The following is a 72,089-nucleotide window of genomic DNA, read 5'->3' on the forward strand; positions in this document are numbered from 1 at the left end:
GTCGGTAGATAATAAACTTAATTTCAATATAAAAAATGCGTTGTTATGACTTATAGTCGTTCACAAAATCCGCTATTCTGCCAGTATAGAATGAATGGTGAAGTACTAACACGCGTAAACATCATCGAGGACCTTGGGGTGATCTTTGATCCCAAGCTGACATTTTCAAACCACATAGTCCAGCTTACCTCGGCTTGCTCCAAAACTCTCGGTTTTGTAATTAGAACTTGCAAACAATTCAATAACATAGAAGCAATGACCGCCATGTTCAACGGAGCGGTCAGAAGCAAGCTAGAGTACGCCAGTACTGTCTGGATACCTTATCAACTTAAATACATAAATATGATTGAAAAAATTTTAAAAAAATTCCTAAGGTATGTTTACATGCGATCATACGTAATATATCAGAAATTCATGCATCACGTGGAAGGAGACAAATTACCAAAGCCTGGAGACCAGGCGTAATGCCGGACTCATGGTATTTGAATTAAAGTTACTAAAAAACCTTATCGATTGTCCATATCTCCTGTCATGCTGTGGCTTATTTGTTCCTGGTAAATACTGTCGAAATCGTAGCCACGACCTATTCTGTATACCGCAGGGTCGGACAGATGTCATTGCCCAACATAGCATGACAAGAGGTATGACCTTGCTAAATGCCCTACCAGCGGATATAGATGTGTTTAATATCACTATACCATGTTTTAAAAAATATATGTACATGTATTGTTAGTTTTAATAAAATTGTACCATAATTGGACTTACCTGTATGTCGTACAAAAAAAAAAAAAAAAATGACTATCTGCTATATTTCAGCAAAACAATTTTTTCTATTACCGGCCATGTGGAGTACTTACCGGCTACGTGTAGTACTGTGAAGGCGAACACGTGTGATCCTGCGCTCAGGGTGCCATTGAGAAGAAGAAAACAAAAGTGGACAGTGTTCTTTCTACAAAGAAACTGCTTCCCCTGTAAAATTTGGTAAAACTCACATAGCCGGTGTTGCAAGCGTAACGTCGATGTGTGAATTTAATTCAGCTATCAAACAAAGCTTGAGCTGGGATCCTACCTACTCTATTTCATAGAACAAACTGTTTGAAAATGGAAAGGAATTGTTGGCGATAACACTATTGCTCTGTTTTCTTTACAGGGTATCCGGGGGCAAGGTATTCCATGGGTCACTCATGTTAGGGACATCTATTCAGTTTCTGGTATCCTTCCAATTACAATCCTTCCTAAATATGAAATCACAAGCACTATCCTACAAATTACCCAAAAATCAACTCACACCAACATCAAGCCACTTTACAATCAAGACATCCACAACCACAATACTCGAAATAACAATAAAATCCGCATTCCTCAAACACACACTACAAAATATGGGTTAAAATCACTGAACTATATTGCCTATACACTATATAATTCGCTTCCAGATATGTACAAACACATCCACCATAATAAAAAATTGGAAAGCAATGCTTTAGCCTTTTGAATGCCAGTAGGTAGAAGTGTAGATGTGCACAGCAGGCCGTGAATTTTTAATCGAAATAAATCATTTTTAAATCTTATTTTTATAAATTAACAACATTACACCTTGAAAGGATATTTAAATGACTTACCAAATTTATTCAATATTCAAGAAAAAAAAAAAAAAAAAAAAAAAACGGGACATTATGTATGATACAGAGGCTCAAAGAAGAGCGAGTAAACTCGCTATTTTTCTATGGCTGGCCTGCTGGGCACGGCCAAGAATGCGAGTAAACTCGCTCTTGGCACAGAAGCGGTTAAAAGAATATTTTTTAACTACATTTAAAAATGAAAATAATGTAACTGTGTTGTCATTCAGCTGTGTTCAGTTCAGTTCGCCCAGCCGAACCGGGCAGTTGATATACCTACCTTCGTCCACCGGTTTGTTTACTTTTGAAACGAAACGGTGTTAATCTTAGTGATAATCACATTTAATCGCATTTCTGGCGGTTATTTACTGTATTTCTATTCTTCAGCAATAAAATAGTACATAATAAGTGTTAAAAATAGTTTTTTTTAGTTAATTTTCGGGACGGATTACCGAAAATTGTAGTGACGTTTAAATGTGTTTTGAGTTAATCTGAATTGTATAAACACGGCAAAAACTATTGTCAGTACTGTGTTAATCTTCAATTACATAATTAAATTCGGATTTTGTGAAATTCTGGTGAGTTTGCAGATTTTGTAAATAACATCTGTATTTGCATTCTACCCACAGCGGTAAGTTCCAGCATTTTGTCTGGATTTTTTATTTTTGTTAATTTTTAGGTTGATTTCTTTTTAATTTATTTTTATTATATGTAATATGTCCTCCGTGGACTCCTCCGACGAGGAGGAAGTTGCCCTCCATGAGCTTTCAAAGGAGGAAGTTATTAAAATAGCGCAGGCAAGAGGGAAGGAGATATCCTCACAAAGGAGACGACCTTCTCCCAGATCCTATGTGCTCATGGAGAGTATTCAAGCCCACAAGGAGCCTGGTAGTCCTAGAAGGCCCACTTCACCGTTTACCAGTATCCATGGCAGCTTACTCCGTGAAGAGGGAGCAGCATCAATTTTGGCCGCCCCGAAGGATGTAGCGAACGCTCCTTCTGGAAATATTTCCACTGGTACTGGTGACGTGGCCAAAAACCCGTCGCCTAACCCAGCAAAAAAGAAGCGTGGCAGAATTGAGGAACAGTTAATTTCAGGTGATAACTACGATATGTCAGTCGAGGAGGATTATCTCGCCCCATTTTGGAGCCCTCTTTCGACGATCTCTGCAAAGGTGAATGAGATGAAAAATAAAATGAAAAAGGAGGACCGCTCAGTTATAGAGGTAAGTATAGATCTAATTCGTAATGAGCTCGCGAACCTGGCAAATACCTGTGCCGCCGCCAACGCGAGAGCTGGCGCCTTTGCCGAGGTTATTAAATCACAGAAGGGATTATCGGAAAAAATAGATTTACTCATTAAACGTCCGTCCCATGTGCCACCAGTTATTGAAAAAGTGGTAGGTAAAAAAACATATGCGGGTGCAGCTTCCGGAGCGCTTCCCAGTGGTTCCATCTTATTCGAGGGACAGGAGCGTGAGCTGCCTTCTCTGAGGCCCACTATTCTATTCTACCCCACTGCCCCTGAAGGCAAAACATCTGAGGAGACCCAGAATGTACTTACATCGGTTCTGGATCCCAAAACCGACGGTTTTAAAGTGGTTAGGACACGTAAGATCAAGGGTGGAGGCGTTCTTCTGCAAACTGATAGCCCGGGGGGTGTCAAAAACATTCAGAAGGCGGCGGAAAAATTAACCCTCAAAGGTTTGAAAATGGTTAACCCACAGGGACGACTACCCAAGATAGTCATTTATGACGTCCCCAGAGGAGACGCAGCTGCTGACACTGCTCTTTTCAAGGAAATTTTTGATAATAACGTCGCAGAAAAATCAACTCTCTCCAGGGAAGACCATTTAAGGACAATGCGGAGGGTATCCCTCTTTGGGAAACGTGAAGGCGGGACTATGAATATGATTGTCACGTGTCATCCGGATTGCCGGAAGGTACTAATAGATAGCGGTCTTTGCTACCTTGGGTGGAATGCCTGTCGGGTTCGTGACTACCTGGGAGCTACCCGTTGCTTCAAATGCCACATGTACGGCCATGTAAGCAAATCTTGTACTCAGGAGTTCATTTCTTGCCGCCACTGCGCCGCAGCCGGTCATGATTTCGAGGAGTGCCCCAAGAAGGCACAGGCCGCTATCTGCGCAACTTGTACCAAGTTTCAGAAACCAGCCGATCATTGTACTGGTGACCGAGCCTGCCCCGCAAACAGAGCTGCGATCGAGGCTCAAGTTCGCATGACCGATTATGGCCGCCGCTAATCCCCTCTCCATAGGCCAGATCAACCTGCAGCGGTCTCGGATAGCCACCCTTGAGGCCCAGCGGGTCATGACCGACCTTGGGATCGACATTCTGCTCATTCAGGAACAATACGTTTGGCAAGGGAAAACACCTGGTATCATTAGTCCAGGGGCGGTACTTGAAGTAGGCAGCTCTCCCGGGGCGGGTGTTCTGGTCAATACTTCGTTGATTAGCCCCCTCCTTCTCGAGGGACTGTCGAACGAATACCAAACCTGTGTTTCCTTTAAATTTGGCGATACTGAGATCATCGTGATATCAGTATATTTTAAATATGGTAATTTAGTTGAACCGCATATTTTGAGCCTCACGCGTGCCTTGCATAAATTAAAAGGCCGAAACATAATTATTGGAGGTGACTTCAATGCGCGCTCGCCTCTCTGGTTTGACTTTAACGGAAATCGAACGGAAAGATCCTATGCCGTCGAAGATCTTATCTCAGCGCAAGGTCTGTTCATCCTCAATGAACCAGGTACGTTTTCAACATTTTCAGGAACCGGTGGCGAAAGCAACATTGATCTCACTCTTTGCTCTGGATCTGTTGCGTCAAAAATATCAAAGTGGACGGTTCATGAGTGTGCGATAGTTTCTGATCATAGATTGATAACTTTTTCAGTGGGAATTACAAAGACAGAAGCTCCACAATCATCTTGGAACTTCAGAACCACTAGGGCGAATTGGGATAGCTTTGGGGATGCGCTGCGTCAATCTTTAAGGGGTTTTCATGACGTAGCCGCTAGGGAACCGGACAACTTGGGGAATTTCTTCAACGCGGCGGTGGTATCAGCCGCTGAAACTTCTTTGGGCAGATCAAACCCAAAGAAGTTAATTAGGACGCCGTGGTGGACACAAGAGCTGACTTTGCTGAAAGGGGCCTACAAAAGAGCCTATAGGGGCCTGGTAGTGGTTAGGCGGAGTATATGCTCGCCTGAAGAAGCGGCTGCACTTCAGGCCCGTTTTAGGGCTTCCCGTGGCGCCTATCGTTCGGCCGTCCTCTCAGCAAAACGAGCTGCATGGCATAGTTGGGTAGATGAAGTGGGTAACGCCAACCCGTGGGAAATCCACAGCGCTCTTGAAAACTCGGGAAAAGGATCAGAACGATATTTATCGAGCGTTGTGCTCGGTAATAGCGAAGGGAACGCAGAGAGTGTTGACATAGTCTCCACTCTTGAGACACTTCTGGGCAAGTTAGTTCCTCTAGACTCAGTTAATGGGGAAAGTGTTCACCATCAACAGGTAAGAAACCTGTCACGGCTTCCACCTAGAGACCTCGCCCAGGGGGACGGCGTACCACCATTAAGTCGAGCAGAGGTTGAAATCATAATTAAGGGTTTGGGTCCGAAGAAGGCACCGGGATTTGACAGATTGAACGGCATAATAGCGAAGAATGTTTGGATCCACGCTAAAGAGGAGCTTTATCAAGTGTTGGAAACGTGCTTGCGTAGAGGAGTATTCCCTACAGAATGGAAGAAAGGCGTGCTCCGGATTATACCAAAGGGGAACAACAAGCCGAGAACAGATATCGGAGCCTACAGACCCATCACTTTACTTCCAATCTTAGGTAAAATACTGGAAAAAATCATCAAACATAGGCTCCGTCTCACCCTGTCTCCACCCTGCGGCCGCCAATTTGGGTTCATCCCCGGTAAGTCCACTGAGCACGCCATTAAGTATGCGCTTGAATGGGTGAGGGTTTGTACCAAGAAGTATGTAATTGGAATATTTTTGGACATCTCGGGTGCCTTCGATCATGCGTGGTGGCCGATGATTTTAACTAAGTTGAAAAGTCGTAATTGCCCGCCTTTACTGTTCAATATTATTAGTGATTATTTACGTAACAGAAAGGTTATTGTGATGTATGGTGATTTCTTCATCATACGTGACGTTAACATGGGCTGTCCACAAGGGTCAGTCCTCGGGCCTGACCTGTGGAACATCCTTTTTGACGACTCCTCTAGGTTACCCTTGCCTGAAGGATGCATATCGGTCGACTACGCAGATGATAAGTTTCTTTTGGTCTCAGGGGACAGCAGAAAGGAAGTGGAGTGTAAAGCAGAAGAGGGTCTGCGTGAAATTCTTGAATGGGGTAAGAGAAACAGGCTGAACTTCGCTCCCCATAAGACCGTGGGACTCTTGATGAAGGGTATGCTCAGTCGTGCCAGAAACCCTACCATCAGAATGGGAGGCTCCACTATTCGTTTCGTTGAAAGCACCAGGTATTTAGGCGTCACTTTAGATAGATCTTCTTCGTTCCTAGCGCACGTCAAGAGCGTTTCTAGCAGGGCCCAGGCCCTATTCTTGAAATTGAGAAGGCTCTCAACGGCTGAGTGGGGATTGCGGACTCCGGCACTTCGCCTCATATATAGGGGTGTTTACGTGACGCATGTCTCGTATGCAGCTTCTGTGTGGGAGCACCGGCTGGATAATGCATTGATCCACTTGGCCCTCAAGCGGGGCCAACGGACTCCCCTGTTGGCTCTTTCGGGCGCATATAGGACTGTGGCTAATGATGCATTACCGGTTCTGGCTGGTACACTGCCGATTGACTTGGAAATAAGGGAAGTTTTGACAAAAAAGGCATTGACAAGAGGTAAGGCCGCTGTCCACCTGGGAGTCGAACTGACACCCGGTGGAGCGGTGTCCCTTCCTGACTTATTGAAAGCCATGCGAGATAGAACGCTGAGTGTATGGCAAGAGCGATGGGATAGGTCGACGAAGGGTAGATGGACTTTCTCTTTCTTCCCTTCAGTTAAAAGCAGAATGGAAGGGGCGCACATAAAACTGGATCACTATATGACGCAATTGGTGTCCGGTCATGGGGAGCTCAGGGGGCGGCTACATAGTCTCGCCTTGTCTCCTCATCCGAACTGTTCATGTGGTGACACTAACCAGACAGCCGAGCACATTCTGTGGCACTGCGAGTTGATGAAGGATGCCCGAGAGGAAATGTTGGATGGCTTGAGAGGGACTACAAGACCGGCATGGAATGCCGATCTCTTGTTGAACAGAGAAAATTTTGAATGCTTCAAAAAGTTTGTAAAGTCCTGGGTAGAGAGATGGCCTGTGAGTTGCTGATTTAGATTAAAATCATCTTTGTTTCAGGTGCCAAGCGTATTGTTCCTGTCACTCCACGGTTACTCCTCTTATAACAAATTTAATATTGTTTATGCGCGATTGCTTTATGTTTTATTTTTATTTTTATATACTCATTGGTTTTACTTTCTTTGTCTTATGGCATGATCGCAATGCATTTATTATTTTATTTGTTTGTTTTATTATTTCTTATTCATTTATTGTGTATACTGGCTTTTTACACCGTTTTTGCCAATTCTTTACAATGTTTTTTTTTAATGCACATTCTTCCTTTTACTTTTGAATTTGGGCCTTATTTATTTATTAGGAACGTTGATAATGATAATACTGTTTCTTTTTGTGTTTTAGCTCTTTATTACTATGTTAATCTTTTTTTTCCCTTCTTTTTTTTTTCTATTATGAACGGTCAATTTGTTGTTGATCACAACTTATTTTCTACGTTTGTTATTTGCCTTTTTATTTGTTACTAACAAATTGGTTTATGAATAGGTTGTCGAACTGAACTCTATCGTACTGTATTGTTCATTTCCCCACCACGGGGGCGGATAGACCCTGTTCCTGCATCCAGTAAGGTGACATTAATCCGGGGCGGCTGTCCCACGAACCACGGGTGCCTCCCCCGGCATCATGAGCGGGCCTGGGGAATGTTTGCGCGAGCCCGGTCCCCTTCCGTCCTGCCTCCGGTGACCTGAGGCTCACTTCATTCCCTAGGGTCTTTGGGAGTATCTCCCCCCCCCTCCCCCCATTTACATTTCTTCGAGGGTACTCTCGGAAAACTGGCTAAGGGACGCGGGTGCTTGGGATCGTTGTGGCCAGGCCGCTTGCCACGCTCATTCTTGCCGGGACCGCCCCGTGATAGTGGGGTAAACTGCCCTCGATACGCGGCTTGTATATTTTTATGTTTCAATCATACTTCCACTTATAAAATTTGTGCTCCTTATTTATTATTTAATTTTAGATGCCAAACCACCAGGCGAACACATTTCATATGTGTTCTTATTTTGTGTTACTATTAATGTAAGTATGCATACATTATTTCGTACTAACAATCATGCATGCAGGGACATTGGAGGGTCTAGATTCATTTTAAAATAAATGTAGCTTCTTTTTACAAAATTAGAGTCCTGACGTGTGCGGCTAAGGAGGTTAAACAATCAGTTTCCTCACACAGCCGTCGGGAAAGGGTGGGTCCCCTCCAATGTGTTGTCATTTCTTGTTGAATCTTATCCATGTTTTTCTTTTCTTTCTGTACTTGTTTTCTATTGTTGTTTGTTCTACTTAAGGTGTCATTATTTTAATTTTTATGATGTGTTGAATGTGAAACTTATATTTGATATCAAAATACCGTTGTAAAATTGTACCTACTACCTCCTACATATGAATTGTAAGTTCCTCCTGCCCTAAAATGAGTTCTGTAACTCATCGGGATTGCTCTAGCAAGAAATAAACACAATAAAAAAAAGGTGCACAACAAATGGAATTTCGTAAAAAGTTATTTTTCTTTTTTACTTTTACCATCATGTAAAATCACCTCCCGAAGTTAGTGCCCCTTTCCCCCGGTCACCTTGTATAGAATAGAACAAGTTAAGTGAAGTTGATTCAGTATTGGGTTTTAGTTTCTTTTGGGTGTTCTATGGCCTGTTCTATTTTATAGATGTGGTGGGAACGCGCATTAGACAAATCCAATACATAATAATGGAACTTACTTAACCCATCTAACTGATTTGTTCGCTTTCGGGAACAACTCATATAGGTCTCACAGAAATCGTTGTCTCCCTTACTGTCATGGTGAGGAATATGATCTAAACGGTGTTAGAAAGAGAAAACACCAGGCTTTATAGGTATTCAAATCTGAAAGGTTAAAAAAAAATTTAATGTACACTCGGAATAAGAAAATTGTTAATTTTTTATTTATTATTTTTACATGAAATGACAAAAAAGTGAGGTGGCAGAAGTAACATTTATTTGTCTAATAAAATGTGTGGGTTTTAATTTTTTTCGTTTTCAGTCATTTTAGTTAGAAAGAACGTAAGGAGCCATTTTTTCAAAAAATCAATGTTTCCAAAAGTATTGCGAAGGTTGAAGATGTGTTCAGTGTTGAAATTAAACTATGTAATATTTTAAAATAGATTTATTCTGTTGCCGGGATAAAACAGCTTTGAATAAATTTGAACAATATTTATATACCACACAAGTAATCAATCACAACAGATACATAGAGGATTATTTAAATAATAATATTACTTAAGTAACCGCGGCGCGAAATGATTAAGTTGTTTTGATTAGCGCATTAAAAATATGTAAGTAGTAGACTGCGTAGTACCTTCCCGCTGTCGTTTATATAAGGTGTGAATGCATCGAGAATAATCCAGCGAGTAGGTAGATGGGCAGTATCTATGATGTTTCGCTAGTAAATTTTAATGCGATTCAAGTTGCACCTAAGAACGTTCCCGAACATTCTAGTTACTATCGCTACAATATGTTGCCGCCCGTTATGCCGAAGATTCTAGCGGTCGCCCAGTGCCTGTAGGAATAGAGTGGTAGTTTCTAGTAGTAGTGTATCAAAATATAACTAGCCGTTGGAAACAATAGTTATATTGTTTCAACGTCCTAGACTGTTCATAATAATTAGAGCCAATAGTTGAAATATAATACCTACGAAAATTTTTCAACGATTCAACTGTCTAATAAATAAAAAGGTTAAGAGTTTGCACTTCGTGAACAACATTACTCGATATTTCAAATGGTCTTTTGGTTATGTAACTCCTGCTATACGTTTTTCTTTTATTTTTCCATCCAATACGGCCGATACGCAACGCCAAGGGGCAATCAAATTTATCAACGACAAGCAAAAAATAACCTATTGATAATTATCAACATCGGCCGCCTAGCTACGTTTTGTACCTATTGTTTTCAACAGTGTTGGCTTGTCAAATCAAAAGGGTCAAGAGATCACACTTCGTGAACGATATTATGCCTAATTTAAAATGGTCTTTTGGTGATGTACCCACATACTACACGTTTTTTGGATTTTCCAATCTGACACACGGCTGATTCGTAGCGCCAAGCAACAAGCGAATTTATCAGTGACAAGCAAAATATATCTTCAATGTCTTCAATATTTCAGCAGGGTAATGTTTTCAACACCGAAACCAACGTCTTTCAACATTCAACTTTATTATAGGATTATTATTACGTGTGTGGGGCATAGAGATAATATTACATCAATGATCCGGGGAACCACCCGTTAATAGGGATTCCATTTTTGTTAGTATCGTGTCGATCTCCTATACGTTTAGTTTGATTGTACTGGCTTGTCGCGCGTCTATTAGCATCGAAATTCGAAATACTTGGATATTTTATAACGTTTAATGCTTTATGATAATTTGAATATGTGTAGATATTACTAAATTATCTAAAAAAATATAATAACATATGTGATGAATGAGGTTTCATCGAGTATGGAGAATTTAGCACTAAAAACAGACCTGAGTTAATAAATCACTAGAAATAATCAATTATAGTTGCGTCAACATCGGCATTTTCAACAGTTGAAAATCGCCAACGATAACGACGTTGGCGTTGGATGGAATTATCGTCAACGCCCAGTACTAGTTTCTAGTGCGGTCCGGCTTGACCTCTAGGCAACGGCCGAAGTGTCCAGTAGATAGCACCATAGCGCTTGGTACTGTGCACTAAGTACCACCCGACACCGTCCAACTCGAGAAGTGGCGCACCACTACATATATGTTAATTTATAATAATAAAATTTGAAAGCATATTTCATAACCTTTCAAAAACAGTTTTTAGTTTATTTGGATTTTATAGCAAAGTGGAAATAATCTGACTATATGACAGAATATGCAAGAGGCCTGAGGGATTTAGCAAGATATTAGGTAACCGTTGAATTTGAAGCATCTCTCCAAACTCAGAAGGTTCGTTAAACAGTTGAAATAACACTAAAGGGTTGCACAATTTTTTTTTTTTTTTTTTTTTCCTTTATTTTTTCCCAATTTATATATTTGACATTACAAGTTTTATAATAATAGGAAAGGGAACCCACTAAGGCGCATCCTGTGCGTGGGTAATATAAGTTATACATTAGATTTTTGTACCTAAAAATAAACAGTAAGCATAATAAAGAAAAACGGTAGAAATAAAACAACTTTTTTTTTTTTGTTATTTATTTAACGTAAAATAAACAAATAATATTATTTCAATAGCACAACTTAAATAATCGATTTAAAGTTTAATGTAAGCATGCAAACATAATATTAATTTTCTTTTTTTTTAACTTTTTTTTTTTTTTAAATATTATTGATTGTTTACGACTTGAATTTTTCAATAATATTTCTCTAGTTTTATTTTTAAAAAAAAACATGTGAGATTTCAATTAATAACAGGTTATTTAAAGTATTTCTTCTTAATAATTGTGCTCTTAACATAAAAGAGTAAATAAAAAAGCTACTGAAAATCTTAAACATTAGAACTGTAGAGGATGCACCACTACAATAAAAAACTATGAACATAATCAAAGATGGCCACACTTTATTTTTTAAAACACTCTTAATTTGACATTTCTAATCCAATCAAAAGGCTGCCATTGAATATTAAAGAAAAAGCCTTCCAAGTGATGAATTTAAAGTTTTGAAAACAATTTTGTGCAATTTTAGCTGGCAGCAATCACATAATTAAGTTAATTGAAAATGGCTGCCATGTTATCAGGTTTTGTGGCCATTTAAAACATCAACTACAGTTCTACCAAATAGCTTATTATAATAATAATAAAAAAAAATGACAACAAAATTTCGACCTTTACAGTCAATTAAATAGAATCACTTTGAATCTGATTATTCAAATGGCATCACATGATAAGGACATTAGTTCATTGACTTATCTTACTTTTTTGGACAAGATGCAAAACTGTCAAATCAAACAAAATTATTGGTTCTTTTTTTGTATCGCTGATTTTTGGAAAAATCGCCCGTTTTAATCATTTTCATACAACGATTTACTAATTCTATATATTCAGTACCAGCGTTGTTGATATGAATATTTTTTTACATGATATTTTTCACTGTAACAATATTGGAAGATATTAATAATAATTTCTTTATTCCGGAATGTGGGGAGATTATTGCAATCCCTCATATCCCATAGAGAGAGTAAATACAGGGTTTTCCAATAAGAGGTGTTATTTTGAATAGCCCACTATTTCGGTAGATGTTACTCAAGCTGTTATTTTTTGACATTTGACAAGTAGAAACTACGCCATTAATAAAAATGGAACGATACATGCTTCAACAATGCATTGAAATTATTAAAATTCACTTGAGTTAATCAAATTCAAATCATCTTGAGTGATGAGGCCCATTTACACCTCGGTGGCTTCGTCAACAAGCAAAATTGTCGCATCTGGGGCTCAGAAAACCCAAGAGTTATTGTTGAAAAGCCTCTCTATCCTCAACGTGTGACTGTTTGGTGCGGTTTATGGTCCGGCGGAGTCATTGGACCTTACTTTTTCGGAAATGAGGCTGGAGCAACAGTTACGGTGAATGGATCGCTATCGAGAAATGATTAATGATTTTTTATGGCCGCAATTGGATGGTATTGATCTGGACAACGTTTACTTTCAACAAGACGGCGCTACGTGCCACACAAGCAACGAAACCATTCATCTTTTACGATTGAATATCAAAATAACACCTCTTATTGGAAAACCCTGTACATAATATATATTATATAGAAGTAATAACATGAATTTAATAGAATTAAAAATAATAATATAAGTAAATGTAAATATTAATATGTAATGTCTTCTTCGCTAGAGTTACTTGACATATCATACATGTCCAGAACTATACCAGCATTTTCAATGAAATTTATATTTACGTAAAACCCTGAAATCTCTAGGTACCGTGTCGCCGACACATTTTAAATTCTTTAAATCAAAATAACTCTATCAAATGATACGCCATATGTATTAATAAAGAGAATTACATGCTGATTTAATAACGGATCCTGAAACACGTCTAAAAATAAACATTTACCCGGAGCCACCAGATGACGAAATGATCACCGCCAAGGAATTGCCTCAGTATTTACGTTGTCCCCCCTCCACTGTTCGCCGGATGGAATTAGAAAATGGCCGACACCTACAGCCAATCACAGCAAAGTATAGCATACATAGCAATAATTACGAGTTCTAAATAACCATTTGTGATAACGTCGGACTAAATTACTGGGAAATTGTTCGTAATTATGACCGGGAAATTAATATCAACATCAAAAAATGACTATACGCAAAAATAATAACCTGAAAACTTCACCTAACTGTATTTTTGCACTTTGAAAAAATGTTCAAACAAAAAAGGTCAAGCATCAAAGCCAATATGTAAAACTGTATATTTTATTGTAAAATAAATAAACGAGACTCGACGAGGGTGATGGTTTAGGTGAGTTGAACTGACCTAGTTAGAGATATTGCCCCATAACGTTGCATTCCTCTCGGCAGGCCAACAGCCGAGAGGAAAAATACCTAACTAATTCATTAACCCGACTCGAGTTTGTCATATAAATAGAGAGCCAGATTCGATGGCAAGTCAGTTCAACAACTACCTCTGAAAGAGAAACAACTCTGCTGAAAAACCAAGTCTCCAAGTAACCTATTCAAGTGTTTTATTAAGTAGTAAATTCAGTTCTTTTCCCAGTTTGAAAACAGTTTTGCCTAGTAATAGATTCATGTGTCATGACAGATTTAGAAACCAATTCTTCTCTGTACTTTGGCGTAGCCTCACTCCAATTTTCGCCACTCCCCAAGGCTGATTTTGTGACAAGTTGTGTCCAGCCCCTATTTTCTACAGTATCTGTGCAGACATATAATTGTCTCGTACACTTGACATCGTATTGATTCCACGGCTGCTACTTGCGATTGGGTCAGTCACGTTGCTTGTAAATATCTTTAAGATTACGATAGAAAATCAAAGTTATGAACATTATAGAATATAGAATATAGCTGTGAATGAATAACGGCCATATAAAAAAGGAAGTTAATTTGTAACCCGAGAAACTACTTTGTAATCTGCAATACTTAACAAATTGCACATCTTGTCCTTTTTATAAACATATTGTAAAATAAAACAAAAATTACGACTGATGCAACGATTTTTCATTTTCGGTTACTTACTATTGTTGAATCTACATATTTTATTAAATGAAAAAACATATATATAAATAATTCTCATCTTTTAAACATACAGATTCTCAAACTTATCTATGCAAATAATATTATATTGTAAATGTATGTTTTAAAGATGAAAATTTAGAAGTTGAGCAGGTAAAAGTACTTTAATTTGATAATTGTACGGCGATTGAAAAAAACTTTTATGAATCAAAAGCGTTACATCACAAATTTTAACCTAAAATTATAATTTAATTTATAATTACATTATAATTTTTTTTTCATCATAAAAATGTTTGCTTCGTTATAAATATATATCATTCAGTATGAATATAAATTTATTTTCTTTAATTATTTAAAATGCAATGGTTCCATAGACACCCAAATCAATAGACTTGCCCTGGCATGAAATCCGGATATCATTTCGACGAACTAGAGGCAAAGTACGTGAACATATTTTGGGAACCAGGAGGGTTCGAGAAAGCTTGGAACAATCTACGACATCAGCCATATGTTGACCGCCGAAGAGTGCACATTGAAATAATCAGACCCTGCGCAGAAAAGTAAAGCTCGCTAAAGTAAGGAAACGGTCGGTAAAGACAGCGCAGTCCATTATGGGGCTTTTCTGCGCAGGATCTGAATGTTCGTTTTTAACCGAACCGCGTACAAATCGGGTTGCATAGTGATGCAAAAATAAGTAAGCTGAGTAAATACATTTGTATAAGTGTCTTAACTAAATAGTACAAAATATTCAATTTTGGGAACAAGCCCAAACTTTCGTTTACCCGATTTGGATTTTGCAGTAAATTTTTTTACGCAGCCAGCAATTTGCAATTTGTAATTCGTAAGCAGATTTTGTTTTTGCGGACTAAGTGCTGATACTGCAATGCGAGTTGCTTGTGTTCTGTCAGATTCATTTATTGACAAATTACAGTTACGCCCCCTCTGCGCAATTTGGATTGTTGCCCTTTCCCTGATGGGCTAATCTATTAATTTGGATGTACATGAATAGTTAGAGATTCACAATGCAGACCTTTTAGGTTGGAGTTTAAATCCCACAGGGGACTCCGACTTACTCTTTTCAGAATAAATTCATTATGATATTTATTCATATATCGCTAGGGCTTATAAATAACTATATACCTTTATCTTAATGTATGAATACACAATATAAATTAGACCCAATTATAATGCATAACATCTTTAATCCTGAGTTATTAATTTATCATAATAAATTCTTGTTCTTTTATAAATGTAACGAGCTGCCTTCTAATAGATCAAGAAAAAATAAAGGTGCACTAAGTGCATATCTTCAAAGAAATAAGCATATAGAGTGCGAATTCTCTGGTTGCAGCTCACTGTGTTGCACCAAAACAGTGACAATCTTCCGAGACTCAATTCTCTGGTTGCAGCTCACTGCAGTTGCACCAAAACAGTGAAAATCTTCTGAGACTCAATTCTCTGGTTGCAGCTCACTGCAGTTGCACCAAAACAGTGAAAATCTTCTGAGACTCAATTCTCTGGTTGCAGCTCACTGCAGTTGCACCAAAACAGTGAAAATCTTCTGAGACTCAATTCTCTGGTTGCAGCTCACTGCAGTTGCACCAAAACAGTGAAAATCTTCTGAGACTCAATTCTCTGGTTGCAGCTCACTGCAGTTGCACCAAAACAGTGAAAATCTTCTGAGACTCAATTCTCTGGTTGCAGCTCACTGCAGTTGCACCAAAACAGTGAAAATCTTCTGAGACTCAATTCTCTGGTTGCAGCTCACTGCAGTTGCACCAAAACAGTGAAAATCTTCTGAGACTCAATTCTCTGGTTGCAGCTCACTGCAGTTGCACCAAAACAGTGACAATCTTCCGAGACTCAATTCTCTGGTTGCAGCTCACTGCAGTTGCACCAAAACAGTGACAATCTTCCGAGACTCAATTCTCTGATTGCAGCTCACTGCAGTTGCACCAAAACAGTTAGAATCTTCCGACTCAATTCTCTGGTTGCAGCTCACTGCAGTTGCACCAAAACAGTGACAATCTTCCGAGACTCAATTCTCTGGTTGCAGCTCACTGCAGTTGCACCAAAACAGTTAGAATCTTCCGACTCAATTCTCTGGTTGCAGCTCACTGCAGTTGCACCAAAACAGTGACAATCTTCCGAGACTCAGTTCTTACCGTTAAATAATTTATTTACTAAATAATATTTATTATGTATGTTCAGTATTAGGTTGGGATGTTACGCAGAAATTCAAATGTAACATTGTCATCAAATGAACAATTCCATTAAACTCCGATTCTAGTTCCGTTTCAGATATTAAACAAATTGTGATGGGCAGAACAGAACAACTGTCATGTTATTATGCTTGTCAGCTATTAAACAAATTGTGATGGGCAGAACAGAACAACTGTCATATTATTATGCTTGTCAGCTATTAAACAAATTGTGATGGGCAGAACAGAACAACTGTCATATTATTATGCTTGTCAGCTATTAAACAAATTGTGATGGGCAGAACAGAACAACTGTCATATTATTATGCTTGTCAGCTATTAAACAAATTGTGATGGGCAGAACAGAACAACTGTCATATTATTATGCTTGTCAGCTATTAAACAAATTGTGATGGGCAGAACAGAACAACTGTCATGTTATTATGCTTGTCAGCTATTAAACAAACTGTGATGGGCAGAACAGAACAACTGTCATGTTATAATGCTTGTCAGCTGATCACAATTCGAAAGAAAGCTAAAATGGACCTAGAAACACTGTTTAACGTGGACCTTTCATATGTCATTAAAAACGACGCTGGTTGGTTATTTGATTTCGATGACAGTGTTACATTTGAATTTGTGTAAAAGATCAATTTAATGTCATTTCTTTACGAATGACTCAGTTCGGCACTTCTTCAGGGTCTATTGAATTAAATTATGCATTATTTTTTATCACATTCTAATACCTATGATATTGGCTGTGCAAAGGCAGAAAGAATAAACCTGCAAAATCCTTGAAGAAGAACTTTAAATTTCAAAACAAATTTAATATTTTAAATTCATCCTGTTTGAATTTCAGCAATTGATGGCGCACTTGGCTTTTCAACCATTTCAAGCATTGCTTCCGAGTGCTAAATGTGTTTATTCCTATACCCAAACTTTGGTTGGTCGTTCTTTACTTTCGAAAAAACTGAATTTCACAAGTAAATGTAAAATGTTCAGATAAGAGAAAGGGAATAACCTACTACATAGTTTAAGGACAGGTGGTTTCAGAGAATTTGAACAATTCTTCAAATTTCAAAGTTAAATTTCAAGTTCTGTGAAAGTTCTTTTCAAGTTCTGTTGTTGTTTCAGTTCTGTCAAGCAACTGGCCTACAATGATATAACAGAAATTGAATATGACTTTTTTTTCACAAAGTTGATTTTCACAATCTGTGAAGGTTCTATTCAAGTTCTGTTTTCATATCATTATTGGGCAGTTTTTCACAAAACAGAACTTGAATAGAGCCTTCACAGAACATTAAATTCAACTTAGAAATTTGATAATAACTGGCCTGTAATGATATATTAACATAACTCGAATAGGACCTTCACAGAACCCGTAAATTAACGTTGAAATTTGATGAATTGTCAAATTCTATGAAAAAACCCATCCTTAGTGTGTTTTCTTAAATATTTCACAAAATATAATGAAAACTTTTATTATCAACTCAATTGTAATAATTGTTTAATTATATATATTTTATTATTGATTTATTTCGCTCTGCCTTTTCACAGTTGATATTAATGCATGTAATTAATTATTACTGCAAGCTATCATTTTAAAAAATTATTTGAAATGTTAGATTACAACATAAATTAGTAAATCGCACAGGCTGGCATTATTTTTTGCACGCCCATAATTTTTCTTTGAATAAACCATAATTCCTTTGCCATGTTTTAAAGACTGGCGAATGAATGAACTAAAACTGAAAATTTTAATCTTGAGTTTAATGCTGCGGAATTTGGGAAACCATATTTTTTTGTGAATAAAATCCTTGGTTAATTGCAGATTTAAATAATATTGTTATCAGACTATATTTTTGGTTTAAAGAAAGGATTGTTCAGCGGATATCACATAACAAAATGAAGTGAAACCTTTTGACGAGCTCTCATTTCATTTTTTTACCTGCGTCGAGATTATACTCCAAGCAAATAGGTTTAGTTTCAAACAAACTTGTTTGTATTTGTTATTAATATGTGTATATATAATAATAATAACAATCAAACAAAATGAAAATAGATCCGTTGCAACCATTTCTTTTGTCAATTAAATAATTTAGTGGTCCAAATACAAAAAAAAACGGATATCACATAACAAAGTGAAGTAAAACCTTTATACAAGCTCTCACACTCCATTTTTTAACTGCGGCGAGATTATACTCCAAACAATAAATAGGTGTATAATAATAATAAACTGGTTGCAACCTAATCTTTTGTCAGTTAATTAATTTAGTAGTCAAAATGCAAAACACACGTATGTACTTGCTATTGGAACATGCATTAATATAACTGCACTTTTTAAAATTGGATATCTTATCCATAACATCATGTAGCTATGATAATGTATTTTTTTAAGACGATGCCATACGTAGTAATGCAAAATCACGTGTTTGTGGTTTGAAAATTTGGTCGTCTAGAAATCTTTCAGATGCTTTAATTAAATACTGCGAGTAGAATACATCTTGACCTTTGAAATAATCGAGTATTTTTAAGTCTTTTTATAAGCCCAGAAAAAAATAATGTATAGGCCTATGAAAACTGCTTTAAAGTTCAAAATCTCCTACTTACGAACCCATTTTCGGTTATGATTTTATTGTATAGTGTGGCAAATTAAGTTATTTATAAAATGATCGAAAAAAAATTAAATATTTATGCCTGAACATCCACAAAATAAAATAAAAGGCACTTTTTGGCCATGTTCTTTTCTTGCATAAATCAAAACAGGCGGATGGTGTTAAGCGGGAATTTAAACCTTATCGCCATCTACGTAAGGGTTGTTATTGATAGCGGCTCAATTTAAAATATTATACGACGTAGTGCATCGCCTTAAGTGTTCAAATTGCAACTTTCACAATATTGAGATTGCAGCTTTTACAGTATTTAAAATGCAGGTTTTACAATGTTCGAATTGCAGCATCAACAATATTCAGATTGCAGCTTTTACAGTATTTAAATTGCAGCTTTTACAATGTTCAAATTGCAGAATCAACAATATTCAGATTGCCACTTTTACGATGTTCAAATTGCAGCTTTTACCTTCACTAATGAATTTTTTAATGTTCATATTGCTGTTTTTACAATACCAGTACAAATATTAAGTAATGAATATTTTCACAGATCTAATATCCATTTACACAATACAGCTTTGTGTACTAATTGCAGCTTTTGCAATGACGAAATTGTAGAAATTGAGATTTATCAATTTTTACAATATTCACATTATGATTTGAATAATGTATATTTCGTAGTATTGCCAACAATAGAGTTATTATAATTTATCACGGGCCTCGTGGGCAAACGCTTGTATCAAGTTAGGGATGTTTTCGTCCAAGCCGAAGATGTCCAGAATCCTCTTCTGATTGTAATCTTGCCTCACGTTGGAGCGGCGACCCAGCGATATGTTTACCATACTAAAAATAAATTAAACATTTACAATAAAAGAAATAAAAAAACTCACAACTTATATGTGTGAGAGTCGCGTTTGAGGCATACCATCCAAATGGGTGGTGCGGGAGTGTTGTGCTTATCTACTGTGAAAGTAATTATCAGAAGACATATATAGGATTATATGCACTATCGAAATGCCGAAACATGCACTATCATTGCCAAAATATGCACTAACAGTGCCAAAACAAATGTTTAAAGGTTCATTTGAGTAATTTATGGTTTTGACTGTACATAGGTTTTTTGGGAGGACAAGGCTCAAATATGCACTAACAACCAAAAAGGCCCAAACATGTAAAAGCATATATTATAATTCAATGACTAGTATCATACTACTTATATGTATCATTGTAAATGGCACTTGTGCTGTTAATTCTATCTTTTTGGGGCATAATACCCCAAAAATAAATCACGATAGATAAAACAACATCAGGCCTATGTTCAACATGTTCAAAGAGACTTGGGTCAGAAAGTGAACCATTATGGGGCAAACAGAGCATCTTACCCAGCGTGCGGCACGTCCATCTCGCGCTGATACTGGCACAGCATGTGCGACGGGTTGCAAGCAGCCGCGCGCCTTTCCTTAGGCACGCGCGTTGTGACGGAGCACGTTCGCAGCACATTGACAAAAAGGTCAAACTTTCGGTTCTGCGCCTGAGCCCACTCCACCGGGCTGGACAGAGATACGATGCCGGATGGATGCGACTGTTATAATAAAAATATTATAGTTCAATGTCAAAGAGGCTTGTATCTTATCAAATAATACTAGGTAAAATATAATTTACCTTGAATTTGTCAAGAGCTTCTTGTAAAGTGAGCAGGGACTTGTCTTCCTTCTCGAGGGAGACACATTCAATTCCCTGGTCGGTGAACACTGCTACAGTCACCTCAGCCACTTGTCGGCTCAAGTAGAGGGCCAGAAAGACAGCTGGAAAAGCACACATTGTACATCAATATGAGAGGCCGGTATTGGTACCGCTGCTGCGAGAACCAACGCCTCTTCCACAGGTCACACCCCAAGTTGTTCGCTACCTTTGGTGACAGCAGGGGAGACCGAGTTTACGTGGTTAAGTTGAGGCAATGGGATACCTAGATTACTACATACTCACCCCCCAGAACTTTCTCTCCTTCCTTTTAAGAAAAAACCTTCCACACAGCATCTTTGTGTGGAGTTATGTAAGAAAAAAAACGACAAACAAGCTCATCTGTATTATAAATACTTTATTAAAATAACTACTCACCCTGCCTACATACAAGGATCAGTCCGGAAAATATTACATGCGTAAACAGAAACAATCATTAAACCTTAACAACTCTGGAGGCCGATTCACGTTCTTTTGGACTTTGCCTATGGCTAGCGTTCGCTAACGATAGCCGTCGGCTGTAAGGAAAGGATTTTTTTAGCCTGTAAGGTCAACCATAAACACATGTGCGACCGTTAAGCGATTCACGATCCTTACAGGCTTGGTTTCGGAGAGACCTAGTAAAAAAATCCTGAGCAAGAGTGGTTAAGAGATGTTAAGAGATTGCTTGAAAACAAAGATATATCGAATATAATCTATTGACGCAAGGTTTATAAACAAAACTTCTTAAAACATTCACTTTATATTATAATGCATTTTAACCACATCTTATTTTATTTTTAAACATCATAATAAAGCCGTTTATCTAAGATTTACGTTTTGTATATAGGTACCCTACCTAGCTATATAGTTAGAACTTTGTTATCAATTCACTCCGCGCCAGATTACCGCCATCTTAGCCGCCATTGCATATTTACGTCAAGTCTCAAATCTGAAACATTAATTTTTTATTATAATATCATATAGGACTTTCTTGTGCATATTAAATTACACAAAGAATGATCCAAATCACCATTTGCACATTTAAGGAGTGATATCCATGATGGTTAAAATAGACGTATATCGCACATAAAAAGTGAAGTTAAAGTGAAGTTTATTGTATTTATCATATTTCTGACATATCGGTATTTTGGCAGGTTGCATACCTACTTTGAAACATCACAATTACGTTAATTCGAATCATTTAATAGCGTTTATAAGCGACAATTAACTCAAAAATCATGTTTACAGTCAATACTTACGATAATATTAAGTTTTCTCGTGTTAAAACCACTTAAATATGGAAAACTAAATAAAAAAACGTATCACAGTAAAACAAATCCTTTGTCAAATGACAGCCGCGGTCAGCCATTGACATCTCAAAGACAGGTCCCGAGCTCTCCTTACGGTGCGTTGGCCAACGCTAGCGTTATGTTTCAAAATGTAAGGAATATGCCGGTTATCGACTGTCACTGGGAGAACGAGAATCGCATTTCACGAAATATTCGAAGGTAAGGATAAATTTGAAGGCGAGGTTACTTTTGGTGTCCTTAAAAAGAACGTGAATCGCCCTCCTGGCCTTTTCAATGCAATTTATCTCATCAGGTGGCACCTTTCCACACAATGTATGTTTTAGTAAAACTTCATGAATCACAAACAAATGCGACAGATGCGTAGATGAAATTAACCATAGAAATCGTTGTCTTGTCCTAGAATGGTTTTAGACGGGATTAAGCGATAATTAACTTAACATGTGTTATGAATATTAGTTTGTTTATTTACCAGCATTTCCAGGAGAAATATGATTGTTCCAGAAACAGACATTCCTATTGATGGGGGTGACCTTTAATTCTTTCAGCAAATCATCAGCCAGAATGGTTTTTCCATTTGGGTTACAGCTCTGGAAACCTGAAACACATAAGTGTGAAATTCAATATCATCATTGACTGGTTAGTGGCGGAGTGGACAAATGGGATCCTACCCAGGAGTAGTGAGTTCAATCCTAAACTCTACGTAGCTAAGTCCCACATCATTGCAGAAGAATCTTATTCCGTTTATAAACATGGTAGTACGTTTTTCAAATATTGTCAAGTTATTCGAAACCAAGGAAAGTTTGACTTTCTTTGAAAAAAAACTATTTTTGGCATATCACGACAAGTTTGCAAAAACGTATTTCGCTATGCCAAATTTATAGAACCAAAACAGAAAAAGACATTGCAAATAATTCAAAATAGAGGTATGCGAGCAGTATTGAACTGTAGGAATGTTAAGTGTGAAACAGCAAATAATTTCCAATACCCTAATATTTATTTAAAAAAATAACATGCTCCCGAAATACATGTTTAAGAATGTAGATTTTAATTTCGCAATACATGGCTACCCCACGAGAAACTGTGGAGATTTTAGTTTTCCAAAAACAAATTTGTCGGGAACCCAAAATAATCTCTATTATTACTGACAGATACCTTTCCTTATCTGTATTTATAACTCTATAAATATAATAAATTTTGGGTTCAGATTTTAGGTATTCCTCCGTTATACATTTACGTACTGAATTAAAAAATTATATTTTACATAGTTTTCAAATTCAATTAAAAATGAGAGATTTTTGTCAAAAATCGGGAACAAATACACCAATACAATCAACCGTGTGATAGTAATACGCGAAGAGTGTGCGAGGAAATGACACGCTATTGATATCCCGCTTTAATTCGCTATGCGGAAACATGAGACATCCACACGTCTGCAGTTGTATTTTGATTTAGACCATCGATACCTACGACCGCACAGCTGTGTTTGTGCCAGCCGCCAGCCGCGCCGCTAGCCAGTTGGCCGCGAACCATCGTTAGATGTGGTCCCCTCGCACGTTTCTTTAGCAATAATAAACATAATCTATTAACTAAGAATATTCATACTTTTCCCATATTAAATGGCTTATTTTGAGATGTGTATTGACTTCACAGCACCGGAATGCGTGGATTGTTTTAGCACAGTAAGGGAAAGGTTAAGGAAGCTAAGAGCCTTGCTGCTTTTCGTGGGTTATGCCTAAATACTATAAAGGATAAGTTTTAGACGTATTGTAAAGTGTCCAATGTCATGGAAAAAGGTTGTTTTAAGGTTTATACTACAGATAAAAATGTAATTTTTTTATAATTACTTAACCCTAGATAACTAATCTCTCGTTGAGGCGACGATGCGCTACTCGGCGAAATTCGAAATCACCTACTTCCCCCCGCTCCCCGACCTTGACTCATTCATTACCTTCCTAATTTGAGTAAACAGTGCAGCATGTGATGCGATTGCGGCCACACGCATTTTAGGACATGCCCTATGACCATCTCCTCGTCTGCTGGACGAAAGTTTAGTTCATATATTTATTGTTAATGTTGGCGAATCTTCTACAATAGAAGCTCCGGTTCCATCTACGTCAAACATGCGTAAAATTAGCTACCTGTGTCCATCCAAGGATGACCAAACACCGTTGCACCAGATGTAGAAAGGCTATTTGTGGTCCACATAATGTTGACATGTGTAGTCACTGTGTAGACTGATATTTTGATATTAATTTGTTCATTATAAACATTAATTTTGTGGCATGTAACAAGTTCCTATCTTAATTAAATATTTTTGATTTATTTCTAGTGTTTTATTGCGTAGTCCACTCAACGAAAGTGTAGTTATAATGAAACAATGAAAACAGTTTAGTTATGTAGGGTTAAAATAATTTAAAAAATAGGGTAAAAAGGTGAAATCTAGGTGGATTTATTGGCTTTAAACCCCAGTAAGCAGTGTTCATCTTTCCATATTAATGATATCAATTAAATCGAATGGCCAGATCGAAAACTGAACACCCATCGAAGGTTATATAAAGAAGAGTATCAGCGTAGCTTTGATTTTTATACAAATCTACAGTTTTATTCTAAGATTCATGACATTTTGCACACTTGACCTTCAAAACAAAAAGGAAGGTTTCAAAAAATAATCCCCAAAAATAAAATTAAAAAAAATCCAAACGCTCAAAGCAGATATTTCTTGAAAATAATTTGTTCATTAATCTATATTAGACTAGTGTTTAGAAAAGTGATCTTTGCCATCGTGAAATTTGCACACCATTTTATGTCAAGTATTTCTACGTCAACTCAACTACTTTCAGCTCGCAATGTCATCTTCATCATGAGCCCATAAAGCATTGAACTTGCAAAATGCACGAGCCACCATTTTTTTCGTCAATATGATTTAATATTGTCTCAATTAAATATTACAATTTGAGGTTGTACTCATTAAGTTATTCCAAAAAAAAAAATATTCATCCTAACTTGCAGAAAAGTCAATAGATGTCGCACATTAAAATAAAAATAAGATAGGTTTATCTAAATACACTGTCTAGATTGCATTTGGTTCGGGTTGAATCTTGCGATCATACATAAAGATAGTTGCCAATGAAGACAATGTTTGTAGTTCTTATTCGAAGTATGATACAGTTAAATATGACTGAAAGAGATAGGGTCCCATTAGCTCAGTTGGTAGAGCGGTGCCCCGGCAAGACAAGGGTCCTGGGTTCGAGTCCTAGATGTGACTGCATCCTTTTCAAAATTTTCTGTTTCAGATTTTCGTTTAGGAATCGCTAATATTGTCTTCAATAATTTGAAATTTTAAATTGGGTCACAAGCCACAGTCCGCGAACCGCAGCAAGAAGCGGGGCATCACTGGTGCATGAAGCACTGATTGGGCTGGTACCATAATCCCTGACTAATTACTCACAGGCATATATGGATAGGCAGAGGATAAACCATCACATAACTGTGTCTTGGCACACACTCCCTGCTTCATTCACATTCATACATGGTCTCACACGTACTCTTCTGTTATTCCCACTCTTGACATGACCCGACTCATGGATGCTGTGTGGAGGGAGAGGAAGATCTGGGAAGGAAAGAGGAATGAGGGATGGGTAGGAATCTAGGTTTCAGTGTGTCCAGGAGTGACGGATGTATGATCTATCCCTCGTGCTGCGGTGCAAGGCGATTGGTCAGTAGAGACCAGTTGGAGAGGTCAAAGGGTCTCCCCAAACCAGCCTCTCCCGATTCGTCACCCCACTTAGCTAAGGGCAGGGGCATCGTTAACACACGTCACCCGATGAACCTGGGCACCCCTGCTAAATTATCAAATCTATGGCAGCAGTGTTGGTTATCCAACTCTCAAATTGTGCCATGTCTTCTTCCCCACGTCCCTGGCTTCGTCTACCTTTAGCTTCCGCTTCATATATTCTCTTTCTTCGTTCATCAGTTCTACATGCCCAAACAACCTGAGCATCCTTTTCCTAACCCCTAGCAGCTGGACCCCTGCAATAGTAAGCACTGCAATTGATATATTAACTCTTTGCACGCGGCCGTATCAACTGTTGTTACGGCAAAAAGTCCATACTCACACGCGGCTGTATCAACAGTTGATACGGAAACTTTGAATGCCGATATTCCAGGGGTCTTTAGACATAAATTTATTTCCCCCTCGCTTGAACATTCGTAGAACTATCACGATGCTGACATCTACAAAAATTTCTCGAAAATAAAATTGTATTTCATTAAAAAACATCGATAATCAAGTGAACCTCTGCTATAATTGTGCTATAGTTTACAATTTTGTCAACGGATGGCGTTAGTCCAATTTTATTATTATATTAAGTGACATAAAATGTGTTCAGTTTTGGAAAAAGTTTTCATAACTAAAAATGATAAGTGCTCATGGTGTCCCACTTGTGTCTATCACCTAAGTACAAAAAGATACGGTACGTCTTTGTATGATATTTTATGTATTTGTTTTTTTTTAACATCTAAGAGTGTTGACACATGAGGATTTGTTATCATATTGAGGAGAATAATCTGTTCTGTCTATATAGTCCAATAAATCATGCCAGAATGCTATAATTTGACATTTAATTGCGTGTATAGGTATTTGAAAATATGTACCGCGTACGAGTATAGATAAAACGGAGCAAATTAACGCGTTCAAAAGGTTAAAGAAGAGATTTAGGGGGTATTTCACTATCTCTGATTATGTTCTGACTAAGCACTAATCTGCGGATTAGTCATTTTTTCGTTTTCACTATATCTGAATAACGCTAACGCTCGGGTTAAAGTTCGATTTGACTAATCAGTGCTCGAACCTCACGTTAGGCGCTATTCCCCGAATCAAAGATGGCGTCAAAACATTCCGAGTTTGACAGCGGAGAAGTGAGTCGAATTTTGTTGCGAATTATTATGCATACCGAGGTTTTTGATTTACAGAAGCAGGTGAAGGGCGGCGATGCGAAGGCCGCGAGTTTTAAGAGCTCGAATGAATTTGAATGCTTGTATGATCAATCCTGAATTATTTGATTGTGTTCAAAATAAGAAACAATGTATCAATTCGACACGAATCTATCTAAAATGACCTGATAATCAACATAACATAACCAAAAAAATGCACACTTTGCGGTGTGCGGACTGTAGCAGGAAACTTGTCAATTGGCGTTGACGTTAGCATTCCATAGACATTGCGGCAAAACATGACAGCTGTTGTAGTAGATTGGGTAACTGCAAACATTTTGCGATGTTGCCAGACTATTTTGAGTGTTATCTATCCGGAAGCTCGGCAACAATGGTGAAACGGTCGTCGTTGAGTAACGAAGTTATTCTGATCTTTAAAGCCAGCCAACGGCTAGCTAGTCAGATATTTAGCCCGACATAGTGAAATACCCCCATAATCTCTTATACGTTAGATAAATACAAAAATAAGAATTTCACTATATGATATTGTCTATGTCTTATTGAAGTTTCTTGTCAGCCCCTATCAGGTTAATCTAAACAATTGTACTTACATCAGTCTTGCATTCTTTCTGGATCTCCACCTTTTTAACACAATCCTACAAAGTTTTACCACACTCGGATATCTTATTTCTACAGCATTCATCCTTCCTCTGCCAGTTCCAATTAAATTGCCACACCAATTGAATTTGACCGCCATATCCGCGTGGAAAAGTAATAAGTAGTGGGGTTGTACTGATAGCAATGCGTACTTTTGAACATGTGGTCCCGCAGGTCCATGGTGACGAGGTATTTGCCCTGGACCCTCTCCGCTTCTGTCTTGTGGGTCAGGCTCCGATCCAGCAGAGACTTGAGGGCCGTGATCACTTCTGGGTTCGGGGGTAAAATTTCACCTGAAAAGATAATACATAATAATAATTGGATAATTTATACAAATTATTATAAGCAATTCACCTGAAAAAAATAAATAAATGCCGCTGACGGGAATTGAACTCGCAGCCTTCTGATTGCCAGCTGCTCTAACCAATAAGCTGCGCCGGCTTATTCCAAACCTATTCACCTGAGAACAACCGAATTTATTTTCGTCGTGCTTTGTTAGTGCTGAATTTCCCACTAGGTGGCGTCAAGACATATTATATCTACATTTATTGATGAAATATTTTGCGTGTCAAATTTTATTATTTTTAAATAAAAAACTAATGTTTGTAGGAAAAGGTTTTTACGCATAGCACAATCAATGATTGCTTATCTTTTATGTCTTAAAAACATCAGTTTATCATTTTAAAATAATGGATAATTTATACAGTATTAAAATCATTTCATGTATTCTTTTTCATAAGCTTTCTGGTGTGCAGCTGTGGTAACAGGCTCAATTGCCTTCAGTTTGCTATTTCTTGGTGACTCTCAGGCATCCAAAGCCGACAGCTGGAGCTGGAGCGACCATCTGGAGCCAGTGAGACTATGGCATCCGCAATCGGGTATGGTAGTGAGGACAGGAAGGAGATGGGGTAGAGGATGGTGGGAAGTACCTGGCTATTCAGATCTGGTGTTCTGAATGGTGGTCGTACACCAGGGCGATACTGGTAGTATCTTCCACTCTGGAAAGTGCCGCAAATATACCTTTTATTATTTAAATGAATAAATTGTGAAATAACACAAATTTTATTCTGAATGCCGGGATTCGAACCAGCGACCTTATAAGATTTGTAACAAGGTGTGTGTGCATCACTTTACTTACATAGCATCTATGGTCTTGATGTGTGGGACCTTTAAGTACCTACACATTGACATTTTTATTTATTCATTTTCGGAAAATCGACAGTTTACATTTAATCAGTTTGTACATAAGTATTATACACGGTGTCCGGAAACTCGTAGTACAAACGGGAAACTGGAGAATCTACACCACATGGGGAACCCAAATAAACATAAAGTTTTTTGATTTGAGCATTTTCACAAAAAAAAAACCAAAAAAATATTTTTTTCGGCTATTTTAGGGTTAAAGTTTTTTCTGGTGTTTAGGGTTGAACAACAGATGTTTTAACCCTGCAGAGCAGAAATATTTTATGATTACACCGGATTAAATGAAGGGTGATTTCAAAATAATGCTTCAAATCCGAGTTTCTTCATTTGTTTTACTTTCAAATAGTTTTAATTAGTTGGGTACTTTGATCTTCAGTAATAATTTATAAGAATTTGATTAAAAAAAAAAAAAAAAAAAAAATCAACTTCTAACTCGATTTACTCGATAACGAAAGCTCAAATCAAAAAAAAATATACTACAAAATCGACTCCAAATGTGATGTAGATTCACCAGTTTCCCGCTTGTACTACGAGTTTCCGGACACCCTGTATAGTAAAATTAAACCAATTATGGATCCTTGTGACTTTAACTGAGACAGCATAATATGGAATAAGTTATTTAAATAAATTATAGAAAACAAAGATTATATAAAACGAAAAATTTCCAAAACAATACATTTATAGCCATTAAGAGAAGTTGTAGGTATAAATCAAATCATAATAGAGATATAAACAATAGAGACATAAACATTATTCACAAATCATCAGAGAAATATTCTTTTATGGACCTCTTGTATTTGGTAAGTTCGGAACTGAAAATATCAACCTTGGATAATACGCTATTGTAATTATTGCAGTCTGTTCAGGCAAGAATTCTGCTTAGAGTTTGTTTTGCTTTGATCAACCCTGAACAGGACACAAGAGCGTGTTGAACGCGCAGGTACATTGAATGGAATCTTGTTTAGCAACTCTGGGCATTGAATATTATTGTTAACTACTTTATACTGGAATAGTGCATCCTTATGATGCCTCCGTACAATCAGTGAATCAATTTTAAAGTATGAAGCTGCCACTGCATAATTATTAAATCTTATAAATGACTTGTAACAGGGATATTTTAGTAATTTGTTTTGAATTGCTTCGATTTTGTTTATGCGGATTTTGTAAAATGGAGACCAAACAACTGATGCGAACTCCAAATGACTTCGTACATAGGCAAAGTAGAGTTGCTTAATGATATCGATGCTATTAAAATTATTAATATTTTTGTGTTTCTTATGATGAAGCCTAACATTTTAGCAGCTTTATTTGTGATTTGATGTATATGAAGGTTATATTGTAGTTTACTATCAAGATCGATATATTAGGGGTTATTTTGAGGAGTTTACTATTCCAACATTTAAGAGGTTGAACTTAACAATTAATATTATTAAGCAGATAAGAAGCACACATTTTAAAGACTGAATCTGTTGGGGAAAAGTACAGCCATAATTCCACTGGCTGTGCTGGGTGCTGGCGGGGAGCAGTTGGAACTCCGGTGTGGTATTCACATAATAATAATGATTTGCATACCCTTCTTCTTAACCTGGTCCCACTCCTTCTGGTCCCCCGTGGTGAAGTTGGTGGAAGCGCAGATGTTGATTTTGGCCTTCTTGGCCGTGCTGTGGTGCGGCACCTTCACCGCATTCATACGTCTACAACAAACAAACATTTAATCATAAGAGGAGAGACGAGGCCCTCTTCCCTCGTGGGGCCCTCAGGGAACCAAGGGGGAGTGGACTCTTTCGTCGTGAGGCCTTCAGGGAACCAACGGGGAGTACACCCTTCCCCCATGGGGCCTTCTGGGAACCAACGAGAAGGGGAGAGGAGAGCTAGATTAAGACAGTGTTATTGTATGTAGATTATTATATCTTCCTGTCTGTACGACTAACCAGCATCTCCCCTCTTGACCACAATCAAAATAATATCAATCTCAATCTACTAAAATCCCCGAAACTTTCCTAAGCACCAATTAAACCAGAAGGTACCCGACCTCTTCTGCGAATGTATATTATGTAACTGTAGTAGTAAGATTCCAGACATGTTTAGTGATAGCCCTCAAAACTTTAATGAATATATTAAATCTCTTTTTATAATGTGGTGTTTGTGTTAAGGTGTATAAGTGCAAGCGAGATAGTATGCTTGCGAGATTCTATAAAAGGCGATACATGCAAGTAGAGTGGCCCTTTTTGCTACAAGCAGCTCCCTAATAAATACCAGTACTTGATTAGGTATATACTTTACTGGGTAGTACCCGACATCATGTACATTACATGGACAAGTTTATACACCACACACGGGAGTCATGTACATTACATGGACAAGTTTATACACCACACACGGGAGTCATGTACATTACATGGACAAGTTTATACACCACACACGGGAGTCATGTACATTACATGGACAAGTTTATACACCACACACGGGAGTCATGTACATTACATGGACAAGTTTATACACCACACACGGGAGTCATGTACATTACATGGACAAGTTTATACACCACACACGGGAGTCATGTACATTACATGGACAAGTTTATACACCACACACGGGAGTCATGTACATTACATGGACAAGTTTATACACCACACACGGGAGTCATGTACATTACATGGACAAGTTTATACACCACACACGGGAGTCATGTACATTACATGGACAAGTTTATACACCACACACGGGAGTCATGTACATTACATGGACAAGTCTATACACCACACACGGGAGTCATGTACATTACATGGACAAGTTTATACACCACACATGATCACTCTTCACCTGACTTCATTGTCTGTTGTTTTTTTGTATATTTATTTTTTGAATACTAGATTTAGAGGGTACATATGGTTTTAGTGATATTTCACCCTCCAAGCTAGGGATGACCCTGTGTTATGGCGGGTGAATTTTACAGTTTGTACAGAATCTATACATTACTATAATATGAAAAAGAAAAATGACGTAAAGCTAGTTTAGGTTGCAAGAAGAGAATGGAGAAGTTAGAGAATTAATAAGATGAAAAATTTGAGAAATTATTAGTAAATAGATCACACTAATTAATTATGTACATACTATACCGCTAAGTTAGGGAATAAGGATATATTATGTTTTGTCTGAAAGGTGATTAAATTGATAGAGTGTAGAATGAATGGGTATTGTAGTTGTAATGTATTCCGTGTGTAAGGATCCATTTATATTGTTGCACATGTATTGGACGGTTGGTATTTATTCTTTGTGATTTGTTTTTATTTTTACGTTAACGATCTGTCTGTTGTGTACATTAATAAAATAAATTATAGAACCACTTTATCATTTTTATAGTTTTTACTGAATGTATTTCATGTTGTGTGAATAGTTTTGTTCATCTCTATTCAAGATAAATAAAAACCTCACAGGAACAACACTCGATCATTAAGTGAGGATTACCTGTATTATTATGATACATAAAAGTTTCTCCAATCTATCAACTTTCTTGCCTCTCTTGCACTCATGCAAAGTAGGAATGTAGAGAACGCTTCACGCTTTAAATCTCACCTATTCCCAGCCTCGTAATCAGTTAGGACGATGTAAGTCAGCAGAGGTGGTGCCTCTTTGGCCGCCCCCAGCACCGCCACTAGCTGCCCCTCCACCGAGTCCTCGCGAAAGTGCTTCAACGACGAAGAAACTGGGTTGTTCTGCAGCGCCGCGTGGCTGAACAGCAGCATGGACGTGTGCAGCTTATGGATGTTCAGGAGCACTTCCTCGATGGGCAGGCGCTCCAACATGATACTCCAAACCTGGAATTGTTAAATGTTAAGAATATGTGATGCCAGCACCTCCAGTCTTCAATAGTGTTTTAGTATAAGCACGGCAGTCTCCTGGCCAACAAGGATTACATATACTGAAAGTCCCTATAAGAACTAGCACTGACAAAATCTTCAACAATCTTAACATCATTCTTAAATATAAAAAAGAATAAATAAAAATAAATAAAATCATGTTAATTAAACAACTCTATTCTAAAACAATACTCTTTTACAGTCATACATACAAAACATAACAAGTATATTAGAAACACTAGATTTGTGGGTCAAAAACATATCCAACAAGCGACTACAATAACTTTTACCCGAATCAAAAATCCCATTAAATATCAATATCAAATATCAAACCATTGTAACGGCCATCTGAATTTTGTGTGATTAAATACATATCAGCCATAAAATAACAAAAGTGAATTTAAGCTATTAAATGTAAGAATAAGGAGGATGATAATCTTAAATAAAAGATTCACATTAAGAAATATAATTTATTGTGAAACAATATAGCATGAGACTCAAATGATTAATTACAATATAAATAATCTTAGGGTGCGACTAACCTCGAAGAAGCGTTAGGTCGGTATTATTTTACGTAAAAATAATTAACATGGTGGTTGATGATAAGTTATACTAAATTGTAGGTAGTAAAATAATGAATTATAATTATAAAAATCATTATGATTAATAATAAGGGCGCCAGTTCCATATATAAATAATAGAACGAAATTTAAAAATTATAGTAAACCAATGTTGAAAATAGAAAGAGAAACTAAAGATTGAATAATGAAATGCATAATGATAAAACTAAAAACCTCCCGATTCCAATGATAACGACGGAAGAACAAAAATCTCTCGCGAATCAACACGAACTCGTGAAGCTTCATTTATTTATTTATTGACGCCCTATTGGGCTTTTAAGTACATAAAAATTACAAATTTCATTTTAACAACAGTATAAAACAAACAATAGAAAATCGAAATAAAATATAATGATTTCTCATACATTATTTACATTTAAAAAGTGGTGGACTAATTTGGCTTTAAATCTATTGAAGTTTAAATGAAATATGTCAGCGACATCACTTAGTTCATTGCCCAACCTATGTATTCTTTCTAACACAGAATTCGTAGCCAAGTTATTGTTGTAGAATAAAATATTCCGTCTAGTATATTTTGGAGGTATATGTAAAGATAGCAAGTTTATAGTGTCAGGGCAGTCTAACCTTGAATGAACAATTTTATATAATAAAAGGAGATCAAATATTTTTCGCCTTTCAGATAATTTCGATAAGTTAAGTTTACTGCGTAAATTGACATAATTGATTTCAATAATAGGAATACCAATTTTGAAATTGATAAAACGTAAAAATTTATTTTGAATTTTTTCAATTTGTAAACAATGAGAGTTGAAATGAGGACACCAAATGGTTGCATTGTATTCAACCTGACTTCTAACCAGAGACGTGTATAGTAATTTTATAGTTTTTATGTTATTAAAGTCTTTAGCATGCATCTTATGCATTCCATTACTCAAAAATTTTAAAAAAATTACATCAAATTAACATGAAACTATTCAAACTACCCACAACTGCACATCAAATTAACATGAAACTATTCAAACTACCCACAACTGCACATCAAATCACCATGAAACTATTCAAACTACCCACAACTGCACATCAAATCACCATGAAACTATTCAAACTACCCACAACTGCACATCAAATTAACATGAAACTATTCAAACTACCCACAACTGCACATCAAATCACCATGAAACAAAAAAAAAAACCGGTTTAACCACGTTGGGCGGCCATTAGCATCAACAACAATTTCCTAAAAAGAGTCGAACAAATTAAGGACCTTGGTATATTATTTGACAGTAAATTAACTTTTGTTCCTCATATAAATGATATAACCAACAAGGCCATGAAATGCCTGGGGTTCATTCTGAGGACGATAAAAGAATTGAAAACAATTAATTCCTTCAAATCGCTTTATACTGGGTTGGTAAGAAGTAATTTGGAGTACAACTCAACAATCTGGGCTCCATTTTATAAGACTCATCAGCAAAAAATCGAAAGAGTACAACATAAGTTTCTAAGGTTTATTAATTACAAACTTGGAATACCAAATGAAGAACTTAATTATACATGTCTAATGGAATTACTAAACCTAAGCGATTTAACTACAAGACGCACAGTGAGTGACTTAGTTTGCCTTTTCAATATATCAAATGGCAACCTGGACGCCCTCGATTTAACGAGCTTAATTAATTTGCGTATACCTACCCGCGATACCCGTTTAAATGCTGTATATTTTGTTACCAAATCTTCCAATAATTACTTTGTAAACTCTCCAATTCAAAGGCTTCATACACTTGGAAACAAATATAGTTCAATCGATGTCTACCATTGCCAATCGGTTTCCAAATTTAAAACCAAAATATTAGAACTTTTAAAATAAAACAATAAACATCTAGCTATTGCACCTCTTATTGAATTATTTCCTCGAGATTGACAAAACAGGCTTATACCTTGTTATGATAATATATTTACCACAATGTTATGATACTTACTTAGCCCAATGTTGTGTGAATAGGCTGGGTTAAGATAGGTTTTTAAGTACATTATTGACTGTTATGTTGATTGAAAAGTGGATGGCCAAGTTTGACTTTGTTGGTCTTTGAAAGCCAACGCGCCAGAGTCCCTTCCAGTGGTTGAACTGGAAAAGAACTCGCCAAACCGACCAACCGCCGGTAGAGCATAATTCTCCATTCAGGGCGGGGAAAATATATCCCATCTACATGATGTTTGAAAGGAAGTTGCAAGGTTATAGAATGAAGGTAATCTGGTTAAACTTTGGACTGGCCGTAACAAGTTATATTTTGATAAATTTCACAGAGAAATACAAAAAGGTGAAAACTTACCCCCATCGACCAGAACGTAGAATCTATCTACCCTGTCTAAAATAATATGAACGTATTTAGTTACGAGGAACGAACACTGAGTGCCGCGAATGGCGGAGTAGATGAATCAGCCAAGTAGCTAGAGGACGGCAGCATCAGGATGTGGCTGGCCAACGGCCCAGTGTGGTCCAGCCAAGAGGAGTAGACGGCATCAGGATGTGGCTGGCCAACGGCCCAGTGAGGTCCAGCCAAGAGGAGTAGACGGCATCAGGATGTGGCTGGCCAACGGCCCAGTGAGGTCCAGCCATGTGCCGGTTCCACGGTTGATCCGTAAGTTGCCCTTCCATGAGGCAAGGTGGGACTTAATAATGCTCCGAATCAAAATGCACACGGCGAAAACAGTCTATCGGCAGAAATAACCACCGATCACTTGGATAAACTCTGATTACCTCCATGGCCACACATGGCGAAATACGTTTTCATTATCCACGCCACCCGGGGCGAATTCCACTCGCGGGAAATATTATTAGACTTCTAAACTTGAAGCACAAACTGAACATTTCGGTATTAATCACAAATCCATGAAATATCTTTCGATCAGATTCTCAGAGCCCCAGAAATAATAATTGACCTCCGACCGGACGCCCTCACTCCTCTCTGTCCGGCCGGGAAGTGATGCCATCTTGAATTTTTTGTCACTTCCTGTTAGAGTTCCTTGTTGCCAGAGCATAAACAATAGACAAGATAAATCACAGATTTTACAGGTTCTTACTTAGTGTAATAATCGTATGTTATTTTCATAACAACCTACAAACTATCATGTTTAGATTTGCTTTTTTCTTGGTTTTATATGTCAAATTGTGAATGTTATATTATTGCTTTACTTTTCTATATTTATAATCGTCACAATATTTTTTTATATAAACTATGTAAAATGGCTGACCGATCGCCCTCGATTTAGCAGGCCACGACAACTTGTCAAATGCAGTATATTTGTTAACAATACTGCCAATAATTATTTCGTTAAATTTCTAACTCAAAGGCCTCATACACTATGTGTCGTATTGTATCATATTACTGCTGCCACTACCTAGCATTTACATATAAACATTTCTTATTAACTAATTTAAGTCTGTATAACTTAGGAGTAGGAATATTCTTATTCTTATTTTTGTACAACAGGTTTATACCTACAAATAATTATTGTATGCATTTACTATTTACTTGCTGTTATAACATGTCAAATGGATATGGTTATATGTATTTTTACTATTACTTTTGTGAACTTACAATCTTCAGAATATTATTTTTTTATGAACTATGTATGTAAAAGCCCAATGGGCGTATAAATAAATAAATAAACATTTGGGCAAAAACATATCCAACAAGGGACTACAAATACAACATTTGGGCAAAAAGCTTTCTATACTATGGTACTAAACTCTACAGCAAATTCCACTCTCATTCAAAACTCACAACAATATTGTAACATTTAAAACTCAAATAATAAGCTGGATACAATACATAGGGAGAAACCACTCAAGCGCACTAAAAAAACACTCCAATGTGAAGTTGTGTTTAGTGTACTCACAGCTGATCCAACATCCTTGGACATCAGGCAGTCAGCTATGGCTCGGGGGCCCACGTTCTGGTGCTGCCGCACAAGCCCCAGTAGCTCGGCAGGGTCCTGGCAGCGCTTCACCTGCTCCGACACGCGCAAGGACGCAAGCACATCCGCCGCCATGGCATCCTTGCCAAACTTCTCCTCCACAGCGGCCAGGTCCTTCGTGACGTAGCAGAGGATTGCATTTAACGCTGGAATAACAGATCATGAACTCCAAACACCATTGTAAGGTTCTGTAGGTCCCAAAGACAGAGAAAAGGTGTAAAATTAACATGATGGTAGGAACCCAACAAAGTGAGTGGTGGACAACCTACCGACATAACTCTCAGGCAGCTTGACCCCGTGAGCGAGCTTCAGAACATCCTTGTGAGTCCAGCCCAGAGCCCCCTTGGCCTGCCCCACCATCTCAGCTAGCTTCAGGGGCGGGATGGACTTGTACCAAGATGCAACCAAGCGTTTCCAACCGGCTCCCGTTCCTGCAAATTGGTATATCATGAACGGTCTGACAAACAAATATAGAACGCAGCAATAAATACTTTAAAATACTTAAAAGTATCAAGAAAATAAATTCCTAAAAGATAGGAATAATCTACTTGCGTACTATTTACCTAAGGTTTTTATAATTATATTGACTTTCATGGGATGTTTAAAACAGGAAAAAGTGCAAATAATAATTGCCTGTCTTCAGGGCAGAGAGGTGGTGTATGAACAGGAAGAACTCATCGCAGTCTTCGAGGAGTTTGCAGGCTTCAGAGTAGAGTAGCGCCTTGATGGCAGCCACGTCGGTGCAGCGGATGGCCAGCGCCAGGGCAAACAGACTCGGCTCCACGCGAGGATACGAAGCCTGGAAGTTAACAGTCAACATAAAGTACAACAGTCCTAAAATTCACTACCCGCAAGGGTAACAGTTGACATGAAATACAACAGTCCAAACATTCACTATCCATGAGGGTAACAGTTGACATGAAATACAACAGTCCAAACATTCACTATCCATGAGGGTAATAGTTGACATGAAATACAACAGTCCAAATATTCACTATCCACAAGGGTAATAGTTGACATGAAATACAACAGTCCAAACATTAACTATCCACGAGGGTAACAGATGACATGAAATACAACAGTTTCAAACTTTTACCATCCACCTAATGGCAGTAAATGATTTCACCAGCCAGGAATTTACTGGCCTCCGGTCACAGCAGAGCATTTAAATTAAAAATTATGTATTTAAAATATGTTTTATTAAAAATAGTATAATCTGTCTGCCGTTCTGTTTGAAATTTATGTCAATTATTTAAGTCAATTAACTTTTATCATGATTGATATTTGAGGTATTATGCTGTGTTACGCTTCGACCTTCTTTAGCCGACGTTCCAGACAGCATTACTGCGTCTATTATCATCATTTGGCCGTGAAAGTCTCTTCTTTTTTTTTACATCCACACAGGAGGCCCTAAGGAAAAAAAAAATCCTCAGGGCCTCATCATCTTTGGGGATTCTGTGCAGAGGGTCTTTTTAGGGAAAGGAAGGAGAAAAAGTTCTGGGAAGGAAAAATGTATTAGGGGTGGGTAGGAATCTGGGGGTCCAGGAGTGACAGAAGTATGAATCCATTCCTCCTACTACGGTGCAAGGCAATGGGTCGAGAGAAAGTCCAGCTGGAGAGGCCAAAAGGTCTCCCTCAATCAGTGTCTCCCGCCACACAATAGGTGGGCAAATGCATCCACCGCCAAGACCTAAACAATCCTCACCCCATGAACCTGGGCACCCCTGCTAAGTTACCCAACGTAGTGAACCAATTGTATTAGGGGTGGGTAGGAATCTGGGGGTCTAGGAGTGACAGAAGTATGAATCCATTCCTCCTACTACGGTGCAAGGCAATGGGTCGAGAGAAAGTCCAGCTGGAGAGGCCAAAAGGTCTCCCTCAATCAGTGTCTCCCGCCACACAATAGGTGGGCAAATGCATCCACCGCCAAGACCTAAACAATCCTCACCCCATGAACCTGGGCACCCCTGCTAAGTTACCCAACGTAGTGAACCAATTGGGGTGACTTATGGCAGGCGTGTTGGTTATCCAATAAAAGGTTCCCGGGGCAGCGAAATTTTAAGATGCCAAGAAGTTGACATTATGGTATTATTGATGATTACCTTCACAAATTTAACAGCATCAACCAGCAACTTGACATGTTCAATGTCTGCAACTAATTCCGCTACGCACGTGACGTTTTCTGCCTTGTAGTATTTAGCCTTGCTCCAAACACCGGCCACATACAATCCATCTTCGTTTCCAGTGTATAAAAAGCGATACAGCCGAACAATAGCCGGCATCAGTTCCTTGTGGACGATGCCTTTCGCTGGCCGTTTCTTCCGCGGCTTTTTGGATTTGGCTTCGTCAGCGCCAGTCCCGCCGTTGACGTCCACTTCTATGCCATCTTCGCCGTAATTTTCGTAAATATCGTCCACTTCGGTTTCGTATATGTCTGTTTCATCGTACTCTGCTTCGTCAGTTACCTCCAACACACCGGTTGGCGGCGACATCCTGAAACAAAAACTATTGACTGCTGTAAAAAATTGTTTTAAAATGCACCGAAACTAAAAACTACCCTTGCTGTGCCTTGCAAAATAAATTATATTCGACAATATAATATATACGCAAACCTCTTGAATGAGTCTGATAAAATTAGAAATTATTTAAAAATATATATCAAATGTAAAAATCGTAAAATCAAAGTAATACCAGAATTAACTTTGGTAATTATTTACCTAACCGCTGCACTTTTAGGCACAGATTATTAGATTCTTAGTTTGGGTTAATTAAGTAATTTATGCATATTTAGGTTGAAACGAAACGTTAGTTTTAGTTAGTTAATTTTGAACTTCGATTCAATAAAAATGGAATTTTAATGCATCTTTTACCATCTCTCCCAAAATAAATGGTTGTTTCTTTCAGTAAATAAGTTCAAACGAAGCGTAATTTCCATTATCTGTGCCTATTAAAAGTGCGGCAGTAAATATTTATTTTAAATTTCTAACCACAAAAACGTAGAGGTCGAAATATTCTCTAGAAAAGGCTCTATAAAAAAACAACACTTGATTTCATCTTAATTATTAACAAATAATTATAAGCAATAATTAGTCGTCCGAAATATTAATACAAATTGAAAATATCTTCCGAGTAAAAATAAATGCCGCCAACGGGAATTGAACCCGTGCTTTCTGATGTCTGGTCAGAGTAAAATAAAGTTGGTTGTTTACAGGTGGAAAAAATATAATAAGCAGTAATTGTTGATTGAGGTACTAGTATAAATTGAATCATTTGGCGGGTTGGAAATAAGCCGACATAGCTCAGTGGATACAGAGCACCTGACCGGACATCAAAAGGCAGGGGTTCAATTCCCGTTGGCGGCATTTATTTTTACTCGCGAGATATTTTCAATTTGTATTAATATTTCATATGACTAATTATTGCTTATAATTATTTGTTACCCTTTATCCTATGCATAAAACCTTGTCTTATAAACATTAGTTTATCATTATAAAAAAAATAATCTTAATTATTACCTAACCTTCAAACTAAACTTTGAGAATAAAATGTAACTTTAATGCATCTTTTATCATCTCCCCTGACATAATTAGTTGTTTCTTGTAGTAATTAAGTTCAAACCAAGTGCTATTTATATTTTTTGCGTATTAAACGTGAGGCGGAATTCGAAAAGTTTATCAATTGATTAAAAACAATATGAAAACAAACTTAAGATTTAATTCTGGAATAAACTGCTATTATTAATACTAAAAATGTGTCAATCTCAGTTGGTTTTGTCAGGCTCGATTACAAGTAAATCGATGTGCATCAACGAATTCTAATTCTAAAATATTCAAGAAAATAAGTTATTATCACTGGAATCTGATTAGATCATAGCATTTAATTACAAAATAACATTGAATGCTTACTTTACTGAACAAATAATAATCGTTGCTTTCTTTTAAGCGTGAACTACAGTTATGTTATGTGCCATATTTGGCTGCGGATTTTCTTCTGACAGATTTGGCTACGTGAAATAAAACAAAACCACCACGTTAGAAAAAGAAGAGTTTCTCGCTCACCTGTCAATGAACAAAGTTAAGTCTAACTTTCAGCCTATTTTCTGAACGAACTAACTTTCGCAAGTTTTTACCGTCTCTAAAAGAAAAATAAAATTAAAATTAAATCAACAATCGAAGAGACGAAAGAGTAACATGAGTCATATAGGTACAATATTTTATACACATTCGAGTTGGAGTTTAGGAGTTTGGAGATGTCAATTAGAGATGGTCGATATTCCTGTCCCGGGTACTAGGAGCTGGTTTCTGTCACTGGAACCATTGATGATATTATTTCTTTGGGTTTATTTTTGGAACGAGCTCCTTCTGATATTTATTTATTTCTGGTCTGTTAACCCCCCCCCCCTCCAGGCAGATATTTTTTTTTCAGAAATTCTTTAGCTATCCCCTCCCGCATCAAGGAATTCAAGGAACCGGTTACAAAAGTAATTCGGTCTCCGGTAACAGCAGTGCCAACCCATTTCAATTATTTACATCTCTAATTTAAAGCTCAAACAGGGATGCCAGAATAGAGGAAAGTATAAAAATAAATACCCAATATTTTGTAATAATCCGAAACTTACGGATTATGCTTGGTATTCCTATAATTAAATATATTTTTATCTCATGAAAATAAACCTATGTTTTTTTATCATTCAGCCACTAACCGTCCTACCACTTTAGTTGCTATTTTGGGTATTTGAAGTTTTAAATACATTTAATTAGTTATAGTTACGGCCGGTTCGCCTAGACAGATAGTTGATTTATGGCCCAGACTACCTGAAGCCACCGTTCTAAAAGGCTCAGCCGTTCTACCATTCTTTTCATAAGTCATACCCATAAATATAGCACTCTCTAGATCGATATCTTCGGGCTTTTTGTATGTGTATTCTAACTGGGCGTTCTAATAGAATGTCAATTGTCTTTCACATCGCAGAACGGTCGCGTTCACTGCCACTGCTTTTGCAGTACTTGCATATCACCACACGCCCTCCTGATGTCGTCATCACTGCACAAATTGACTTAACCAGCCCGGAGGCCTTCGCGCCCTAGTGGGTCGTCCTTCTGTACTGGTCTCTCCTTCTTCTTCACTGTCCTCTTAAACACATCGAAAAGATTTACGGTGGGACTTGCGGCCAATTCCTCGCATCTCTCTTCAGACTCAGTTCGTTCTCTGTCAGGCATCTTCCGCAGGTCAAGCACATGTCTTGGTACACCACCAACTATGATATTGTTGACTGAATTAAGTCCTGTCACCCTTCCTTGCCTCCAGCGGGATGTGCATCTTTTGTCTACTGGTTTGACCGCAACGACATCGCCCACTTCAAACTCAGTCGATACTTCCTCTTCTATATTCACTTGCGCAGAAGGGTGCCTCCATGCATAAGTGTGAACCGAGCTAGAAGGCGCAACACCCTCATCCTTCTGACTCTTCGCAGCCAAATTATACAAAAATACTGCCTGCAGAGGATCGCTTCCACTTCTGGCTGCAGTTCTCTTTATTGTTCGATGATGTCGTTCAACTATACCATTTCCTGCTGGACGGTATGCCGCGCGAAATCTTTGACGTACATTCCATCTCTTACACATATCTGCAACACTATAGGAACGAAACGCAGTACTATTGTCCATGAGAACTTCACTGGGCGGGCCTCTTTCCCGAAACACTTCTTCCAGATTTTTGACAATCGAAACTGCGTTCTCTGATTCGATTTCCCGCCACACGGCAAATCTACTTGGCCCGCAATCGATGAGTGTGAAGAAACATTTCCTACCGAAATGAGTGACATCAACTGCCAAGCGACTCCAATTTGTTGCAACATTGAGGTTACCCGCTTCATGGGTTGACGGCGGTGGGTCAATTGTCCTGCATTGTATGCAGTTACGTACGCATCTATCGACGTCCTCCCTTCTTACCTCGGGATCAACCAGCCGGGCAAGATGAAGCGTTCGCTCTACTCCAAAATGATGCTGAGCATGTAAAGCTTCTACGCTTAAAGCATATGTTTGCTCTCCAGTTTCTTTTTCAAGTATCTCCAACCTCTCTTCATACTCTGAAGATTGTAAGTCTCTTTAATGACGTTTCCTGTCATGGCTACTCTTTACCCAGGCCTTGCAGACCCTAGTAAGTACATCGGATTTATTTTTACAAGACTCTATAAGGGTGATCGACAATGTGAGATCAAATTCTTCTACAATCTCCTTCACCAATCCCAGATGCCGCTTGACGAGCATCTCTGACATTCCAGAAACTTTTATACGACTACTCCCGGTAAGTGTAGATCTCACCCAGCACAAAACCGTTGCCGAATCTGTAATTATTTCCACAACTTGAAGATTCCACTTGAGAGCTAGGTTTAATCCCTTCAGGACAGCATCAGACGGCCGGCATAGTCCAGTGGTAACGCATTGGACTGCCATTCCGAAGGTCGCGGGTTCGAACCCGGCGTGCGCAAATAAATTTTATTTGATTAATTTGTGTTATTTCACAATTAATTAATTAAAATAATATATAGTATATTTGCGGCACGTTCCAGAGTGGAAGATACTACCAGTATCGCCCTGGTGTAAGACCACCATTCAGAATTGAAACCTTGCTCCAAATGGCTTTAGCCGTGTTTAGTGACTAGATCTGAATAGCCAGGTACTTCCCCACCTTCCTCTTTCCCTTCCCCACTTACCTTCAGCCTCACAACATCCCCCAATTGGGGATGCCATAGTCTCACTGGCTCCAGACGGGAGCAGTTGGGACTCTTGTGAGGTATTCACTATAAAAAATAAAAAAAATAAATAAAAAAATCTAGCTCCGCTATGTTAATATGCGCTACATCGGTTGTCTTACGCAGCCATGCGGCGTCTTCAACAGTTATTCCCTCAATTTCCAAGGTAACTCCAAGGGCCAGATTACTTGCATCACAATAAACTCTGGCTTCACCTAATGATTCAGGCACTAGCCACTCCCCTTTTACAGGATCGTCAATTCTCACTCTCACCAGAAGCTCTTCAGCCATTTGTTGGGCCCTGTCGCCAACGTAATCAACCCATGCCTGGCCTTGACACTCTCTCTTCATGAAGCTGCAGGCTGTCCTTAACCATCCACACACAGGATAGTGCCCAGTCAGTTTGCCACAGATCGAAAATAATTCCCTTCTACTCAGGTGCGATCCTTCTTGCATTATGGGAATGTCATTGCCTCTTTTGAACATAAGACGTCCGACCTTATCACGTTCAATACGCAATCCGAGCACTCTTGCGCCCTCCAGCTTCTCGGGAGGCTTAGTTACGAGACCGTAAGTATGCAGTGTGCCGCAACCTCTTCAGCTGATATTATGTTTTCATTCACTATAATGTCATCGATGTAGCTATCTGTGCCCCGTCGCACCCTTTCGTCAAGCGAGAGCACCTCGTTTACAATCCGTGTCATGATTTTGGGACCACACTTTAACCCAAAACCTAATCTTGTCAAGCAGTATGTTTTGCCTTTATACTTAATGAGTTGGTATTTCCAAAGTTTTTAGTCAATGTGCACTTGTAAATATGCTGATTGGAGATCAAGCAACTTTAGACGTTCACGTAGCTTCCTCCACTTCCGAAGTGTCTCATCACACACTGCTACATCCTCACCAGTATGGCACTGAACACTCTCGTTGAGTTCACGATACCTAATCCAAGACAGGACGTACTTTTCCCTTGTTCTTTTGGATCACAGCCATTAAAGGAAGGATACCACCGGAGCTTCCCTTCCATGGCCTTAGCCAGCCCTCGGAGATCCACCTTTGAATCTCTTCTTCAAAAGCTGCCTCCGCTTCTGGTAACTTAGTGCTTCTATAGCACTCTACAGTGTTTTCTAATTCAGCAGGAGAACCTCTCCACACCCAACTCACGCACCAGTTTCTTCCGTTGAATGTAGCTTTAAAGTCCTTGTTCTCAACAGATATTCTGTCTGCCGAGGTTTCACCAGACTCGACACAATGCGCACTGTACTCGTCTAGTCTGCTTCTTACGAACTCTACCCTATCGCGCATTATCGTAACACCACCCAGTTCTTCGATAACGTCCATGCCCAGTATAACATCGACTGCACTTAATAGTTTTTTCACCACCACACAGTCTACCAGTAGCGACACACCATGCACTACTATCTTGGCGACACCTCGCCCCTCACAAAATACACGACTGCCATCAACAGCAATCACATCACAACCAGGACCTTGTACACTACACAGCCCACTCATCACTACTGTACGAGAACACCCTGAGTCAACGAGTGCACGCACCTGCTTTCCATTGACTGCAACTTGGATTATTGGTAGCGCCTTTAGTCCTGATTCAGAAGAGCTGCCGGCGCACCAGTTCTCCTGCTTCCGTTTCTTCTCACAGTGCCTAGCCAAGTGACCATCTTTTCCGCAGTTCCAACAGACACTTTTCAGCTGCTCACAACATAATTTGACCATGTGTGGCCCACCACATTTAAAACAACGCCGTCTTGCATTTGGAGATATTGCGACAAATTTCTGTTGGCCCTGAGCCACCGCCACGACAGGCTGATCCACGAGCTCTGCCATAAGAGCTCTAGCACGCTCCATGATTGTTGACAGGGGCATTGTCTCTACTTTTGGCTGCGCGCGCAAATCACGTGATACCACTGAAGGCAGACCCACTATGAAAGCTTTCATGAGGAGAGCATCCGACGTCACACCCGCTAGCCTTGCCAACCTCCTCAGGTCCGTCATATAGACGTCGACCGGCTCATCACGCCATGTGCGCCTCACGAACTCCTCATAGGCCAGAAACGGGTTTGTTGCGAAGGCACAAATCACGCATTTTTGATGGCGTCACCATTGCCCTTATCCTCTGCACTCAGCTCATTGTAGACAGCAAATGCAGGTCCCTCCAGAAACATCGGGATGATCGCGCACACATTCTTTACTTCTTTAATTTTTAAAACCAACTCGACTTTTGTTATCCACTGAATAACGTCGCCCTCGCCATTAAAACACCTTAATAAATCTCCGAGTTTGATATTTGACATCTTGCCGAAATAGCTAGTATTCTAACTGGGCGTTCTAATGAATATCAATTGTCTTTCACATCGCAGAACGGTTGCGTTCACTGCTTTTGCAGTACTTGCATATCACCACAGTATGTAACGGAATTATACAGTACTTAACCACAGATATACAAGCAGTACCTACCGTGCGGAGCAGAGCAGTAGACAAGGTAGAGGAAACTCAAGGCCATTTAAAAAAGATGCGACCATAAACAACATAATTGCTCTCAGCCTACTCTATTCATTCACTAGCCCAAAAAAACTATTATAAAAATAAAAATGTCCTTGAAGCAGAAAAATGTCGAAATGTTTTCCGAGGACAAGGTTCATCTGACCTAAGAAAATAAACTTTTACAGTGCATTTCCTTAAGATGAAACTTGTTAATCTGAGAAGAAGAAACCCAAAATGACAATAAATTTGCAAAAACACTTAAGAAAATTTCCAAAACATGATTGTCCGACAGTACGACGAAGAATTCCGACATTTTTCAGCCTCATTAACTCATGGTTACATATGTTTAAAAATCTAATTTCACCAAAACAATAAGATAATACAGGATAACACTAATCAATAACATGAATAAGTTTATCGAAATAATAAATGACATTTATACGTTGTGGAGGAAGACATATGCCAAGTATGAAGCATTGTTCAAAAAACCGAACGAATAACCTAAAAACTGTCAATTCACTTTAAACTTGAACTTACGTAGGTAGGTTGAATATATCTTTGTAACTCGCTAACACTATACTGGCTTATAGGTATTGTATTTTTATCACGAACAACTTTAACACGCAATATTTTCGACGGAAATGATAGTGACTCACCTGTATAACATATACAATGTTTAATATTATGACATATGGTAAAAGGTGTATTTCTAATGTTTATAATGTAATGTTTATAAAGGTTGAAAATAAATTTGATCTTCAGTCGAATAAATTTGTAAGAAATGTAAAATTTGGATTTTTCCGAGGTCCCCCTTAGGGTAGCGCTCCAAAATAGGTTTGTTTCACTCCGCGAGGTTCCTGGATTTTTGTATACGCAAATATGTAAATTTTATCAATAAAGGTAATTTAATACCTCTCCAGTGGTAGTGTATCCCAAATAGTTTTTATTTTACTACCGCTTCGGAGATGTACAAGATATAAAAGAATTAATAACATTTTAGTTAATTTTCACAATTATGTGAACGAATTCCATAGATAAATTTACGAAATGGTCCGATCGGCTGTGGTATGTGGACGGCGTGGTATCTCCGGCATTCGGAGTCAAAAATTTCAGCCAATTTTGGCAAAAACCGGTATAGAATTGTCCAGTGGCGGGGAGTGAGGTTTTGCCAGTGGCGTGGAGTTGGCACAAAATTTAAAAAAATGATGGACAATGTCCAATAACGTCAGTTACATGCATTACCAGAGTGGAAGATACTACCAGTATCGCCCTGGTGTAAGACCACCATTCAGAATTGAAACGTTTCTCCAAATGGCTTTAGCCGTGTTTAGTGACTAGATCTGAATAGCCAGGTACTTCCCCACCTTCCTCTTTCCCTTCCCCACTTACCTTCAGCCTCACAACATCCCCCAATTGGGGATGCCATAGTCTTACTGGCTCCAGACGGGAGCAGTTGGGACTCTTGTGAGGTATTCACTATAAAAAAAAAATAAAAAAATTAGCAAACAAAAAAACGCATCTGGTAGTTAGAAGTCCCGAAACTAGAAATCGTTAGTATGTGAAATAGATTGTCAATAAAAACCTCGGGGGGATGCCTACAGTAATTCTGACAAAAATTGAACCGGTTCCTACAAAAATTTCAAAATAAGTTGTCGTTTTTACAACTTTGAAAGTATTCTCAGAAATTCTCTGCCTACCCCCCTCCCCGCTCGTTTTATTGTATTTTTGAAGAAATGGCAACTTAAGCTATTTTTCAGGTGTTATTTGTTTTCGCACGTCTTTGCCGCTTTGGGGATCTGGTGAGGAGGCACGAAATGAAAGATGTTGTGAACGTCACAGTGTTTTATTTGAGTCATGTTGCCGTATGTGAGATGACTTGAGGACCGATGATGAAGACTCCGGATGCAGGCGGTGAAGTGCTGGTCAAGCGCGGGTCAGTGAGTCGACGCCGCTGCTGGTGACCAGACTCGTTGACTGTCAGGAACTGGTGAAGAGCGTGGGTCTTCCGGGTGCTCCAGTGCTGAACATTGTAGCCGAAAAGTGCGGCGGACCTGGTCGGCGGTTGTGCGGGAGATGGCATAGACCGGCGAGGATGTCGCGTGGTCTAGATGCGTGGATGTAGCGCTGGTCAGATGTGCTGGAACCAGGGCGCTGTGATCCGGTGTAGCGCTGTGTTGATTATCCCGATGGAGTCCATGATTGAAAAGCCGGGTGTTATCGCCGGGTTGTCACTCACGAAGTCTTGTAAATTGTTGAACGACTGATGGCAGACTGACTGTCAAGTTGATATCTAATGGATTTTTTTTTTCCGAGGTGCAAAGTCTCTTGTTAGGAGCTTTTTTTCTCGTTGTCTGAAGTGCGCAGGTACCTGGAGGGGGGTTTTGTGCCCTATGTGCGGGCTGCCTTTAGGCGACTGAGTGATGTGAGATTGTTTTTTTTTATTTATTTTTTTATTTTAAGGCGGGGTACTATTTTTTTTGTACAATACTAGTTGTTTTGTATTTTGGTATGTATGATTTATTTATTTATTTTTAAAAATATATTGTTTTAAGCCCGCACATTAGGGGGGGAGTAGAATGGAGATGGGGTATGGGTATTTGGAGAGGGTGTCGCTTGGGTTGGGTTTACCCAGGCTAGAGATGCTGGGGTTGGGGTTTGATGCTAGGTTGATGAAGAAAGTTTTGGCCAGATCGACTATGTGTTTCCTAAGTGGGGGGATTTTCGTGCCTGAATTTATTATCGAGTTTCTGACAAACCATGGACTTTTGGTGTATCGTCTGAGCGTTGCATTTTGGAATTGTTCCAGACGTTTGGTGTTCCCCGTGGCCCAGATGGGGGAGGCGTAGGTAATGATAGGTCTGATTTTAGCGCGGTAGATGGTGAGTTTATTGTAAAGAGAGGTTTTTGAGTTTGAATGAAGGAGGGGGTAGAGGGCACTAGAGGTTTTCCTCTCTTTGTTAAGCGTTTCTGAAATGTGGGCGGTCCAGGAAAGTTTTTAGTCAAGGGTCACTCCAAGATATTTGGCGGTGTTGTGCCATGGTATGACTTCGCCGTGAAGAGTTACAGCCCTCCAAGGGGTGCAATGGTTCTTTCTATTGGAGAAGAAAACCGCTACACTTTTAGAGGGGTTCACATCGATGCGCTACTTGCCATACCAGTCTTGGAGTTTGTTGATGTCTTGTTGGAGTCGGTAAGTTATCATCCTGGGAGAACTGTATTGCGCCAGAAGGGCCGTGTCGTCGGCATAAATGGCTTTTTTGGAGTGGGGGTTGAATTTTCTGGAAGGGGAATATTGTGTGTGTAGATATTGAAGAGGATGGGGGACAGCAGGGATCCTTGGGGGACGCCTGCTGTCATGAAGCGAGTGGTGGAGAGGGCGCTGCCGTACTTCACTTGGAAGGTGCGGCGATGTAGGAAAGATTTTAGGGTCCCGAGTAGCTGGGGATCGATCCCTATGTCGTGGAGTTTGAAAAGTAGGCCGTTGAGCCATACTTTGTCGAAAGATTTGGCTATGTCCAGGAATATGGTGCCAGTTGACCGCTGGGAGTTAAAGCCGCCGAGAATGAGTTCGGTGACTCTTAGGAGTTGATGAAGGGTGGAATGTTCAGCTCTGAAGCCGTGTTGCTCGTTGATATCTAATGGATTTTTTTTTTCCGAGGTGCAAAGTCTCTTGTTAGGAGCTTTTTTTCTCGTTGTCTGAAGTGCGCAGGTACCTGGAGGGGGGGTTTTGTGCCCTATGTGCGGGCTGCCTTTAGGCGACTGAGTGATGTGAGATTGTTTTTTATTTTAATTTTCCTTCACGCTGTCGCTTTTATAAGTTGAAGAAGCTTCTGGAACATTTTGGTTGCTATGTAAATATTGCCAAACTAAAATTAAAAAAATAAAAGAACATCCAAGAAGCTTGTTTGGAAAAAACCGAAACTTCTAGAATGCCGTTCGAATCAACTCGTACCGCTACACCGCTATAGGTGCCGAACTATGAATTATGTATCACGCAAGTCTTCTTGTGTGAGTGCTGGAATCATAAATAAACATTGCAGGAATACTTAAAATTTATGTTGATATCTCGAAAATATTGGGCCCAAATGTTTGAAGTTCAAAATGAGACAATATTCTATTGAAATTAACATTTATTATTTAGTCTTTTTCGGGTTTTCACTTTCGGCTTAAAAATCAGAAATTAGTTTGAAATTTTGCTGCGAAAGAAAACGAAAATATAGTACATTCTCACTTGTAATTGTAAATATTGTTTTTCAATTGGGTTGCATAGTCAGGAAATGCTCTTTTAATCTACAGTTCTCGTAAAATTGTAAAATCCATGCATTTTACCCACATCAAGGTTCTCTCCACAATCGGTTAAATTCTTAGAATTTGCCCGAATTTGGGGAATTCGCCACGAATTGGCAACCGTGGTCTATAGATAAACCGCTTCGATCGATGACACGGGGGGCGCCTCCCATCTAGCGGATATTTTAGAACTACTCAGAAAACGGTCCATGGCAAGACCAAACCGCCGCGATCATTTTGCGTCCGCGATGGCGTGCACGGTGAGCGTCCTGTGTGCGTGAAAAACCGTTCACACCAAACTAGCGATCAACTAGCGATCAGCTGGCGTCCGTGGCACTCGTACGTTCGTGTCGGTTGTGTGGTAGGTATAGCTCGCAGCGGGAACCATTTAAATAATCATAATCATGTTTGGAGACGAATCTGAAGAAGAATTATTACTTCTAGCGGCTATTGCAGATGATGAAGATAGTAGCTTATCTACCCTAATAACGAATATTTTCGATTTACGATTTACGGTTTATTTATTTATTAAGTTGGAGTTTATAATTCGGTAATCGAACCTATGTATAGTGGCTATATATTGGATAAGTTGGCCGATTTTTTTTACCACTGCAAGTATTTTATTTTTATGTTAATAATATTCGTTATTAGGGTAGATAAGCTATTGAGAAGATGGTGAAAAAGCCCCTGAAAAGTGTAAATTTACTTAAAAGACGGTTTGGTAAGATAAATAATTTCGACGGGTTGGTAGGATAAAATGAAACCCATAATGCAATTTTGTTAGAATTTATGTATATTTGAAAAAACTATTTTTTAATGAATTTTAATTACAAGAGTTTCTTTCGATTTCAATATTTTAAATATCAGATTAATGGGGACAAAATTCTTAAGAATGGTTTACACTTACATAAAACAAATTAATCGAACACAAATATAATAATTACAACTTCTTTTGTACAAAATATCGCCTCTACAACATCTACCAAGACTGAAAACGCTGACAAGTGTACCCAGATACCACCAGCTACCTTCGAATCTACAGTTATTGTACGGACGGTATATTGTCTCGTACAGTATGGTTGTGGTGTATCCTTGCCAATTCATTTTCTATTGACATCTCTAAATGAGTAGTAGAATAATAATGAAAAAATAAATATACAAGTCAAATATTGTTACCGTTTGTAATGTTAAGCCAAATATTCTCTGATGCGGAGTTTACATTATTCAGTTTGGCTGTATTAGTCTGCAGCCCATTTTCAGTCACCGACTAGTGATAATAAAAAAATAGTCGAATTAGTTTATTTTATATGTCTAGTTTATTACACTTTTTTACTACATACTTGACATCATAATGAATATTCTCTCAACACCTTCTTTAAATTTTACTCTTGTATTTGGTGTTTTTATTTGTTATTATTATACCCTATTTATTTATCAGGTGCCAATATGTATTGTTAAAACAATAACCTATTGTGAAATTTACTTTTCTGTTTACACTTTTACATTTTTTATGTTGTGTACTATTCCTATGTTAAAAATATCTAAAAGGCATATAAAGTTTTTAAAACTAAAAAGTATTATATACTTACTATTTATATATGAAAGGTAAAAATATTTAAGTAATAAGATAAGTAGGAGGGAAACAAAAATAATAATAATGTAATTAGACGCTAAAACAGTAGGTTGAATCGTTGACTGCCTTATTGACAATATTTTTTTCAATTGTCGTTGGATGTTGAAAGAAAATAACTATCATTTCCAACAGCTAGTTTTATATTGATACAGTAATTTCACCTTCTAAATGTGTTTTGTGCTTGTATTATTGTTTTTCATGTTTATATTTAAAAAATAAAATTATTGTACATGTAATTATGAGTTTGTTTTTCAGCTTCCTTCTGATAAAACGCTGTCCTGAGAAAATGAGCTGTAAAGGAAGATACTTTAAAGGTCATTTCTTTCTTAGGACAGGGCTTTGTCAGATGGGACCTTGTGGTCTTGGGTGACATTTTACTTATGTTTTAGGCTAATGAATTGGGTTTTAGGTAGGTTCCGAAGCAGAATTAAATTGTCTATGGTTCCCCTTTTTTTTAATTTCCTCTATCCTTTGTCGATGGTGTGGTGTGACGTCGGCGATGCGTGGTGTATTCAAATTTGCCAGATCTATGGTTAAAACTTGACCAAAGCAAACGTATGGAAAGAGGGCGGAGTTATCAATCTATAGATAGTTGATTTATGGTTGAGCGAGAGTGGTTTATTTATGGTTGAGCGGTGATTGATTTATTTATGATAAAGTCGTTATTTGTCAGATGTTTGTCAGTTTGTCAATTTGTGTTCCAACGTGAGTGGTTTATTTCTGGTTCCAGCTATTTCAAACTGAAAATTATAAAATGTCTTGTGATTCTTGTGTAATTGGCTTGGCGGGATTTTTGGACATCATTAGAAATAAGGATAATATATGTTATTGGATTGGCTACGAAATCATGAAGTTATACGTAGTGTCAAAAATTGTGAAAAGTGTGGAAATCAGTGTACATTGACTTCCCGACTTAATTTTAAATGTGGGAAAACAATCACTGTTAACCGCAATCGCAAAAAAATAAAAAACTAGATTAATTTTACTGCATCTATTAGAAAATGCACATTTTTTTCTCAATCAAAATTGCCAATTGAGGAAATTTGCAAATTTGTTTTATATTGGTCAATTCTTCGACCACCAAGGACGGCCTTTTTAATTGATGAGCTCGAGATTAGTAGCCGTACTGCAGTGGACTGGGCATCATTTTGTAGGGAAGTTTGTATAAATTGGTGCCACAAAACGAAGGAGAAAGTGGGTGGGATTGGCATTACTGTAGAAATTGACGAAGCAAGAATTGTAAAACGCAAATATAACAGAGGTCAACGAGTAAACGAAAATTGGGTGTTCGGCGGTTTCGAAAGGGAATCAAAAAAAATGTTTGTGTGTTCAGTTCCAGATAGATCCAAGGAAACTCTATTGAAAGCAATTAAAGACAATATTTTGCCTGGAACCACAATAATTTCTGATTGTTGGAAGGCCTATAACTGCCTACAGGAAGAGGGCTTTGTTAATTTGAGTGTGAACCGTAGTGTCACCTTCGTAGATCAGGAAAGTGGAGCCCATACTCAAAATATTGAAAGATGTTGGCGAGAAGTTCGTGCCAATCTTCCTAGATTTGGAAGGAGCGAGTTGCACTCCGAAGGATACCTATGTGAATTCCTCTGGAAAAGATCACTTCCAAAACACAAAGACAGAATACATTCATTTTTTAAAATGGCAAGTATGGCCTACTATCCATATAATGACGAAGATAATGAGTTCAGGTCTGAGTTAGCAGAGAGTGATTCGAGGTTTGTTGGCTAATTTTACAATCCATTATTATTAATTATGTTTGTATTTATGCATTTCTAGCTTCGGGTTATGTGTTTCGTATTTTGTTTTTCTAGGTTGGCAGTGCCTGCAGTACCTACAAACATAAGCGAATAAGGAACTCCAGTCCGATAGCAGCAATTCTTCAATGGAATAGTAGAAGCACCTTCTCCAATAAGGATGACCTCATCCGCTTTCTACATTTACACTCCATATCGATTGCTGCTATCTCTGAGTCTTGGTTTAGACTAGTACTAGGCGTTGACGATAATTCCACCCAACGCCAACGTCGTTATCGTTGGCGATTTTCAACTGTTGAAAATAACTGTTGAAAATAACGCCGACGTTGACGCAACTATAATTGATTATTTCTAGTGATTTATTAACTCAGGTCTGTGTTTAGTGATTAATTCTCCATAATCGATGAAACCTTATTCAGTACATTTGTTATTATATTTTTTTAGATAATTTATTAATATCTACATATATTCAAATTATCATAAAGCATTAAACGTTATAAATTATTACTGTCCAAGTATTTCGAATTTCGATGCTTATTCAGCTTAGTTATTTGTAAGAATATAATTTCCAGTTTTGAAAAATTAATAAAATTAGACTTTTTTAAGAAAAATAAAACCGTGACTTACATTATTTGATAGGTTTACTCCAAGCTCAGTCTATTTAAGGTCCAACTTTTTTAGCACAGTTCAGAAGTTTTTACACATAAAATTATTTGTGTACAATATTTACGGTTATTAAGTCATTTAAAGGTTATTTACAGATTGTTTTTTTGCGCATTTCTATATTTTCGAATCCATATTCAAAAACACCAGTTGTCACACTTTTCCAGCCTTAAGGCTGCACCTGCGGTCGGATGTAATTTGTCCAGTCTTGGAAAAAATTCGTTCACAAGGAACGGATGTTGCTACAATACCGCTTTGTTCTATGAAGATTTTTTCAAATTCGGAAAATATAATCCATGTTCCTTCCACCATTTCAGGGGACAACTCTTTCTATCAAGAAGATCCATTTCGAGATACATGTCCAGTTCTTTGCGGATTTTGTTATTTGGATTCACTGGCTTAATTTTTTCGACTACTGAATTTAATGCATTCCAAAATGATAACGGTTCGTCTGAAGATTCTGTTTTATTGTCAGAAATATCTTGCGAATAGTCTTGTTCTTCCGAGAGAGTAGGTACCCCCCTTAACAAAAGTTCGTGAACTATATTTTTAAACACATTAACAGTGTTGGGATTAGAGTAATAAATCACCATCTGTTTAATATTTATCATCAGTCCAAAGTTCAATCACACTACGGCACTAACACTAATAATTATTATTCAATTAGAAATTAGTTTAGTCATCAAATTTATATCAAACACTTATGTATTTTTACATCCTAAGTAAAACAATTAACAAAACAGATTGAATAGACGCGCGACAAGCCAGTACAATCAAACTAAACGTATAGGAGATCGACACGATACCATAAATATGAACGATACTAACAAAAAAACAAACAAAAAATAAATCAACATCGTATTAGGGAATCCCTATTAACGGGTGGTTCCCGGATCATTGATGTATTATTATTATCTCTATGCGCCACACACACGTAATAATAATCCTATAAAAATATTAGTATTATTAAATATTATTATTATTGCCGTTGAAACTGTTGGAAGACGTTGGTTTCGGTGTTGAAAACATTACCCTGTTGAAATATTAAAGCCGTTGAAGATATATTTTGCTTGTCGTTGATAAATTTTATTGTCCCTTGGCGCTGCGTATCGGCCGTATTGGATGGGAAAATCAAAAAACACGTGCAGTAGGTAAGTACATTACCAAAAGACCATTTCAAATTAGGCATAATATCGTTCACGAAGTGTAATCTCTTAACCCTTTTGATTTAACAAGCCAAACTCTTGAAAACAATAGGTACAAAACGTAGCTAAGCGGCCGACGTTGGTTATTTTTTGCTAGTCGTTGATAAATTTTATTGTCCATTGGCGCTGTGTATCGGCCGTATTGGATGGGAAAATCAAAAAAAACGTGCAGTAGGTACGTACATTACCAAAAGACCATTTCAAATTAGGCATAATATCGTTAACGAAGTGTAATCTCTTAACCCTTTTGATTTAACAAGCCAAACTGTTGAAAACAATAGGTACAAAACGTAGCTAAGCGGCCGACGTTGGTTATTTTTTGCTAGTCGTTGATAAATTTGATTGTCCATTGGCGCTGTGTACCGGCCGTATTGGATGGAAAAATAAAAGAAAAACGTCTAGCAGGAGTTACATAACCAAAAGACCATTTGAAATATCGAGTAATGTTGTTCACGAAGTGCAAACACTTAACCCTTTTATTTATTAGGCAGTTGAATCGTTGACTGCGTTGAATAATATTCGCAAGTAGGTATTATATTTCAACTATTGCCGCTTATTATTATCAACAGCGTTGGACGTTGAAACAATATAACTATTGTTTCCAACGGCTAGTTATATTTTGATACAGTACTAGTTTAGACGTCTTAGCTCTTCAAGGTGAGTGGCTGCCAATGTCTGCGGGCGACCGCAAAGGCCGAGAAGGGATGCACCACCCTTCCCATCAACAATGAGTAGCAGCTACTGCCTCTAATGTTACATTCTATCCCATTTGACATTTCATTATGGATTCACATGCTTCGAAAAATATCTACTTCATTGGGGGAATGGGACGTTTCTACGCCGCCGGTTCTTCGCCGCCAGTTCATCGCCGCCGTTTCTACGCCGGGACGGTTCAATTCTGTCCGTTTTCTACCTAGTGCATCCTATATTGTATGCTCTGTTACCTAACAAGCAGCGTGTTACATACACACGTATGTTCGAACTAATTAAAACACTAGTGCCAAATTTAAGTCCAGGATCTATCATTTGTGATTATGAATATGCAGCTTTTAGTGCCATGAAAGATTGCTTTCCGGAAGTAAATGTAAAAGGTTGCTTCTTCCATTTAGCACAAAATATGAGGAAGCATTTAGCTCAGATTGGTGTTATTAGTCAATACAACAATGATGCTGAATTTGCATTGAGAGCTAAAATGGTCATTGCATTAGCATTTGTGCCAATAGCTGATTTAGATGAATACATTGATGCTTTAGCAAATGATTTGCCAGTAGAACTTCAGCTGCTTCTAAATTGGTTTGAAGACAGCTATGTTGGCCGTTTAAATCGACGCGGGAATGTTAGGCGCCCGCTTATGTTTCATCCAACAATGTGGAATTTATACCAGAGAACAATCGATGGAGAAGATCGCACCAATAATCATGCAGAGGCAGCCAATCGTCGATTGCGTTCTTAATTAGGTATGCATCACCCAACTATTTGGAAATTTATAGATGGATTGCGAAAAGTACAAAAAGGACGAGACGCTTATTTTGAGCAACTTATCGCCGGACATTTACCACCGAACGTATTCGAAGAATTGTCTTAGATTATGGAAACAGGGAACCTCTAGATTATTTACGTGGCCTAGCACACAATTACCAAATGACGCAATAATCTTATTTTTCCTATTTATTCTTTTAATTTAAAATAAATGTTAATGCTACTTTTTAACTGATCCGATAGTTTTTGTATTTTCTACTTTATTTTCTATGACTGTATGTATGTGTTTACAATAAAGTTTTATTGTAATTGTTAATTTAATTTGAATGCGGCGTAGAATCGGCTGGCGTAGAAACGGCCAGTGCAGAACCGACCCGGCGTAGAAACGGCGGCGATGAACTGGCGGCGAAGAACCGGCGGCGTAGAAACGTCCTAGACCCACTTCATTGATCATTCTGGATGAATACAATGCCCAATTTGATTCTTCATCCACGGATCTCTCAGGAAACAAAATAATTTATCTTATCGACTCCTTGAACATCTTTTTAAAATTATTTTTTGTCTTTATTGACTACCGGAATAATAACAATCTCGACCCCCTTTTTTGCTCTAATTGCACTGTCCTATCTATACCCTGCTTTCTTAGATTCATCACTCCTGATATTCACCATTTGTTGGCGAAATATTTATATAAAAAAAATTATCCCACACTCGCAAAAATTGGAAGTAGTTGACCGATATTGATGAAAATTTCAAAGTATGTTTTTATTAGTGGTAGACGTGTTTAAAGAGATGCTTTGAATGTTAGAAGAAGTCTGGAAGTCCCGAGGAATGCTTAACGCAATATCTCTGTGTAATTTAATCATTTGTTCTTGCAATGCTATTGTGTTCAGTTGTTCAGGTTCCTATTTTTAGGAAGCTTATACCATACAATTTGGTGATCACTAATACCAACTCTGATTGTTTATGTTAATACACTCGTCGATAATCATCTTGTCTATAGTACTGTTATTATACACGGTGTCCGGAAACTCGTAGTACAAGCGGGAAACTGGAGAATCTACACCACATGGGGAACCCATATAAACATAAAGTTTTTTGATTTGAGCATTTTCACCAAAAAAAAATATTTATCGGCTATTTCAGGGTTAAAATTTTTTCGTCATTCGATCTGAGACGCCGACGCAACAGATAGGAATTATTATTAGCATAGGTAGGTACTCAAAATATGTAGCGATGTTTCGATCTCCAATTCAAAACACAAACACGTCACAGAAATTATTTAAGATGTTCACCGTTAACTTCCAAGCACAGTTGGGTCCGTCTGATGATTGATTATTGCACTCTTTGAATCATGTCGGAGTTAATTTTTACCTCGTCGAAGGCATCGATGATAAGTCTCAAAATCAAAACATTAAAAACGTACAACTGTTTTCAAACACGTCGAAGGCATCGATGATAAATCTTAAAGTATCAATATCAAAACAATAATAACGCGTTTTAAAACACAAATTTCGTCCACAATTCGCTTTTATGTTCAAATCAACGATAAAATTTCTTAAAACAAAATGCAATGTAAACAATGTATAAACAATCCCATAAATAAACCACTCACGGCGACCCATAAATCAACACTGACCTACTTATGATTTAACAGAAATGGGACATCTGCTTAGAATACTGTTCACTTTATGCCGAACGCTAGGATTATTATTTTTGAATTTGTTTTGAACTAACTTACAACAAAGTTGCTTAAGTTTTTTTTAATTCACTTCTGTTGTCTATTGACTCGTTTTTAAAAAATAACAAAACAAGACAACAATACAATTAGTAACCAACTTTCTAGTTCAAATACAGTACAACTTAATTTTGTCCTATAACTTATCACTTACACTTAGGTGGCCTTTACACTCCGAGGTTAAATGTACGGCTTATGTAAGTTTTTGATAAATTACTCACGAGTGTGTGTAAATATGAGTTCAACTTATGAAAATTAATAGTTTTTCGGAAGTTTAACTTACGGAAGCGCTCAATGAGACCAATACACCTGAAATTTTACTCTCTCCAAGATGGCTTCATGTCAACGTGTTGCCGTTAACATTGACCGACTATTTGTGGATGGATGGACACTGCAACGCTGTCCGAAACGTCGGCTAAAGAAGGAGTTAGCGCAACACGGCATAACACCCCAAAAACAAACAACAAAAATGCTTTTGGCCGTGATAATCTAAAAACTTACCTGACTATTTGTCAGTTCGTATAAAAAGTCTACTAACTAGATTCATACAAGATGGCTTACCGCTAACAGCGTGTATTCGCTACTATATCTTAGCCTCCTGCAAACTTTTTGTCGCAAAACAACAAAATTTACACAAAAAAACTACATTTTGGTGCGTAAACACAATAATTTCTTCTGCGGACGGTGTAAAACATTTGTCGTGTGTTTTTGTGTAGGTGTGATTGTTGCAGAGTGAATAAGTTAGTTATTGCGGACACCAATCAAAATGAGGGATACCTACCAATTTTCGGAAATCTATTTCACCGCTTGAAAAATAAATGTGACTCCGATATTGGTTGGGAACTTTGAAAACTGATCTGTCAGTGCGTAAGTGACTAGAATTATTATCATGAAATAAATTGTTGTAAATTTTAGATTCTCAAGTACAAAAGTTTTTTGGGACAGTATGCTGTGTTGCGCTTTCTCTTTACGCGCTTTTTTTTAGCCAATGTTCAGCATTGTAGTGTTCATCATCAGGGCAGATATGTAGATTGTGGTGACACGTGTCACGATATAAAAATCTTTTGGAAGATAGATCAGCTGTTGAACTTACGAAGTAGTCGTAAGTAGTAGGTTTGGCAGTTTCCAACAAGGTAACGCACCTTACCACAAATCAAAGACGGATCTTTATTTTTTCAATTATAGCAATATCACCTGCTTGGATTGCAATTCTTGTCCTTTAAATTCCTGAAATTGTCTGGGCAATTTGTAAGGCAACAATTGAAAAAACTCGTTGATTCCATTTCCAAATGAGTTCAATAAGTTATTAAAGCCAATGCTAGAACTATTTCATATTAGTCAATGTACTTTATACAAATAAATAAATTATTAAAAAAATTATATTAACCTTGTTCACGTTGGTTCGAGCACTACTGAATCTTAAGTTCCTTGACTAATCGTATCGTTGAAAACTATTGTGCGTCTCTTTCTTTCATATGTTAATAGAACCCAACATACTAGAGAAAGCTATATTTTGCGAATATGTTAGAGATAGGTATGAATATTAGAAGAACAGATGTTTTAACCCTGCAGAGCAGAAATATTTTATGATTACCCCGGATTAAATGAAGGGTGATTTCAAAATAATGCTTTAAATCCGGGTTTCTTTATTTGTTTTAATTTTATATAGTTTTAATTAGTTGGGTACTTTGATCTTCAGTAATAATTTATAAGAATTTGATAAAAAAAATCAACTTCTGACTCGATTTAATCGAAAACGAAATCTCAAATAAAAAAAAATTATACTACAAAATCAACTCCAAATGTGATGTAGATTCACCAGTTTCCCGCTTGTAATACGAGTTTCCGGACACCATGTATACATTTGAAAAATGTTTTTTCTGTTCAATAAGACAGGCAAAATTTAAATAAACTGAAATTTTGTACACCTAAAGATAAAATAAATATAAGTTATAAAAATTTACTAATTTTGGAAAAATCTGTTCTTTTAAATAGTGAAAAATGACCATTACTATTGTACACAAGTTCCTATTTTTATAATTTTGTGATTACCTAATATTATTACGAGCTCTGTATTGTTTATGTTAACCCGTTAGGCCTCTGGCCTCTGACTTATATTTTTTTAAAGATGCTGTCAGAAGGTCGGATAATTTGTGTGCATTTCCACTTTGCAATAAAATCCAAATAAATGGAATATTTCTGAATGCATGTATCCAAATAATATTATTTAGAAGGCAAACATGAGCGACATGGCAAACACTTTTGGTCGATTCATGTAAAAAATATTTTTAAAAAATTCACTAAGTTTCATAATTTTTTCTCAAATTACGTTTGTAATCTTTGGTTGGATGTTGATATTCTCGTAGTAACCACAGCAAAGTCGTTGCCTTCTCAACATGATGCAGTCATAATCATTGATCAGGATATCGAGCTGCTACTTCTCACAGCTCTCTCACCTCCCAACATATGTATATTACCAACAGTAACATAAAATAAAATAGATACTATGTTTATGTCAACACACACTGCCTTTTACGCCGGTCCTACTTGAATGGCGGAAAAGGCATTGCTTTACGATAATTTCAACTATATGTATATGTATTTAAATATGCAAACCAAGTCTTCCCATATCTTTAAATCCTTGTCGTTTGTATAGAAGAATATTTTATCTAAAGTAAACTATAATTAAACCCATAGAACGGGTAATACATCCTTCCACTTATTGCACCGGAAATGCGGTAGTTTTTTGTTTTTCTTTTGTAATGATTTGAGCAAAAAAATATTTCTAATGTAATAACAACCATGCACATTTTTTACAATTGAAACATCACTAAATGTCCCAACACTGATGTTCAACTTCAGATTATGGAGTCGTATTACAAAAGTAGGCTTAACTTCAGACAACAATTTTATAGTTGGGGTGTGGTGAGTACTATGTAAAAAATGTCATTAAAATATATGTATTATTTTCAAAGACATAGCTGTTTAAAAACTCTCAATTTTCTCAAATGGGTCCCTTGTTTTCGCCTGCATAAAGTGTGTTACTATAATCATCTGATTATTGTTCTACATTCATTTCATGTATTTGTAATATAAGTTTGTCTTTTCTGTATAACCACAGTTTTGTTTTGTTTATTTCAAAACAACAGTTTTAAAAAAAATCTGTTCTTTTAAATGGTGAAATCTAGAATCATCTGAATGTTTGTTTACTCTCATTTATTGTATTTATTATAAACACGTTTGTTTCTTTGATGTAACTGAAGTTGAAAATAAAATGTAACTATTTAATTATTGAAAACAATATTAGCGATTCCTAAACGAAAATTTGAAACAAAACGGTCATATCATATTTTGAATAAGAACTACCAACACCGCACATTTTTATTGGCAGCTATCTTTATGTACGATGGCAAGATTCAACCCGAACTAAATGTCTAGATAATCCCAAGTTGATCAAGTTGGCAAGGGTCCTGGGTTCGAGTCCTAGATGTGACCCTATCTTTTTCTGATTTTTCTGTTTCAAATTTTCGTTTAGGAATCGCTAATATTGTTTTCAATAATTAAATATTACAATTTGAGGTTTTACTCATTAAGTTATTCTAAAAAATAAAATGTAACTAATTTTAAGAGAAAATCTAAACTTTATATGGCCAAAATAAATAATTACAATAACCTTCTAACTTAAATATCAGTATATTTCTTTTATTGTTATAGTTAGTAACAGTTTTGATTTTTCGGGTCTCCTGAAAAGGCATCAATTTTATGGACGTGACCTGTGACGTCATCAGTCTCAAAATGACTATTTTTTTTTTTTATCAATGCTGTTTTTTGTAAAAGAGTCAATATTACCCGTTTTTGACATTGAAGAACACTAGGTAAATGTTAGCATTTTGTCACAAATATTATCATATTGAACCACAGTACATAAATGCATCCATGACCACACCTAATAAACAATTTACCGTGAATGTAGACCAGAGTTGCAATTTCCTATGTTCTAAAATACCCACAAGAGATGAAGAGATGTTCAAATTCCCCACGAATTCCTTTACCTCCAAAATGAAATGAAATTCTATTGAATACATTTACTTTTTATTTTCAAGTCATTTTCGGATTTTTCTCTTTTGTTCAGGCTTTAAAATAGACTTTTTGAAAAATTTGCTGCAAATGAATAATAATAATAATAAAAATGAAAACCTCGATGTGGGTATTGTAGACCATAGATACATTACCAACGTAGACAGGTTATGACAGCAGCAAACAACAATCAGCAGATTCAGTCGTACTGACGAAAGGGTGTAGCGGGCGCCATCGGGGGCCATTTGGATGTTTCTAGTATCACCCACAGGCCGCACCAAGATTTTGCTGGCAGGGGGGGGGAGTCCTCGATATATTATTATAACATCATTTTAGCAAGTACCGATTTTATTTTATTTTTATATCACACCTGGCAAGAATTTAAATAAATGGAAAATGCGTGACCAAATGTCATGTTCGCAAACGAGTCTGCTCCTAAAGATTCTACACTCGGAATGTGAGAATAGTTTCCCTTGAGTTGCATCTACAGATGAGTCCGCAAATCGAATTTTAAGTTGCTTTCAAAACACAAGACTTGTTTAATAAACTTTAGAGTAATTCTGCATGAGAGTCCACGAGCTTAAACATTCATTACATATGGAAGAAGCAAATGGTTTTCCTCGGAATTTGGCAGCATATCACAGGCGAACGGTTTCCTTCGAAATACATCAGCAGATGAATTCGCACTGGAATTTGAACACATCATTTGGAAAACACAACTGCTTTTAACTTAAGATTGAATCTGTCCCCTCCTCCCTGCTTTCATTAAAACTACACCCAATGGTTTTCTCTTGCAGCACACAGTCTGCATCTTGAATTTTATAACTGCACTTAGAACACGATAATGGCTTCCTTCTTAAATGCGTTTGCAGATTAATCCACACCTGTAATTTTTATCTGTAAGCGAGTCCCCAGTTTAATTAGCATTACACTCATAATGTATTATTGCACATTTAATATCTTATTAGAAAAATAATAAGAAATTAAAATTAAAAAGGGATGTTGGATCGACTATTTATTTGTGCCTAAATGGCTTTCTAGTAACGTAGGTGCATCATACGTAAGTACCTGTTAGCTATGTTATACCTCTCTCTGGGTTTTTTTTTATAATGCCTTAAAAATGTATCTGAAACACTCTGAAAGAAAACTATTTTCGCATTCTGAAAATAACCGGAAGCTCAACAAAAAGGCTTGCGGGCCGCATGTTCCCCATCCCTGATCTGTATGAATATATATATTTTTTAACCATAATATTTTTCACCATTGATTCACTTTGATGATCTACCAAAAATGGTGTGTCAATTTACAGATTTGCGGGTTTATTAATATTTAAGAAATTAATATTAAATAGCACTATTTTCCATAATCGTAAATGCAAAAAGTTGTTGTTTGTTGACATTGAGTTAAATTAAAGGTTTATTTAAAACGCGTATTAAAAACGTTGTTTGAAGGTAAAAAGATTACCAAAATAAAATGTGCCTATTAACAGTGTCCATATTTTCTGTGATGTTCCCAAATTGGGGTATGTTGTAGCTGAACATAGTGGGGAAAGAAATGCGATGTGGAAGAGGAAGGTCGAGAAGCACCTGACTATTCAGATCTGGTCACCAAACACGGGTAAAGCCATTTCAAGCAATGTTTCCATTCTGAATAGAGGTCTTTTAACAGGAAGTGGTCTTTGATGGCTCCCGTGGTCGAGGGGTAAGGCTCTCGATCACTAAGGTTTTCACGGGTGTAAGATGTAGATTAATTTTCTCGGTTTACCCGCGTAACGCAGTCCTTAAAAAAACTTTAATTCCTGACGTTTCGGACAGATCTCACTGTCCATCTTCAGAGGCCTTATGTCTTTCGCGTGTCTGTTCGGTCCAGAAGTCAAGATACAAGTGGGTGCTTTTCAATTCTCATGTCTAGGACGAAGTATGCGTGTTGAGGGGGTGGGGGCGGGGTTGGCAATATCATGCGGTATGCGTGTGACCTGATTTGGTTGCTTTTGGAGGTACTTTTGAGAATTTTGGAAATGCCAGTTTTGAGTTATTTTGGTCAATTATAACTTTCCAGGTGTTGGGCATTCTAATTGAGTCATTTCTGGTATTCATATTATTTTTATGAATTTCAATTGCTTCGCGGTAAATTCTTTTTGATTCATTGTATATATATTTTTTTTATTTTTTATTGTACGACAGACAGGTAAGTCCAATTATGGTACAATTTTATTAAAACTAACAATACATGTACATATATTTTTTAAAACATGGTATAGTGATATTAAACACATCTATATCCGCTGGTAGGGCATTTAGCAAGGTCATACCTCTTGTCATGCTATGTTGGGCAATGACATCTGTCCGACCCTGCGGTATACAGAATAGGTCGTGGCTACGATTTCGACAGTATTTACCAGGAACGAATAAGCCACAGCATGACAGGAGATATGGGCAATCGATAAGGTTTTTTAGTAACTTTAATTCAAATACCATGAGTCCGGCATTACGCCTAGTCTCCAGGCTTTGGTAATTTGTCTCCTTCCACGTGATGCATGAATTTCGGATATATTCCGTATGATCGCATGTAAACATACCTTAGGATTTTTTTTTAAATTTGTTTAATCATATTTAAGTTGATAAGGTATCCAGACAGTACTGGCGTACTCCAGCTTGCTTCTGACCACTCCGTTGAACATGGCGGTCATTGCTTCTATGTTATTGAATTGTTTGCAAGTTCTAATTACAAAACCAAGAGTTTTGGAGCAAGCCGAGGTAAGCTGGACTATGTGGTTTGAAAATGTCAGCTTGGGATCAAAGATCACCCCAAGGTCCTTGATGATGTTTACTTCACCATTCATTCTATACTGGCAGAATAGCGGATTTTGTGAACGACTATAAGTCATAACAACGCATTTTTTAATATTGAAGTTAAGTTTATTTTCTACCGACCATATCATGATTGAATCGAGGTCGGCCTGCAGTTTCGAATAATCATAATCTGATTCGATTTCCTTCATCAGCTTCATGTCATCCGCGAATAGTAGACATGAGCTGTGACGTATGCAATCCTGAATGTCATCTATCAGAATTAAGAATAACATGGGACCGAGATTCGATCCTTGAGGAATTCCTGACAGAGCTGCGAACTTATGGGAGATTATATACGTATCCATTTATATTTACATACTGACTTCTATCTTTTAAATATGACGCAAAAAATGTCAGTAAGGGTTGATTAAAACCTATTTTATGCATCTTTTTTATTAGAATATCGTGATCTACTCGGTCAAATGCCTTTGCGAAGTCCGTGTAGATTACGTCCGTCTGATGCCTACAGTCTAGGCCTTGTGCTACCCGTCGAGAAAAAGAGAGTAAGTTGGTTACCGTTGATTTCTTCGGTAGGAAGCCGTGTTGATTACCTCTTAAGAAAGGCGTGATTTGTGGACTGATTTTATCACAGATAATCATTTCAAAAATTTTTGGAATTGTTGACAGTACCTGCAACTGGTCTATAATTTCTGACGTCAGTCTTTTCATCAGCTTTGTGAATGGGGCTGACCCTCGTTAGTTTCCAACACTGTGGAAATGTGGAAGAAATGATGCAGAGATTAAATATGTACGCAAGGGGTACACAGATAATTGGAGAGATTTTTATAATTATTGAAGGAGGAATACCGTCCGGACCAGTAGCCTTATCAGGTCGGAGATTCCGGATACAAGTTTCTATTTCCTGGATGTTGGTCAACCCGAGTGAGATATCTCCAACGTTCCAGGGTGATGCTGTTGGGAAATTGGTTTCAAGTTTCGGGGTTACTTGACTATAGACGGAATGAAAATAGTCAGCAAACTTATTTACAATTGTGTCAGGGTTAGTAAAAGTTACGCCTTCCTCAATCAAGCATGTTGGTGAGGTTGGGTTAACTTTTTGTGACCTAATATAGTTCCAGAAAAACTTTATGTCGTCTTTGATCCCATTCTGAACATTTTTCATGTATTGTTTTTTAGCAAAATTGATTTCAGATTTTAGCTCGGATCTACTCGCTGAAAATATCAGATAATCGGATTGCTTTTTGTGCAATAGATATCTTTTTCGGAGCGATTCCTTTCTTTTCAGTTTATCTATAATGCTCTTATTAAACCATATCGGATATACATAGTTTGTGATGTTGGGTTTGTTATTGGGTATACATAATTCAAAAATACTAAACAGTACATTGTTTAAATATTTCACTGCTTCGTCTACAGATTTTATGGTGTACAAAAATGTCCAATCAAAATGCGAAAGAATATTATTGCACAGTTCTATGTTTGCTCGCTTATAATTAAATTTGTGGAAATTATAATTGTGGAGCGAAGGCGGGGGTCCGCGGCTATGCTAGCAATTGTTGTGGTAGATATTATTAAAGTCTATTTTATGACCTTCATTAAGGACGTGTTGAACTATGGATGAAATAAAGCGTTTATTAGTGACATCCACCTTATGTTCTGCAATTCTACATGATATTTTTCTATTACACCGTCCAATATACACCTTTTCATATACCCCACAAGTTATTTTATAAATACCATGTGACTCAAGTGGAATGTGGTCTTTCGGGCTTCTTAATAGAGACGAGATTTTATTTTCCGATTTATAAATGGTTTTGATTTTATTGCTTTTGAGGATACGACTAATTTTATCTGTTGAGCCTTTGATGTATGGGAGAATTGCTATAGAAAGGATGGTTCTTCTTCCGTTTCAGGATTAGTTTTTTTGCGTCTATTTATAGATTTGTCTATTAAATATTTGGAGAAGCCGTTTGCTTGAATAGCACTACTACAGATCTAGTTCTTCATGAATATGATCTTTGTCTGCTAGATAACTGATGACAACTGAGATGGGTTGTGATTTGAGTTGGAGTTTAAGTATCTATTTGTATGTGTCTCTTTACGATATACGGTGTGACCAAGGCTGCCGTTATTTTTATTTTTAACTAAAATATCGAGAAATGGGAGACAATCGTTTTCTTCGATTTCCATGGTAAATTTAATATCTTCGTGGATACTGTTCAAATGAATAAGAAAGTTATTTAATTGCCAAATAATGAAATACCGACGCCATAGTGAAAGTTTCAGAGGATCGGTCTCTAATGCCTTTATTTCAATGTACATCTTGTAAATATTAGCGATTACCGGGCTAAGGGGTGAGCCCATGGGAGCCCCAAGAATTTATTTATGTATTTGTCCCTCAAACTGAAAGTAGGTATTTTTAAAGCAATGTTCCGTCAAAGTGATAAAATCAGCGGGAACGTCTAGTTTCGTTTTAATTAACTCTAATGCTTCAATGATTGCTATTTTTGTGAACAAAGAGACTACATCGAAGCTAACTAAAATGTCCCCTTTGTTTAGAATAATATTAGATATAATTGAAGTAAAATGCTCAGCATTACGCACGTAAGAATTATCTTTTTCAACAAAAGGCTGAAAGTGTTTGGGCTAGAAATTTTGATATTTTCTGGGTGGGTGAATCACACGAGCCAACAATAAGCCTGAGGGGCGCGTTGGTTTTATGAATCTTTGGAAGACCATACATTTTTGGACAACGTGATGACTTTTCTCTAGGGATAAGCATCTTCTTGAGATCATCGTCGAGTTCAGAGGCCATGCTTTTGCTTTTTGTTGTTTTCTCAAGATATGTTTTATTTATTAACTTTGTAAACGGGATCAAGTAAAATTTCGCGAGGTATATATAGGGATTTTTGAGGTTTAATCGCTTGTGTTCATTATTATTGTCGCGTTGCCTTTATCTGTCGGTAAGACTATTATTTCTTTATTCGCACGAAGTGCCGGGCTTTAGATTCTTCTAGATCTAATATTATTCTTAGGTTGTACGGCTTTTCTAAGAATATGACAAGTGTCTTGTCTGATTATTTCAGCTTTGTTTAAGGGAAGTTTGGAGATGGATGATTCTACTGCGGTGATAATATCTTCTTTTGGAATTTTTGAAGGCGTTACACTAAAATTGAAACGTCAGGAACTACGTTACGTGGGTAAACCGAGAAAATTATTCTACATATATATATATATATATATATATATATATATATATTGTCCTCTTCCCGTATTATGTTGATCCAGTAAGAAGTTGTTAGACTAAGTTGATCCACCTTAAACACCATATAACTTGGCTATTATGGAATACATTTGAATGAATTGACAACAGTGGTACAATACTTATCAATGTTGCCAGTTTGCCAGAAAAACCATTTGATATACTGTTAGTAAAATTTTCAAAATTTGTATGGAAATCGGATGCATAATTTATGTTGATCTACCCAAATTGGCATACTTATGTTGATCTCATATATATTGATCTATTCCCGTAGTATGTTGATCTACCCAAATTGGCATACTTATGTATGTTGATCTCATATATATTGATCTATTCCCGTAGTATGTTGATCCAGGTAAGAAGTTATTAGACAAAGTTGATCTGTGTCCCTATATATGGTTTTACTAAATGAACCAATCAAGGGGCAATCGGTGGACTGTTCATCACAAGGTTTTATGTGATTCCGTAATCTTTTGTGATATTGAACTCAAAGTATTAGTCTCTATAGTCGAATATCGCATGAAATGACTGTGAAATGGTACTGTTTCAAATCAAAATGACGTGTGTTGCTTGAATTGTTTATAAGAAATGTATGCGTATTTAGATCGAAACGAAAATTTCGCAAAAACAAATCCATAAAAAAATCATAACTTAGCAGGGGTACACGGGTTCATAGGGTGAGGTTTGTCTAGGTCCTGGCGGCGGATGCGTTTTCCCATCTACTGCGTGGCGGGCCGGATCGAAATAAACTGGTTGAGGGATACCTTTCGACCATAAAAATCCAAAATGGCGGCAAAAGGAATAATGTTATGTAGGAAATTTTGAACCTGTATCTTTTACCATCTCTCCTGATTACGCTTCGTGACTTAGTAGGGGAGGCCGGGTTCTTGGTTATAATGGGTAATTAATGGATGATTGGACGCGGTTGGAGCTAACTAAAAACTGTCCAAAGAAGCGAAGCTAGCAGTCCACAATGGAGTGCTGGTACCTACCCTAATATATGTTGCTTGAATTGTTTATAAGAAATGTATGCGTATTTAGATTGAAACGAAACTTTCGCAAAAATCAAATCCATAAAAAATTCCTACTGCGTGGCGGGCCAGATCGAAAGAGATTGGTTGAGGGATACCTTTCGACCATCAAAATCCAAAATGGCAGCAAAAGGCATAATGTTATATGGGAAATTTTGAACTTGCATCTATTACCATCTCTCCTGATTACGCTTCGTGACTTAGTAGGGGTGGCCGGGTTTTTGGTTATAATGGGTAATTAATGGATGATTGGACGAGGTTGGAGCTAACAAAAAACTGTCCAAAGAAGCGAAGCTAGCAGTCCACAATGGAGTGCTGGTACCTACCCTAATATACGGAAGTGAGGCATGGAACTGGCAGAAGAAGGCTGAAAGTAGACTGAATACTGTAGAAATGAGATCCCTGAGGCATATGTACGGTAAAATCATGTATGACAAAATGTGCGTATGCTGTGTCTATTCTACAGATATTTTATTAGAGCCTGTTAAAAAGAGCTAGCAGCATTGATCCCCGGTGCACCGTGCACGTGCTTGATACTCGACGGACCGAGCGGAATACACGTTCACAGTTAAGTTGATGTTATCTATACATATATGAACGGGTCGTTTCTCCGACTCGTTTTATCGTAAGTCGGCTCGCATGTGGAACGAGCTATCAATATAATCCGGGCCTCTTTAAGACCCGCATTAATAAATTCATTCCTACAGCCCCTACCTTAACCCGCCTCATAACGCTGCCCAACCGGTTTGCAACATAGTTTCTATGTATTTAACGTGTAAAGACAGGGGCGCTCTAGTGAGAGGTGTCACATAAAAAAATCATACCGCCGAATTTGAATATGGAGACTTACAAAAACTTCCGTCTGGAGCCAGTGAGACTATGGCATCCTCAAAGGAGACCTCAAAGGAGATGACGAGGAGGAAGGTGGGAGAGTACCTGGCTATTCAGATATAACCAAACACTAATTGTAAAATAGTGCAAATTAATTTTAATAAAATTTATTTGAACCCGCGACCTACGGATTGCTAGTCGAGAGCCACCTCAAGTAGTTTGATATGTTTGGTGACTTAGCAGGAGTGCCCGGGTTTATGGGGTGAGGTTTGTTCGGTTCTTGGCGGCGGATGCGCTTGCCTACCAAATGCGTGGTGGGCCGGATCGATTAATCCTCTTTCAACGCATCGCCTTGCAACGCAGTAGGAGAGTTGGAATCTTATGTTTATCACTCGAACACACTGACCCCCAGAATACTACCCACCCATCCATACCTATTTCCTTCCCAGAACTCACTGACCTTCCTTTCTTTCAAAATACCCCCAACACAGCATTCACAAAGATGACATAGGCCTTGAGGGTTACGATTTTCCTTAGGGCCTCCTGTGTGGAGACGATGTAAAAAAATACAAAAAATAAACAACTATCTCGCTAAAACGTTGGCGGTGACTAATGGTAGGTGGATTGGTTATCTAATATATTGGCTCCCGGGGCGGCGGTACACATAATTGTAATAATTCTCGAGGGCTCTGATGTACAGACATTATGGCTCCTGTTGATTGACGAACATATACTAAAACATCGTTGGTTGGAATCGGTGCTTGAAATGACTTTAGCCATGTTTAGTAAAAAA

The 72,089-nt window shown here is 37.6% G+C and overlaps 1 protein-coding gene across 3 annotated transcripts; it reads right to left on the bottom strand.

Annotated features, from left to right (window-relative positions):
• Nucleotides 1-19,648: 19,648 nt before the first annotated feature.
• Nucleotides 19,649-41,498, bottom strand: LOC149414722 (RNA-binding protein RO60-like). 3 transcript variants are annotated; one of them, XM_089643232.1, is made up of 13 exons: nt 41,469-41,498; nt 41,308-41,383; nt 39,352-39,754; nt 37,883-38,048; nt 37,519-37,680; nt 37,172-37,395; nt 32,407-32,648; nt 30,403-30,524; nt 27,780-27,920; nt 22,508-22,633; nt 20,669-20,811; nt 20,389-20,588; nt 19,649-19,849 (listed from the first exon to the last, which is right to left on the bottom strand). In XM_089643232.1, the coding sequence occupies exons 3-13, from the start codon at nt 39,739-39,741 to the stop codon at nt 19,708-19,710; spliced, it is 2,058 nt and encodes a 685-aa protein (XP_089499358.1). In that variant the 5' UTR covers nt 39,742-39,754; nt 41,308-41,383; nt 41,469-41,498; the 3' UTR covers nt 19,649-19,707. The 3 variants fall into 3 exon arrangements, with proteins under 3 accessions (XP_089499358.1, XP_089499357.1, XP_089499359.1); XM_089643231.1 differs by having other exon boundaries at nt 41,308-41,470; XM_089643233.1 differs by lacking the exon at nt 41,469-41,498 and having other exon boundaries at nt 39,352-39,742; nt 41,379-41,446.
• Between the last annotated feature and the right edge of the window lie 30,591 nt (nt 41,499-72,089).

The sequence above is a fragment of the Hesperophylax consimilis genome, chromosome 19, assembly GCF_061612785.1.
Source record: "Hesperophylax consimilis isolate HC1 chromosome 19, BYU_Hcon_1.0, whole genome shotgun sequence".
NCBI lineage: Eukaryota > Metazoa > Arthropoda > Insecta > Trichoptera > Limnephilidae > Hesperophylax > Hesperophylax consimilis.

Excerpts from the sequence above, each read along its gene's own strand:
- LOC149414722 (XM_089643232.1), bottom strand. The coding sequence starts at position 39,741 with ATGTCGCCGCCAACCGGTGTGTTGGAGGTAACTGACGAAGCAGAGTAC. Across the intron at positions 32,649-37,171 it reads CCAAGGATGTTGGATCAGCT|GTTTGGAGTATCATGTTGGA; the intron begins GTGAGTACACTA and ends TAACAATTCCAG. Across the intron at positions 20,812-22,507 it reads TATTTCTCCTGGAAATGCTG|CTGTCTTTCTGGCCCTCTAC; the intron begins GTAAATAAACAA and ends GTGCTTTTCCAG.